The sequence below is a fragment of the Theropithecus gelada genome, chromosome 1, assembly GCF_003255815.1.
Source record: "Theropithecus gelada isolate Dixy chromosome 1, Tgel_1.0, whole genome shotgun sequence".
Taxonomy (NCBI): domain Eukaryota; kingdom Metazoa; phylum Chordata; class Mammalia; order Primates; family Cercopithecidae; genus Theropithecus; species Theropithecus gelada.
This window is the reverse complement of record NC_037668.1, coordinates 142,944,798-143,016,886: the sequence shown is the minus strand read 5'-3', so window position 1 is coordinate 143,016,886 and position 72,089 is coordinate 142,944,798. Positions and strand designations below refer to the sequence as shown.

At 39.5% G+C, this 72,089-nt stretch overlaps 2 protein-coding genes and 1 pseudogene across 5 annotated transcripts in view; 1 reads left to right on the top strand and 2 right to left on the bottom strand.

The window, feature by feature from the left end:
- The window catches only part of HHIPL2 (HHIP like 2), a 26,426-nt gene extending 5,863 nt beyond the window's left edge, over positions 1-20,563 (bottom strand). The window contains exons 1-6 of the mRNA XM_025389977.1: positions 20,191-20,563; positions 16,008-16,660; positions 14,483-14,626; positions 12,487-12,818; positions 11,171-11,297; positions 3,820-3,965 (exon numbers count right to left, since the gene is read on the bottom strand). Of these exons, the coding sequence (XP_025245762.1) occupies positions 3,820-3,965; positions 11,171-11,297; positions 12,487-12,818; positions 14,483-14,626; positions 16,008-16,660; positions 20,191-20,511 (1,723 nt within the window). The 5' untranslated portion in view covers positions 20,512-20,563. The remainder of the gene's footprint in view (positions 1-3,819; positions 3,966-11,170; positions 11,298-12,486; positions 12,819-14,482; positions 14,627-16,007; positions 16,661-20,190) is intronic.
- Positions 5,263-7,421, top strand: LOC112633982 (annotated as a pseudogene). Its single transcript, XR_003121705.1, has 2 exons — positions 5,263-5,267; positions 6,532-7,421. The product of XR_003121705.1 is annotated as an SAP domain-containing ribonucleoprotein pseudogene (transcript).
- A 16,166-nt stretch (positions 20,564-36,729) lies between the features above and the next one.
- Positions 36,730-67,873, bottom strand: TAF1A (TATA-box binding protein associated factor, RNA polymerase I subunit A). 3 transcript variants are annotated; one of them, XM_025395487.1, is made up of 12 exons: positions 67,192-67,873; positions 65,896-66,015; positions 61,586-61,755; positions 57,216-57,329; positions 54,881-55,079; positions 49,444-49,574; positions 48,425-48,583; positions 42,984-43,050; positions 42,123-42,246; positions 40,315-40,469; positions 37,452-37,601; positions 36,730-37,091 (listed from the first exon to the last, which is right to left on the bottom strand). In XM_025395487.1, exons 2-11 carry the CDS (start codon positions 66,011-66,013, stop codon positions 37,483-37,485), a joined length of 1,356 nt encoding a protein of 451 aa, XP_025251272.1. In that variant the 5' UTR covers positions 66,014-66,015; positions 67,192-67,873; the 3' UTR covers positions 36,730-37,091; positions 37,452-37,482. The 3 variants fall into 3 exon arrangements, with proteins under 3 accessions (XP_025251272.1, XP_025251277.1, XP_025251265.1); XM_025395492.1 differs by lacking the exon at positions 61,586-61,755 and having other exon boundaries at positions 67,192-67,395; XM_025395480.1 differs by lacking the exon at positions 36,730-37,091 and having other exon boundaries at positions 37,130-37,601.
- Positions 67,874-72,089: the final 4,216 nt, after the last annotated feature.

The following is a 72,089-nucleotide window of genomic DNA, read 5'->3' as shown; positions in this document are numbered from 1 at the left end:
ATAAGCCCCAGTGGGGAGTCCCAGAAGTCTGGTTTGATTTCTGATAACACCAGTTCCTCTCCATGCTATCTTGGGAGAAGTCTTCACCTGCACAGCCCTCAAGATATTTATTCATTTGTAAAATGGGGATCACAATGCCTCAAGTGATTGTTAGGTATTCAATTTGAAAGTGTTAGATAACCAGGCTGGCGCGGTAGCTCACGCCTGTAATCCCAGCACTTTGGGAGGCTGAGGCAGGTGAATCACCTGAGGTCAGGAGTTTGAGACAAGCCTGGCCAACATGCAAAACCCCCCTCTACTAAAAATACAAAAATTATCCGAGCGTGGTGGCGCACGTCTGTAATCCCAGCTATGCAGGAGGCTGAGACATGAGAATCACTTGAATCTGGGAGGCACAGGTTGCAGTGAGCCAAGACCGCATCACTACACTCCCAGCGCAACAGACAACAGAGCGAGACTCTGTCTCAAAAAAAAAAAAGTGTTCGATAATCGTAGTTATTATTACTTTCTCATCTCTCTGACCCAATGTTTGTGCCATTACACTGAATTAAATTCACTTGCTGTTATGTGCCTTACACAACTCTTTCTCAATTTTATGAAAGAAAATGTCTATTAAGTTGCAATTCTGAAAAACCTAAAGCTTTATACAGCTCTGGGTTATTTAAACAACTGATTTTTTTTTTTTTTTTTTAAAGACAAGGTCTTGCTCTGTTGCTGACTGGAGTGCAGTGGCACAATCACGGCTCACTGTAGCCTCCACCTCCTGGGCTCAAGCAAACCTTCTACCTCAGTCACTTGAGTAGCTGGGACTACAGGTGCATGCCACCACATCAGGCTCATTTTTTAAACTTTTTGTAGAGATGGGGTCTCCCTGTGTTGCTCAGGCTGGTCTCAACCTCCTGCACTCAAGGAATCCTCCCAGCTCAGCCTCCCAAAGCAGTAGGATTACAGGCATGAGCCACCACACAACAGCTCTAAACAACTGCTTTTTGTGGAGAACAGAGACCAGTGTTTGTCTTGTGCTAAGTGTGAGCCTCTTAGTCTTTGCATAGCCACTACACAGGGTAGCAGCTGCCTAACAGACTATGATTTGTGTACTGACAAACTAAATTTATAGTCTTCCCCATGTAAGAGATCTGATGAATTAGGACACACCCTCCTTCAGAGTCAGTTTGCTCCGTCCGAATTGGAACCCCAGGCACCATCCGGAGTGATTCTACCATTCGATAAATGTGGTGTCTAAGAAAGGTCCACGAGTACATAGGCAGGGGCCCCTCGAGACCATGCAAAGGCCTTCCTAGTCTAAAAAGAAAATTGAAAACCCTGCCTATGCAGGACTGCAGTTTGTGTAAATTATATGTCTTCCACATTCCATAGACTTCCCATTTTATTTTTAGGTTAAAACAATGCTAGAGGTGAATTTCATCTGTAGTTTCCAACTGATATTTTTAATATATGTCTTAGGGGAGAAAAAAAAAAAAACTATAATATGCCATGTAAAACAAAAATGCATGCTATACAAATTTACTGCAAACATAATTCATTTGACCAGCCCTCTTGGGAATGTGCTTCAGTGACTGACTTTCAGAAATCCCATGAATGAATCCTCAGCAATGGGCAGCTCCACACCAGCCATTCGCTCAGCAGTAATTCATACCAGCTATCAACTCTCAGGACGTGAACTGTAGGACGTGACCCAGGACGTGAACTGTAGCCATAGGTGAGGCAGAGCTCAAGTTCCAAGTAAAAGGTGACTTACCTAAAGCCAGTGGACTGGTAATAAAATAATGAAATAATGCTCAGATCTAAAAATGCCTCTCAGAGGAAAAGAATATGCCAAGAGCAGAAAATATGAATCAGTTTATGCAAAAACACAAGAGCAAGCAACTCTGGGGGAAAAAAATAATAATAACCTGCCTCAGGAACAGCCTCGTTAGCCTTAGGGCCGCCCTTGGGCAAAGGCTTGGGAACACTCTGGCAAGTCTACCCCATAAAATTCAGCCAAGGACTCTGTTTTGTTTGCCAGATGTACCATGACTGGTTTTTTTTGGCTCTTTTTCTTTTAACTGTTTTCTACTGTGAGACATCTACAAGCACAACAAACCAAGTCACCAAAGCCAAGAGCAGCCACAGAAGATGGCAGCCCAGGATCCCTGGGCAGACTCTGGGGGTCCAACCTCTGGGGGGGTTTCACCCACGGCGGTGTCCAGCAGAGGAGAGACCCCACCACCGCCTGTAGCTTTCACGTCACTCTCTTTCCACTGGCCATCATCCTGCCAGCTTGTGGTTTCTCTCCTTTTTCATATGTTTGGACTTCCAATTTGAAACTCACATAGACTTTTTTCTGTTAAAATACTTGAAGTTTCCAAAATTCTTGAAGTTTCCTCTGCTCCTATAAAACATTCATCTCAAACTATCCGTTCATCAGCTAACTGAGAGGAAAGGGTCCGGGAGATGACTGGGTCTCCTTATATCCTACTCAAGTGAAGGTCCCAGGCAGCCACCTCACAGCCCAGAGGGGAAAGAAACCAAATATTTCAGAATCCTTTGAGACTCTGGTTTATACCTACAGAGAATCTTTTTTTTTTTTCTTTTTTTCTTTTTGATTGGTTTTGTTTTCTGTTGTTTAATTATTATTTTTTTTCCACCTATACAGAATCTAGATGTGGAAGGGACCTTGAGAGATCACCTTATTATCTCTGCCTCCAAACGTAATGATATCTAGTGCCAAATACTGGAAAGTTCACTGTCCTCAAATAAAACAAAACAAAAACATTTAAAATTTGAAAACTTTATCTTTCCGAGTGAAACATAACTTATGTAAAGCTGAAGTTAAAAATCGGTTTTCTGATGATAAAATGTTTGGAAACGTATTAGAACTGAGTCTCTCTGGGTCTCTCTCTCATGTACATGTGCATATCATGCTTCACTGAAGCCCTTAACACGTGCCTAGTCTGTCTATTGAGGGACCTCCTACCTAGATGTCTACCTTTTTCTCAGATTTCTAAATAAATAAATAAATAAAATCCTCCTTTGCTCACAAACTCTTGGCAAGGTCAGGAAAGAGCCTGGCCCAACCAGTGAGATGATCACTAGAGGCCCGTTTCCCAGACAGCACCGGCAGCATAAACACCCCCTGCCCATTTAGTCTGGTCCACTGTTGGCCCTTTCCACATTCCTAGAACTGCAGTTCAGCATAGATCTCCCCCTCACAGTGAGTTGTGTGGTTCAACCTGGAAGGAGTAGGCTGGCATATTCAGTCTGTTTCTTCATTGGTGAAATGAGCATTATAATTACATCATGGGGCCAGGCACCGTGGCTTACGCCTGTAATCTCAGCACTTTGGGAGGCTGAGGTGGGCAGATCACCCAACGTCAGGAATTTGAGACCAGCCTGGCCAACACAGCAAAACCCCGTCTCTACTAAAAATACAAACATTAGCTGGGCGTGGTGGCAGGTGCCTGTAGTCCCAGCTGCTTGGGAGGCTGAGGCGGGAGAATTGCTTGAACTCCGGAAGCGGAGGTTGCAGTAAGCAGAGATGGCACCACTGCTCTCCCTCCTGGGTGACAGAGCAAGACTCTGTCTCAAAAAAAAAGGAGAAAAAATCAAAAGTAATTTTATCATGGGGGTGTTATGATTACGAAATAAGGTGAAAAACATGACGTGCTTAGAATAGTATCCAGTACATTATAAAAGATGACTAAGTGATAGTGATCATAGTAGAAGTGATAATTACTATTTAAAATAAACATTTAGTTGATGCCTGTGATTATCCAAGTTCCAGGAAGTAGAAATCAAACAACTCTGTACATATGTTACCTGCTTCATCTTCAGCAAAGGAAATGATGAACTTGCTATGGGTGCTGATCAGCCCTGGGAAGGCACAGGACGTAGTGCTGCCCAGGCAAAGATCCTGCTTCTTCCATTTCTTGGTTTTTCTATCTTCCTGCAAAGCCATAAGTCGACTAGATGAAAAATAAAACCTTATGTTTTAGGAATCCATATATCCACTCTGCAGAATACTTTTTCTCCTAGAATCAGGGACCCTTGAGTACTAGGACTGAGTCTCCCATTGAGAGATCAATAACTAGCCTCCCTCCAAGCAACCAAAAAGCTTCTTCAGAGATATTTCAATCACCCACTTGCCCTAGATGTGGAAGTTCATGTTCTATTATAAAAGGAGTTTGGGCCAGGCCCAATGGCCCACACCTGTAATCCCAGCACTTTGGGAGGCCAAGGCAGGCAGACCACATGAGGTCAGGAGTTCAAGACCAGCCTGGCCAACATGGTGAAACCCCCATCTCTACTAAAAATACAAAAATTAGCCAGACAGGGTGGTGCACGCCTATAGTCCCAGCTACTCGGGAGGTTGAGGCACAAGAATGGCTTGAACCCAGGACGTGGAGGTTGCAGTGAGCCAAGATCATGCCACTGCACATTCCAGCCTGGGTGACAGAGCGAGATTTTGTCTCAAAAAAAAAAAAAAAAAAAAAAAGAGTTTGATGCACTGCACTGTGTAGGCTGCACCACTACAAAAGACTGCTCTTATTTTTATTAGTTGTGTGACCTTTGGATAGTTGCCCAATATCTCTAAGCTTCAGATTCCTCATCTGTAAAATGGGGCGTGATAACATAATTTACCATAGGGGAGAATTTTGAAGGTTAAATAAAATAATATACATAAAGATCTCACCAATGTGTGTGGCACATTGTAAGGGTTAAAAAAAAAACTACTGTTATTATTATTGCTGTATGCTTATATAGTAGCAGAAAGATGTTTCTTATCCCTCTATCATCTATCTGAACTAAAAGCAGGTTTTTAGAAGAAAAGGGAAAGGAAGTTGGTTAAACCCAGGGTGCTTGTCAGAATCACCTGGAAAGTTTTATGGAAACAGAGATCCCAAACCCAAGGGATTTTTATAAGTACACCTCAATTAAGAATCACTGCCTATGACTGGGTGCAGTGGCTTATGCTTGTAATCCCAACACTTTGGGAGGCTGAGGCAGGCAGATCACCTGAGACCAGGAGTTCGAGACCAGCCTGACCAACATGGCAAAGCCCTGTCTCTACTGAAAATACAAAAATTGGCCAGGCATGGTGGCATGCACCTGTAGTCCCAGCTGCTTGGGAGGCTGAGGCATGAGAATCGCTTAACCCCAGGAGGCAGAGGTTGCAGTGAGCTGAGACTGCACCACTGCACTCCAACCTGACTCCGTCTCAAAAATAAATAAATAAATAAAGAATCACTGCATGTTAACCAAATGATGTGCGTATGGGGGCAGTAGTGAATGGAGGTTGTAGGGAGAAAAACATAAAGAACAATGAAATCCCAAAGATCTAGTAAGTGATGATAAAGGACCTGACCAATTATTCATTTTACCCCATCTCTGTAACTAAGAATTGCAGCATAAAAATAGAACACCTTTTCTAACAGGGACTAGATTTACTCTCCCATCTTAAACATTCCAAAACCTGCACAAGATAGAATAATAATGACTTCAAAGATACTGAAGATCAAGCAATATAGGAGTATGTTCTCCGAGATATAGGAAACAAACAAGGTAAACCCTATGATTGTTCCAGTATACTACCTTGAGAGTGTCCAGCACAGAAAGGGAAAATACAGGCAAAGCCTAGCAGGCTCCTTGAGCTGAAAAGACATTGCTGAGAGTCCAGGAAGACCAATGCAGTAAGAGATTGCAGGATAGATACTGGAGAGAAGAAAACTGCACAGAGAACGAATGTCAGAGAGCTGCAAAAGGTTCCCCTGAAGTAATCGTCAGCATACTCAACAGCAGGTACATGTGAGAAAATATTTAAAAACAAAGGAAAGATTTAGAAGAAAAAGTACTTAGCATTTACTTGGGATCAGGAATAGCATAAGTAGTGAGGAATAGAACTCAGTAGTGAGGAACAGAAAGCTCTAGAAAAAGCACTACTTTGGTTCTGTTTAGTAAATAATTAGTAGCAAGACCTGAAAGAATCACACTACTTCCAAATAACTATGTCTCCAAGCAAAATTCAAAATCATTTATTGGAATACAAGAATATCCAGCACTACTAAGTTAAATTAATAATTTCTGGCATCCAATCAAAAATTATGAGGCAAGTAAAGAAGGAGATGAACAGAACCCATAATAAAAAGTAAAATCTGTCCATCGAGACTGACACAGAACTGACGAAGATGTTAAAATTAGCAGACAAGAACATTCAAACAATGATTCTTACTATATTCCATATGTTTAAAAAGTTATATAGAGATATGAGAGATACAAAGCAGACCCAAATCAAGTTTCTAGAGGTGAAAAATATGTTGAGATTACACACACACACATACACACACACACTCAATGGGATGAATGGCTGGCTAGACATTACAAAAGAAAAGATTCATGAACTAAAGACATAGCAATAGAAACTAACCTATATGAAACACAGAGAAAAATTTTTGACACAAATATATCATTGGTGAACTGTGGAACAACTTTAAGCAGCCCAATATACATGTAATTAGAGCCTCTGAATAAAAGGAGAGAAGGGAGGGGTAACAAGATAGCAACCAAGACGGTGGAGATCCATAAGCTGAAGTTTGCTGAACTAAGGCAAGAATATCTTGCTCATGGTTTGGAGACCAAGGGAACAAAGCAAGATCTTATCCAGACTCCAGGCATATCTTGAAGAACACGCTGAAGAGGAGGCAAATGAAGATGTTCTGGGAGATGAAACAGAGGAATACGAAACAAAGCCCATTGAGCTCCCTGTCAAAGAGGAAGAACCCCCTTAAAAAACTGTTGATGTGGCAGCAGAGAAGAAAGTGGTGAAGATTACATCTGAAATACCACAGACTGAGAGAATGCAGAAGAGAGCTGAATTATTCAATGTACCTGTGTGCTTGGAGAGTAAGAAAGCTGGTCGGGCAGCTAGGTTTGGGATTTCTTCAGTTCCAACAAAAGGTCTGTCATCTGATAACAAACCTATGGTTAACTTGGATAAGCCGAAGGAAAGTGCTCAAAGATTTGGTTTGAATGTCTCTTCAATCTCCAGAAAGTCTGAAGATGATGAGAAACTGGAAAAGAGGAAGGAGCGATTTGGGATTGTCACAAGTTCAGCTGGAACTGGAACCACAGAGGATACAGAGGCAAAGAACAGGAAGATAGCAGAGCACTTTGGGATTGCCTGATGAAAAGTCCTTGATACTTTCTGTTCTCCAGTGTTTTCCATTTCTCTCATTCTTCTTGATCACATATATGCCTGAATGTACAGTCATGTGCCTACATCCTGCCTCGCAATGAGGGAGCACGTACCCCAGGTACATCCGTGAACTGCAGCAGCAGTTTGACTTAATGCTGTTTCAGCTTTAAGGTTGCTGTGTTTTTGTTCTTGGTTATGTAGCTTGTTAATAAAAAAAAAATTGAAAAGAGAAAAAAAAAGGAGAGAAGGAGTGGGAGACAGAGGGAAACATATTTGAAGATATAATGGCCAAAAATGTTCCACATTTCGTGAAAACTATAAATTCACAGATCCAATAACTGCTACAAACTCTAAGCACAAGAAATATGAAGAAAACCAAACTAAGGCATATCTTAATGAAATTGCACAAAACTGATGATAAAGGGAAAATCTTAAAAAGCAGTCATAGGGAAAAAAATGAAATATTACATATGAAGGAACAAAGAGAAGTCTGGCAGCAGATTTCTCATTGGAAATGATGCAAGCCAGAAAATAGTGGGGCAACCTCTAAAGAATCAAAGAAAAAAACATGCTAACACAGACTTCTATACCCAGTGAAAACATCTTTCAAAAATGAAGGCAAAATAAAGACTCAAAAGTGAAAAGAATTCATCACTATAGACCCCATCAACAAGAAATGTTAAAGGAAGTTCTTCAGACAGAAGAAAAATGGTATCAGATAGAAACATGCATCTACCCAAAGGAATTGAGAGCATTAGGAATGATAACATTCTTATTGCCACTGTAACAAATTACCACGACTACAAATTACCACAACTTTGTGACTTAAAACAACATACACTTATTCTTTTATAGAATTGGATGCCAGAACTCTGAAACGGTCTTCACTGAGCCAAGATCAAGGTGTTGGCAGGACTGTGCTCCCTCCAGACGCTCTGCAGGAGAATCGGTTTCCTCACTCTTTCCAGCTTTTGAAAGCTGTCCCTATGCCTTGACTCATGGCCCCACATCACGTCACCTTTTCTCCCTCTGCCTTCGTTGTCACATCACTTTCTATCTCTCACATCTTCAAATTTCCCCCTACCTTCCTCTTCTAAACACGTTTGTAATTTCATTTAGGACCCACCCAGAAAATCCAAGATAGTTCCCCAAGTCATATACAATATGTTCTGGGACCACAGTAAATCTAAAATAGAAATCAATAGCAGAAAGACCTCTGGAAAATCTTCAGGTAGTTGAAAACTAAATATCTCACTTTGAAATAACTCATGGGACAAAGAAATCAAAAGGTAAATTAGAAAATATTTTTAGCTGAATAACAATGAAAACACAATATATCAACATTTACAGGATACTGCTAAAGTAGTACTTGGGGGAAAATTTATAGCACTAAACACATATATTAGTAAAGATGAAAGGTCTCAGATCAATAACCTCAGCTTCCATCTTGAGAAACTAGAAATAGAAGAGCAAATTAAACCCAAATCAAGCAGAAGGAAGAAAAAAGAGAAGAAATCAATGAAATAGAAAAAAACACAAAAGTAATAGGAAAAAAAATCAATGAACACAAAAGCTGGTTCTTATAGAAGATCAATAAAATGGATAAACCTCTAACCAGACTGATTTAAAAAAAAAAAAGAGAAGACACAACTACCAGCTGTATCTAGAACAAGACAAGTGACGTCACCATAGTTTGTATAGATATTTAAAGAATAATAAAGGAATATTATGAACAACTGAATGCCAATACATTTGACAACGTAGACAAACTGGACAAATTCCTTGAAAGGCACAGACTACCAAAGCTCACTCAGAAAGAAATAGATAAACTGAATAATTAAATCTAATAAAGAAATTAAATTTGTTATTAAAAGTCTTTTCACATAGAAAACTTCAGGCCCAGATAGTTTTTCTTGGAATGAAGAACACATAAGGAAAAATAATACCTATTTTACACAAACTCTTCCAGATAATTGAACAGGAATACTTATTCTATAAAGCCTGTTTACCCTGATTCCAAAGTCTGACAAATATATTACAAGAAAGAAAAACTACAGTTCACTATTCCTTCATGCACATAGATTTTAAAATTTCAAACAACATGCCAGCAAATCAAATCTATATATATAAAAAGGATGGGGCCAGGGGCAGCAGGTCATGCCTGTAATCCTAGCACTTTGGGAGGCCAAGGTGGGAGAATAGCTTGAAGCCAGGAGTTCAAGACCAGCCTAGGCAACATAGTAAGACTCTATCTCTACAAAAAAAAAATTTTTTTAATTAGCTGGGTGCCACCAGCTACTTGGAAGGCTGAGGTGGGAGGATCACTTGAGCCCAGGAGTTCGAGGCTGTAGTGAGCTATGATCGTCCCATTGCAGTCCAGCCTACATAACAGAGCAAAACCTTATTTCAAAAAAAAAAAAAAAAGATAATGCATTATGACCAAGTGGTATTTTTCTCAGAATGCAAGACTGCTCTAACAATTTTTAAATCAATTGATGAAATTCACCATATTAAGAAACTAAAAATTTTAAAAGCCCACATGATTCATCAAAAGATGAAAAGAAGCCTTTGACAAAACCCAACATCTATATCTAATACAAATTCTCAAAGGACTAGAAATAAAAGAAAATGTCCCCAGCTTGATAAAGGGTGTGTAGAAATCACCTACAACTGACATCATATTGGTGTGATGTCACACAGTAACATCACAGCAATATGATGGTGAAAATGAATGCTTTCCCCCACTTCTACTCAACACCGCACTGAGATTAAGCTAGAGCAGTAAGCCAGTTAAAAAATAAGAGCAGGCTTCCAATTCAAAAAAAAAAGAAAGTAAATACAAAAAATTTGCCAGGCGTGGTGGCGGGCGCCTGTAGTCCCAGCTACTCGGGAGGCTGAGGCAGGAGAATGGTGTGAACCCAGGAGATGGAACTTGCAGTGAGCTGAGATTGCGCCACTGCACTCCAGTCTGGACTCCATCTCAAAAAACAAAAAAGAAAAGGAAAGAAAAGAAAGAAAGTAAAAGTGTCTATATTCACAGACCTTCTAATAAAATTACCTTCCACATAGAAAATCCAGTAGAATCTATAAAAAAGCAATCAGAATGAACAAGGAGTTCAGCAAGGTTGACAGATGCAAGCTCAATATAAAAAAAATTCTATATACTAACAATTAACAATCAGAAACTGGAATTTAACAAAATAACATTTACTATAACATCAAACACTAAGAGATAAGTAAATATGCAAGATCTCTACACTGAAAACTATAAAATATAGTAGCCATGTTATTCACAATATTTCATAACTGGGAATAGCCAAAATGTCCATCAGCAACACAGAGAATAGATGAATAAATTGTGGTGTATTCATACAATTGAATTTTACAAAGCAATGAAAAAGACAAATTACTGATACATGGAAACAACATTGATGAATCCCACAGACATTGCCAAGTTAAAGAAGCCAAGCACAGAAAGAAGAGTCCATACTTTAATGATTCCATTTATATACGAAGTTCCAGAAACAAAACTAAGCTGTGGTGGGAGTGCTTATCTCTGGCTGCGGGGTGTGTGTGTGTGTGTGTGACAGAGAGAGAGACAATTTATTTTAGGCCTGGATGGCTACATGTACATATTCACTGGGGACGGGGGACAGGCTGGAGATCCCTTTGGCATGTTTGGAAATGCTCAGAGCAAGTAAGCTGGATGGAAGCTGGGCCCCTGTCCCTTTAAAGTGAGCCCCGGGTATGAGAGAGAAACAGAGAGAGAGAGAGAGAGAGGCAATAGAAAAGAAGGAGCCTCCTAGGGTGATGGAAGTGTTCTGCCTCTTGATATGGTTGCTGGAAATACGAGTGCATACATTTGTAAAACATCATACAACTGTGCTCCTACATGATTATATTTCACCACATGTAAGTTATACCTCAGTAAAAGTGTTCAAATAAAAAGAGAGAGAAGGGACATCAGTCCTTCCTTACCCACTCATGAAGTCTCCAAAGATATACAGGCCATTGAGATTTGGGGATTCACAACCACGATAGACATAACCTCCCGTGACTGACTTCCCCACTGCGTGGCCATAAGCATAGATTGGCAGAACATCATCTGTCCAGGGGAGAGGAAAGAGAGTGAGAGTCGTGGCCTAAAATTGAAAGCTTCAAGGAGGAAGAAGGGGACTTTTTAATGCAGTTGCCTAATTCAGTGAAGAACACTTTACCTCTTGGTCTTCAGTAGGACAGGCAAGCAAGTAAATCATGTTTATTGTTCTCAATAGGCCATCCACAATACTTGCAAGCTTCCTACTTAACTGCTATCCTCAGGCAGAGAGGAAGCCAAAAATTCTTTCCATCTATGAGGCAGTGACCTGGAAATCCAAATGGCTAAGTTTTCCCTGTAGGTTGATATGGCAGATACCCTGGTTTAAGGATATGGAAAATATTGTCACAGTCTGTAAGACTGCTTTATAACTTAGAGGACAAGAAAAGACTAAGAAGTAGTAATAGAGTCAGAACACTAGAATTTTGAGCCAGGTGGAGTTTCTAAATCACACCTTGATTGTTGGTGTTTAGAAAGTGTCCTGGGCTGGGCATGGTGGCTCACGCCTGTAATCCCAGCACTTTGGGAGGCTGAGGCAGGCGGATCACAAGGTCAGAAGATTGAGACCATCCTGGCCAACATGGTGAAACCCCATCTCTACTAAAAATACAAAAATTAGCTGGGATTGGTGGCACATGCCTGTAATCCCAGGAGATTGAGGCAGGAGAATCGCTTGAACCAGGGAGTCGGAGGTTGCAGTGAGCCGAGATCGTGCCACTGCACTCCAACCTGGTGACAGAGCAAGTCTCTGTCTAAAAAAAACAAAAGAAAGTGTCCTCTTACTTGACTATATGCAGAATATCATTTCAGTGGCCTGTACCAGTTGGGAAATACATAAAAACATACACCAATTTTGCTCTGCCAGTGGTTCTCAAAATAATATGCCTAAAATTAATGTGGGTAACTTACTAAAATACAGATTCCTACGTCAATCTCATGCCTCCAATCTACCCAAAATTCAAATTCATTAGGTCTGAGGCAGAGTCTAGGAATTCACTTTTTTAAAATAGCCACTGCCAAGATGTCTCTGGTGCCAGTGAGTGGCTGGAGGACGGATTGGAGAAGCACTACGCCACAGGACACGAACAAGGCGTGATTTAAATGACCTGCAGGGCAGGACATTCAGGTTTTATTCCCCACCTCCACCTCCAGCCCACTCAACTCATCCAAGAAATCACCGAGAGAGCTTCTTACTTACCCAAAGAGGCATTGTGACAAAGTTTTTTGTCATAACATGCAAACCCTTCCTTTGCTCTCCAGCCGTAATTGCCGCCTTTCACAATGAGGTCAACCTCTTCAAACCTGTTCTGGCCCACGTCCCCACAGAATATCCGGCCTCGACCCTGGTGCGTGATGGGGTCCCCTCGGTCCACAGCACAGCGCCACATGTTCCTAATCCCATAGGCATAGATGGCGGGGTGGGCCCCTGGCTCAGAAACAAACGGATTGTCCGAGGGAACTCGGTACCGCTTGCCATCTGAGCCTGCCCTGTTCACATCGATCCTTAAAACTTTTCCCAGCAGGGAACTTCTGAAAGAAAGAAGGCCAGGAAACAGAATCAGGTAACCAAGGAAAGCACAGGACTGGAAGAGACAACCCACAAGGGCCGACTCATAGTTGATGCCAAGAGACTGCTAAGGATCACATGGGAAGATGTGACTTCTTATTTTCCTTATTTTTTTGTACCAGCAAGAATGAGCTTGAAGATTTTCTTTTAAATCTATACAAGATATTTAAGACTGCCCCATGTTTGGCTCGAAAAGAACTACGAGGCAAAAGTTTGATGTGATCTTGGCCCATTTGACCCTGAGCAAGTTGCAGCTTCAATTCTTATTTTAATGATGAGGACAGCTTCTCTCTGATTTGGTCTAATATGACAAATTTTTAAAAGAAGCTAGTTACACTGTTTATTCTTTATTTAACAACGTGGTCAGTTAAAAGAACAGAACAGAAGTGTTTGAGAGGCTCTGCCAATGACTATGGTCTCTGGGACTGACTTTCCTCATTTGAAAGTCAGAGGAGAGTAACTGATGGCCTTGTGCCACTGCTTCCTATGATGATGAGAAATTTCACACTCAAGTAAAGGGTCTGGAATCTAATGGACACATGATAATCAGAGGCTGCTATTATTTTTAATATATTGGCCAGGTGCAGTGGCTCATGCCTGTAATCTCACATTTTGGGAGGCTGAGGTAGGCGGATAGCTTGAGGCCATGAGTTCAAGAACAGCCTAGGCAAAACAGTGAGACCCCATCTCTATTTAAAATATATTGCTAGATAAATATTATTTACCTTGCAGTGTGGTTTTGATATAAGGGTTAAATGAGTTATTGTGTATATAGCGTTTAATGCAATTCTTGAATCACAGTAGGTATTTGACAAATGTTAGCTTTGTATTATTATTAACCTCAATATTTCTATTACTAGGAACAATAGAAGCCAAGTGCTTACTGGGTGCAAAGGGCAGAAGGACCACATGACCTTTGTCTAGGCAACACAGCATCACTGGGCTCTGGCGCCATATTGTGTGGGTTGGGATTCTGTTTTTTCCACTTACTCATTGTATTACCTCTGTGCCTCCATTTGCTTGTCTGTAAAATGGATACTATTATATGTATACTTCATATGATTCATTCATTCCATGTGTAATTATGGAAAGGCTCCCTTGTGCCAGGCACTGTCCTAAGTGTTGGCGATATATCAATTAACAAAATAGATATTAGATATAAATTCTTGCCCTTGAAGGTTGTTAAAATTACCTTCTCAAATGTACTTAGACCAGTGCCTGACAAGCTGCAAGCACCCAATACACATTGGCTCTCAGTAGTTAACTTCTCGTGTGTCTCCAGGGCCTAGCACAGCACCTGGAACATGGTGTTCAATAATATTATTGAGTGGAATTGAATTAGATGATTAGTGTGGTGAATAATGACCTGGTGATATATATATTTTTAAAATCCCAAATTCTCCTTTACATAACACTCTGACAGTTATATTGGGCATTAATAATATTAACTACCAAAATATACTGTGTCTGAAATTTATGGAACTGAAAACCAAACATTCCTCCCATTGCCTCAATGGAGTGGACTACATCTTGCAGCATGTGATTTGAGTTTGATGCCATCCCTGCAAAAACACCGTACCAGGGGCTCACTCTGATGGGACAGGGTCCCAGCCTCCACCCAGCTTACTTGTTCTGAGCATTTCCAAACAGGCCAAAGGGATCTCCAGCCTGTCCCCCATCCCCAGTGAATATGTACATATAGCCATCTAGGCCAAAAAGAAGTTGTCCGCCATTATGGTTTGAGGCTGGTTCTTCAATCTCCAAGATGACCCTGGAAGAGAAAAAGGAAACCATGCATCAGGATTTGACACAAGCTAAAGTTACATCCTCTTGAGATACCCAGAAATGACTGGTCCAAGCCACCAAGATTTGCCAAGTCAGCTAAGACCTGCTTCTGAGTTTTTGAGGATCACAAAGCAGGTAGCTTTGGGGCTCTGAGATGACCCTTTTTTCCTGGTATAACTCTTTCATGGCTCATTTTTCTTTTCTCTCTCTCTCTTTTTTTTTTTTTTTTTTAGACAGAGTCTCACTCTGCATCCAAGCTGGAGTGCAATGGTGCAATCTCAGCTCACTGCAACCTCCACCTCCAGATTCAAGCAATTCTGCCTCAGCTGAGAGCCTCCCGCAGCTGGGATTACCACCACATCTGGCTTTTTTTTTTTTAGCTGGAGTCTTGCTCTGTCACCCAGGTTGGCATGCAATGGTGTGATCTTGGCTCACTGCAACCTCTGCCTCCCAGGTTCATGCAATTCTCCTGCCTCGGCCTCCTGAGTAGCTGGGACTACAGGCATGTGCCACCATGCCTGGCTGATTTTTGGTAGAGACAAGGTTTTTCCATGTTGGCCAGGCTGGTCTTGAACTCCTGACCTCAAATGATCCGCCTGCCTCAACTTCCCAAAGTGTTGGGATTACAGGCATGAGCCACCATGCCCGGCCTCATTTTTCTTTCACACCATGATTTAATGAGCTGTGGAACCAGCCAGGGTAACAACTGTCCTTTTCTAGGGCTTGCCCTTACTCTCTGCCCTACCAGAATGCTCCATCCCTTCTTTCGAGCAACTTAAGAGGGGTTAATCTACCAGTTCTTTATGCTCTTTGCAATCCTCCAACCTGTCTACCATGGGAAAAGAGGCAAGGGAGAAAGGAGAAGAAGGGGGAAAAAAAGGCAGAGTGGTAGGGTGGAAAGAGCATGAGCTTGGGGTCAGTTAAAACTGAGTCTTCACTTGGCCATGCAGCCATAGCTTGATGGCCTTGTGCCACAGCTTCCAGTTAGAATGAGAAATCCCACATTCAAAGTAAAGAGCCTGGGATGTAATGGCCACATAATAATCAGAGGCTACTATTATGTTTCACATGTTGATATTATCTATAATTCTTTCTCAGACCCTTATGACTGTTGGTCCTTGCTTACCCTTTGTAAAGACAGGCAAGTATGTCTTTATTCAGGGTAACTGTAAGGTGATGGCTACATCCCATTAAACAGCCTTAACTCAAGAGTCTAACTTGGGCCGTCCTCAATCCACAGTGACTCCTTTCTCAACAGTTGGAGTAGTTCTGTAAAATCAGTAAAATTCCCCTCTATTATCCCACAGACCTGGTGGGCATTATTTTGGAACACAGTACAGCAGCAGGCTCTCATGAGTACCTCTCACCTCTCTGATTTCAGGTCAGCTTTGTTAGGATCAGCCCGAGAAACCTTCATCTGACTAATCCGGATCTTTTCTACCTTCTTCTTGTCCAGGCACGAATAATAAATATAGAACTTGCGATTGTGGCGGAATTTGGGGTGAAAAGCCAACCCCAAGAAGCCTCTCTCATCCCCGATCCATGGGGTGGTCAACACGATGTTCTTGAGGTCCAGGAAGGGTTGCTCCAGGCGACTCCCATCAGGGAGATAGACCCACACCACTCCTACCTGCTCGGCAACAAAGAAGCGATGGGTGCCGTCCCCGGCATGGACCATGGAGACGGGGTTCCTCAGCCCGTTGGCCACCTCGCTCAGGCAGAGCTGCAGGCAGCCCCGAGGATCCTGGGCCACCACGCCCAGGTTGCGGTTGAGATAGTTGTTCCTCAGGACGTTGGGGAAGCAATAGTCCTTGTCAGGAAGATCCAGGAGGTGGCAGAAGCGGACACCGTCCATTCCGTGAGACTCCTGGAGGCCTCGGTCATCGGTCAGCAGGGAGATGGCGGAGTGGCAGTTAGAATGGAAGGCAGAGCAGTAATCAGAGCAGAGGCCGGGGAGATTCCGGAGGGGCGTCCGGGGGTTCTCGGCGTCGTAGAGGTGGGCTGCGTAGGGCGAGCACTCCTAGAAAAGAACGCGGAGCTCAGGCTCAGCATCAGACCTGCCATACCAGCGCTTTGAGCAAGCTCACATTTTGAGCAAGCAGAAAAGAAAAAATGGTCCTCGGGGAAAAAAGTCAGGATTCTGGAGTTTTTGTTACCAACTGCTGCTAAAACTCTTCTCTGTGATTTTCTACCCAGTTAATGCTCCTGGAAGGCAGAAAGCAGGGAAAATCTCTCATATTCACTATGCTATCTCTAACATTTCAGCCTAGTTTTTGACATTTAAAGTTTTACTAAATTATGCATGAATATATTTTCAAAAAATTACTAAATTTCTAGATCTCTTTCTTTTTATTTTTTTAATTTTCATTTTATTTTATTTTTCATAGAGACGGCCTCACCATGTTGCCTAGGCTGATCTCAAACTCCTGGGCTCGAGTGATTCTCCTGCCTCCTCAATCTCACAAAGTGCTGGCATTTACAGGCATGAGCCACCGTGTTGGCCTAGCCTCATTTTCTTACGGATGCTGTATCTACTAAGATTTTATTTCTTTATACAAATATGAAACAATCTGGCAAAAATTTCATATTTGTTCAAATGTGGTTGTTGGAGATACAGTGTTAATTATTTAATTTTTCTGTGCTTTTCCATATTTTTGGAATATTTTACAATGAAAAATAAAATTATCAGAATGGACATTGGATGTATCACTCTCAGAGATTAAGTGTCTAGCAATTTCTTCAATTATTTATTTAAAATATTTCAGTGTTTAATATATGCAAAGTACCATGCTGGAACCTATACATATTTGAATTGTGGCTATAGGGCAATGTGCCTGCTCCTTACACAAACATATGAGGACTTATTTGCCCAAAGGAGTAGCTGCTACTCAGACCTCCCTAGACTATAACATTTTTTAGAAGGAAAATAGAATATTGTGAGCAGATGAGCGACTCCCAGTAGTGATGAAAGGCAGAGGCAACTGAGATTAGAAAGGTAAGAAAGTCCAATTCAAAGGGTGTCGTTTGGAGCCGTGCGTTCCAGCAGAGTTCACCTACTGGCCCAGAAGCCCCCTTCTGATCACTAATGACTCTCCTGAGCCAGCCAGCTTGCACAGAACCATCTCATTCACCTCTGTGCTCCCATCGCTTCACAAAAGGACCAGCAGCGTTTTTCATGTATATGTGAGTTCCCTGTTCTGTCTTATTTCCTCTAATCGTAGATTGCAGAGCCAGCTTTCGGTCATTGGGCGGAGGGGAAGAAGGAGCCCAGAGATTTACAGGCTCCCCTCTGGGTGTCTGTTTCCATTTAAGACACTTATTACAGCAGCTGTCAAGAAGCAACATGACCGACCCACTCTTAAGTGTCCCCTTGCTCATTCTGTCCACTCTCGGAGAGTGGGAAAAAGAGAGAGGGGAGACTGAATTAAGGATCCAAAACTAGAGAATAGAAGGGGGCTGTGGAAAGAGAACCACTACTATGGCACACTCTCATGCAGCCATTTAGAGTTGGCAAAGTGGCTTCTACTCAGTTAGCACAGTAACTAAACAGATACTTCCCTACTTTAAAGGAAGACAATTAAAGGCCATAAGGTCTCTGGCCAGGCGCAGTGGCTCACGCCTGTAATCCCAGCACTTTGAGAGGGTGAGGTGGGCAGATCACCTGAGGTCAGGAGTTCAAGACCAGCCTGGCCAACATGGTGAAACCCTGTCACTACTAAAAATACGAAAAAAAAAAAAAAAAAAAGCCAGGCATGGTGTCACACACCAGGAGTCCCAGGTACTCAGGAGACTGAGGCAGAATTGCTTGGACCCGAGAGGCAGAGGCTGTAGTCAGCCAAGACCATGCCACTGCACTCCATCCTAGGTGACAGAGTAAGACTCTGTCTCAAAAAAAAAAAAAAAAAAAAAAGAGTCCTATGTGACCCTCCTGTTGAGTCTCTCTTACGTGCCAGGCACTGTTCTCTACATTGACTGGGATGCAGCAGTGAGCGAAACGCACAAAGTCTCCTTCCAATGGAGCATATAGTTTGGGGACCTCAGAAAACCATTAAGTAAAAAAGCCAGTGCTGCTGTTACTATACTTTAGCATGGTGTGACTGAAAAGGCACAAAACTTGGAGCCTGAGCATCTAGCTCTGTGCCCCAGGATTGTTTTGCCTTGCGTAAGTAATCTAAACTCTTGAGCCCTCATCAGTAAAACGAGGATCATAACAACTGCCTGCAGAATCATTGCTGGGTACACACTACATGTGTTGGGGAAGAAAGAGGACCTTATAAATGGGAACGAATAAACATGTGTAGGATTGTTTGGCTGAAATTGTTCTTAGTCCTCAAATCCCTGAAACAACAGAACTGCTGACTTTGACTTTCTGAAACGTTATGCAAGAGGGAAGGGTCAGGGGTATACATTTTTACTAGGGGAGATCTCAGAAATAAACATTCTCAGTGCTGCTTGTAAAAGCTCAGCTTCTACCCTAATGGGTATCCTAGAGTTAATTCTCCAGGAAACAGCTGAGGAGTGGTGTCCAAGAGTGTAGCCCCAGGCGGTGCCACCCAGGTGGCTGACTTTCTGGGCCAGGCCCAGCTGTAATTCTCTCCTGGACTCTGGGAAGCTCACTTAACCACTCCACATCTTGTGTGGCAGTTACGGTGGTCAGCAAGTTCAGGAACAGTGGTCATGAAGAGACGCCTGTGGATAGCCAAGTCATTGTGCTGACAAGCCCAAGGGGTCTCAGTTCAAAAGGCTGCCTGGACTTCTTGTCTGTCCTCCCCAACATCATTAGAGGGGTCCTCCCCAGGCAACCTCTGTCATCAGCTTTCCAAATGCTGACCTCTCTCCATTAACCCCCAAACATCCTCTTCCTACAAAGTCTGTGCATGCAGGCTACACCCGTCTTGTTTTCAGGCTGAGCTCAACCAAAACGATGCCTCCCAGGGATGTGGATTTTGGCTGTTGGGCAACCAGGAGAAGCAGAAACTGTGAGTCACTGTTACGCAGCATCTTGCATCTCTCTCTTCCAGCTCTGGAGTGCTGGGCAGACAGAACTCTGGGGAGAGTCCCCAACCCCTGCTGCCACCATCGTGACACCAGAGATGCCCTGGCACAAATCAGCCAGATGAGAAAGGACTGGACCCCAACAGATGCCACCACTCCCTCCCTTAACGCACTCGGTAAATGCCATGGGTATAAGTGCCTAACTCTCTGAGCACCACAGAGGATGCAAATAGTTATTTGCCATGCACTGCAGAGGGAGCGTGGCAAATAATGGCTGCTCTGAGAGCTCCAGGAAGAGTATTGCTCTCATTCTCCTGGAGCCTGGAGAAGAATCAGGGCCAGCAGAATCCCAGAGGGAGAGGTTTGGGGAACCCATGGAGACCAAATTCAGAACACGCTCATGTCAGTGTGCGCGTCCAAAGATGGCAGCTCAAAGATGAGGCACCCGGCACTTGAACTTCTAAAGGGCTGGGCTCCCAAAGCACCCTCCACTCAGGACCCACACCATGCAACCCAGCACCCAAACCCCTGGGGCTAGAAAGCACTTTTCACTACCTGGCAAAGGATGTCTTTAATGTAATCTCCACACAGTTCATGCCTCTTCAGATCAAAATATTCCATGATGTCCCAGTACCGGGCAGCGATGCGGCGGTCTTTGTGCTGGTCACAGCAGCCAAAGGACTCATAGTCAGAGCAAAACTCAAGGTGCAGAAGGGGCTGGAAAGGGGGCCCATAATCCAGGCACTGGGGGTGTCCCTGCAGCAAGCCCACCTGGCCCAATAAGAATATGAGGCAGAGGCAGAGAATGCCAGAAGAGAGCCAGGGGGCCCAGCAATGCAGACCACCACACAGATTAGGAGTGGACATTCTCAGCATTGTGGCCTTGGGAACACTCGGGCTGCTGTGTTTGCTCAGGTTGGCTTCCCTGCCCTGCCCAAGGTCCTCCCTCTCTTCCTCTCCCCACTCCACCCCGTTTTCTCCTCCTTCCTCCTCTTCCCCGCCTCTCCCTGCTAAGGTGGTTTCTGAGCAGTGTCCCTCCTGCGGGCTCCCTTTGAAAGCAGAGGGAGGTGTCCCTTCCCCCTTCCCCCAGCCCATCTAAACATGAAGCCCCACTCTAGTGCTGCTAGTGTTATGGGGGCACACCTTTGCTTAGCCAAAAGTGCAATGGTGTCAGTGGCAGAGGTGCTCGATTCCTTAAAACTGGGAAGAATTCCTGCTGTCTGTGGGGATGCCCGGAAATTCACACTCTTTTACTGTTTCTTCACAGGCTGAGTGGCCCAGAGTCAGCATGAGAACACCATATATTACATCATCCCAGACTTCACACTCTGTAGAAGGAAAGCTTCAATGGCTCCTACAGTGCTGAAGGGCCCCAAGGGGGTGGGGCATATGGAGGGGCCATGGCAGGAGGTGGGGTGTGCTGCATAACTCCTGGGATCTGGCAAGGTGTATATTTGGAATGGTAGGAAGAGAGGGCATTTCATGAATCTTGCATCCACAGTAAGGACCAAGGAGAGGAAAGAGGACACAGTGAAGGAAAAGAAGGGGAATCTTAGTCCATGCCACTGTAACAAAACACCACAGACTGTGATTTATAAATAATAGAAATGTATTGTCACATTTCTGGAGGCAGGGATGTCCAAGATCAACAAGGCAGTAGGGACTGGCCACGGTGGTTCATGTCTATAATCCCAGCACTTTGGGAGCCTGAGGCAGGAGGATTACTCCAGCCCAGGAGGTTGAGACCAGACTGGGCAACATTGTGAGACCCCATCTCTACAAATGCAAAAAGAAAATTAACCAGGCATGGTGGTGCACACCTGTAGTTCCAGCTACTTGGGAAGTTGAGTCAGGAGGATTGCTTGAGCCCAGGAGTTTGAGGCTGCAGTCAGCTATGATCATGCCACTGCACTCCAGCCTGGGCAACAGAGCAAGACCATCTCTAAAAATAAAAAAAATAAGACATTCCAAGAGGTTCAGTGTCTGATGAGGGCCCTGTTCCTCATTGATGGTTACTTGTTGCTCCCACAGTGGAAGGGATAGAATGGTTCAAATCCACTCCTTCAAGGCCTTTTATAAGGACCCTAATCCTTTCCATGAGGCCTCTGCCCTCCTGACCTAATCACGGACCAAAGGCCCCACTTCTTAATACTATCACATTGGCAATTACATTCCAATATATGAATCTGAGGTAGGGAGGGACACATTCAGACCGTAAAAGAGGGAGGGTAGTACAGTGAAAACAAGGAGTCAACAAGGACTATTTGGGACAATTTCCTCAGGAAGCACAGGACAACTGGGTGCCTTCCTTTGCCAAATCTATACCTGCTGTAGGGACACTCCTCCTCACTTAGTATATGTTCCCACATTAGTATTTTAAAAATATGTTTCATGGCCGGGCACGGTGGCTCACACCTGAAATCCCAGCACTTCGGGAGACCGAGGCAGGTGAATCACCTGAGGTCTGGAGTTGAAGACCAGTCTGGCCAACATGGTGAAATTCCATCTTTCCTAAAAGTACAAGAATTAGCAGCCGGGCGCGGTAGCTCACATCTGTAATCCCAGCATTTTGGGAGGCCAAGGCAGGTGGATCACGAGGTCATGAGTTCAAGACCAGCCTGGCCAGCATAGTGAAACCCCATTTCCACTAAAAATAGAAAAAATTAGTCGGGCATGGTGGCGTATGCCCGTAGTCCCAGCTACTCAGGAGGCTGAGGCAGGAGAATTGCTTGAACCCAGCAGGTGAAGGTTGCAGTGAGCCAAGATTGTGCCACTGCACTCCAGCCTGGGTGACAAAGCAAGACTCTGTCTCAAAAAAAAAAAAGAAAAAAGAAGAAGAAATTAGCCGGGTGTGGTGGCGGGTGCCTGTAATCCCAGCAACTTGGGAGGCTGAGGCAGGAGAATCGCTTGAACCCAGAAGGTAGAGGTTGCAGTGAGCAGAGACCATGCTATTGCACTCTAGCCTGGGCAACAAGCGTGAAACTCCACCGCAAAAAATAATAATAAAATAAATATAAAATAAAATAAAAATGTGTTTTCCTTTGTTCACATCCCTTGCACATAACAGGTTTTGATAAATATTTGTTGAATGAATAAATGCAGAACATGAGTCCCAAACTCACACAGCCCCAAACCCAAACAGGCATGAACCAAAGCGTAAGTCCATGGGGACATTTGGCACTTAAGCTAACTCTCCTTTCAGCGTTTTCCATGGTTCTGGTCCACCTTGAATTTCCTTACTGGCAAAAGCTTCCATTTGAAATGCAGATGAAGTCCAAGTTTCTCCTTGTTCCAGATGTGCTGCTACAGAGGGCGCCCTACCTGGCTGCCCAACTGATCGCCAGAAATAGCATTGGCCAGGGTATCATCAAGACGGGACAGTGAATCTTAGTCTAGCCAAGTCTATACTCACAATGTTCTGGATTATGAAAGCCCCAAATTGCATTTAAAATACAAACAAAATTGGCCAGGTGTGGTTAATGCCTATAATCCCAGGACTTTGGGAGGCCTCCTGGGAGGCCAGGAGAATCACTTGAGCCCAAAAGTTTGAGACCAGATTGGGCAACATAGTGAGACCCTGTTGCTATAAAAAATTTTTTTTAATTAGCAGGGCGTGGTGGCATGTACCTGTAGTCCTAGTTACTTGGGAGTCTAAGGTGGGAGAATTGCTTGAGCACAGGAGTTCAAGGCTGTGGTGAGCTGTGATCACACCACTGTACTCCAGCCTGAGTGACAGAGGGAGATCCTGTAGATAGGTAGGTAGGCAGATGGATGGATGGATAGATAGATAGATAGATAGATAGATAGATAGATAGATAGATAGATAGATACATACATAGATACATACATAGATAGATACATAGATAGATAGACAGATATAGGAGGGAGTAGTCAGAATGATCATCAGCATAGTCCTGCTTTCCTATTTGTACTGTTCAATATTATACCTAGTTGGTCGGGTGCAGTGGCTCACGCCTGTAATCCCAACACTTTGGGAGGCTGAGGTGGGTGGATCACTTGAGGCCAGGAGTTCAAGACCAGCCTGGCCAACATAGCAAAACCCTGTCTCTACTAAAAATACAAAAAAAAAAAATCAGTTGGGTATGGTGGCACACGCCTGTAATCCCAGCTACTCAGGAGGCCAAGGCAGGAGAATCACTTGAACTCGGGAGGCAGAGGCTGCAGTAAGCCAAGATCACACCACTGCACTCCAGCCTGAGTGACAGAGTGGAACTCTGCCTAAAAAAAAAAGAAAGTATACCTAGTTGAGTGGTGCTTTTTAAAACATAGATCACACCTATAATCCCAACACTTTGGGAAGCTGAAGTGGGTGGGTGGACGGCTTGAGCCCAGAAGTTTGAAACCAGCCTGGGCAACATAGTGAGACTCTGTCTCTACAAAAAAACAAAAACAAAAACAAAAATTAAAAATTAGCCAGATGGGATGGTGCATGGCTGTGGTCCCAGCTACTCAGGAGGCTGAGGTAGGAGGACTGCTTGAGCCCAGCAGTTCAAGGCTGCAATGAGACATGATTGCACCACTGCACTTCAGCCTGGGTGACAGACTGAGACCCTGTCTCAAAATAAATAAAAATTAAAATAAAATAAATGTCATCCATGATTCACTGTTGACTGTGCTATTTCTTCTGGGTTATTTGCTCAAATGTCACAGAATGTCATGGTTCTGGAGGCTTAAGCAGGAGGAGTAACACTGGACTAATTTCAGCCAGTGAATTAACCTCCATTACCTCTCAGAACCATCTAACCCTGGGATATGTAAGAATGAGTGTATTATCTCATACATGTAGGACCTGAGAGTATTTTCTGATTTTCCCATGACATTTATGTCTCCGTTTTCCCTTTGCCATGAAAAATATGGAGATCTTATTGTTTTGAGCAGAGTCATTGCAAGATTAGCAGAGAAAGATTGGTGGGCATAATCTGATCAGACAGTGACAGCATGAGTTTCTGATTATTAAAATACGTAACATTTCAGGTGATACTACGTTTTATATATAATCGTATATGTAATTATAGCCAGGCGTGGTGGCTCACGCCTGTAATCCCAGCACTTTGGGAGGCCAAAGTGGGCAGATCACAGGCTCAGGAGTTTGAGATCAGCCTGTCCAACATGGTGAAACCCCATCCCTACTTAAAAAAAAAAAAAAAAAAAAAATTAGCTGGGCATGGTGGCATGCGCCTGTAATCCCAGACATTCAGGAGGCCGAGGCAGAAGAATCGCTTGAACCCAGGAGGCGGAGGTTGCAGTGAGCAGAGACTGCACCATTGCACTCCAGCCTGGGTGACAGAGAAGACTCCGTCTCTCTCTCTCTCTCTCTCTATATATATATATATATGTGTGTGTGTGTGTGTGTGTGTGTGTATGTAATTATATAATAATCATACAATAATTTTACAAAGATGTCTTGGTGTCAATTCAGTAAATACATACTATTTTGTGCGAAATATTATGCTGGAAGAGAAATGTTTAACAGAAAACTGACATATAAAACAAACTTTTTCAAGGAGTTTATGCTCTGAGAAAAAGGGATTAAAGTATCCAAATAATACAGGCAGATATAAGATTAAGGTAATAAGGGAAGAACAAACTGCCATTAGGGATCCCAAGGATGGAGAGATGATATTTGGCTGCAGGGGATTAAGAATATCATAATGAAAGTTGAGTAGAGCTTTTAGATAAGTTACGGATGGAAAAGAACAGAAAACACATTTTCACTGAACGTCAGGTGAGCTTATGAAATAACTCTGAAACTATAAGCTAGGACCAGAGTATCTGAAATCACTTCAGTTTCCACTTTTGAAGCAAACATAATCCTTTAAAAAATTAGCTAGGGCTGCTGTAACACAGCCACAAACTTGGTGGCTTAACAGAAATTTATTGTCTCACAGCTCTGGAGCCCAGAAGTCTGAGATTAAGATGTTGTCAGGGTTGGTTCCTTCTGAAGGCCGCAAGGGACACTGCTCCATGCCTGATCCCTAACTTGGTGGGGTCTGCCAGTGATCTTGCATTCCCGGATTGTGGACACATCACCCCGAGCTCTGTCTTCACATTCACATGGTGCTCCTTCTCCCTGTGCGCATTTATGTCCAAATTTCCCCTTTTGATAAGGACACCAGTCATATTGGATTAGTGCCCACCATAATGACTTCATTTTAACATGATTCTCTCTGTAAAAACTATCTCCAAATGAGGTCACATTCTGAGGTACTGGGGGGTAGGACTTCAACCATTCTTTTTTAGGGGACACAATTCAGCCCATAGCAGTAATACACACATTCACACACATGCACACAGTTTCATATAGCATGTGCCTTTTAACTTTCCCACCCCCCCAAGACAGGGTCTCAGTGTCACCCAGGCTGGAGTGCAGTGGTGCCAGTAGCTGGAACTGTAGGTGTGTGCCACCACACTCAGCTAATTTTTACTTTTTTTTTTTTGTAGTGATGGTGGTTTCACCATGTTGCCCAGGCTGGTCTTGAATTCCTGGGCTCAAGAGATCCACTCCCCTCAGCCTCCCAAAGTGCTGGGATTACAGGCGTGAGCCACCACGCCCAATGCAAGTGTCTTTTAAAAAGTGATATTGAGAGTCAGGTGTTTATCCTAAATCAGGTCATGGAACATAACAGAAAAAAATATAAAAAGAAATGTTCTAGCTCAGTAGCTTCTCACATAGTTTTTTTATCTGCCTTCAGACTCCCTCTCTCACAGTCTAAAGATGAACAGGTTGTACCTGAGATTAGAGAAAGTATAACAACTCATTTGTACGAAGCATTACAGTTTAGAAAGTATTTTCTCACACTGCATTTCATTTGATCTTCAATTCTCTCAAGACAATTAAGTCAGCAAGGTAGATATCACATTAACAGCAAGCATATGAATGAATGAAGTCCAAGAGGGGTTCAGTGAAATATTTTAGGGCCCCACTTTAGATGAATACAGATGGCAACACAATTCAGGTGTTCTGAATTACAGCCCAGATATTTTTCATTCCATCATGATGTACCCAAAAAGAATGAAAGTACAGTTATCACTTTTATTTGTCCTTCATTTGGAAAAATGTGTCTCGGATGCAGCCTACTGAAGAGTGTATTGACTGATGATTCAGTTCCATTGATAAGATTATCTGGGAGTTCTTGGTATAGGCATGAGGGGAGTTGTAATTAAATAACTGGCAGTGGTATCACTATGGGACTGATGGGCAGAAACAAAGAGCTGCCTCTACTCGCTGAGCTAAAGGCTACCTTCATAACTATGAAAACAACATAGAAGTCGGCTCCGCATTTTTTGTGGGACTGAGTCGACTCTTGGTGGCAGATTGGTTTAGAAGCATGAATCTTGGATTGACTTATTCAGATGTTAGTCATATTATTTGTAGACCATCCATCAAAGGTCTTGCTTGTTTCCTTTTGGAATATTTAAAATACAAAGATTCTAATTCAATCCACCAGAAAAAGCCCTTGTGCTGTAAATACAGGTAAATAACTGGGTCCAAAAGGCCACACCTGTTTTTTTCTTAATTTTTGTTGCTTTTCCTTTTTCAAAAATGTTAACATAAAACAATGTTTCTATTTATTGAGAAAAAAACATTTGCCAAGAACCATGTTCAGCACTTTATATCAACCTTTCCAGACCATCCCATTTTACAGAATAACGGTAAGGCCCAGCTAGCTGGGGGGCTTCAGCCACGCTGGAATTTGAACCCAGACCTTTCTGACTCCATAGAACATTTTTCTTTCTTTCTATGAGGGGAGGTAGGAAGGGAATGGGGTGTTGACAGCTTTACAGAGATGTAATTCACATTCCATATAATTAATCAGCTAGGGGCGAATAATCCAAAATACAGAAAGAACTCATATAACTCAATAACAAAAATATAATTCAATTTTAAAAATGGGCAAAGGACCTACATAGACACTTCTCAAAAGAAATTCGAATAGCTAACAGGTATATGAGTAAGTGCTCAACATCTCCAGTCACGATGGAAATGCTAATCAAACCAGGAGATACAGTCTCACATCTGGTAGAATGAATAGTATCAAAGGTCAAAGATAAGCGCTAGTGAGGATGAAAAGAGGAAGCGCTTGCATGCTGCTGGCAGGGATGTAAATTATGGAAAACAATATGGAGGTTCCCCCAAAAAATTGAAAATAGAAAATTCTGGGTATATACCCAAAGGAATTAAAATTAAGATTGCAGAGATATCTGCACTCCTATGTTCATTGCAGCATTACGCAATGTCCTTTGGCAGATGAATAAAGATAGGGTTTATAAAAATACAATTAAATATTGCTCAGCCTTATCAAAGGAAGAAATCCTGCCATTCGGAACATGAAGGACATTATGCTGAGCAAAATTAAAATAGGCAAGACCACAGAAAGAGAAATACTGCATGATCATCTCACTTGTATGTGAAATCTGAGTCAAATCCATAGAAGCAGAGGGTAAGATGGTTGCCAGGGGCTGAGGGAAGGGGGAAATGGAGTGATATTGGTCAAATGGTACAAAGTTTCAGTGATACAAGATGATTTCTGGAGATCCAATGTACAGCACGGTGATGACAGCTCAGTACTGTATTACATACTTGTAATTTGTTAAGAAGATCTTAAATCTTCTCATCACACATACATACACAATACATACACAATGGTAATTATGTAGAGATAATGAAGATATTAATTAGCTTGACTGTAGTGATCATTTCAGAATGCATATCAAAACATCAGGTTGTACATCCTAAATCTATTTCAGAGGTTCAGAGGTTTCAAGGAGAAAACAAGACTTTAAATTATCTGTATTTAGTTACTGCTAAAGTGTCTTAAAGTAGTAGTGATGAATAGTTATAAGTAGCAACCATATAAGCAAGCAGTCCTGTCAGACTGTTCCAGCACAGTATTTCAGCTCACTGCTTATATACAGGTGGTAGGGTTCATGTAGATCAAAATCACATCAAACTTGCTCAAAAGTTACATTCAAGCAGAATCTCATCGAGGTTTAGGTGTAAGAGTACATCTGGTTATGGATTACAGAAGCATAATCACTAATCCTATCAGACTTTATCTCATGTGTAGGAAAAGGCAAGGACTGGGGTCACTTAAGGAATGTAGTGACTCAGGCAAGAGACGTAGGGGTGCCCTGTGCTTTATGCTGTTTTGTCTTCAAGGCATCTTTCCAGAGAGTTGCATGTCGTCACAGGGTCAGGGGCTTTGTGAAATGACGCTGGCAGGCAGAAATGAGCAGACCTGGGTTCTTACCTTTGCTGCTTTGTCTCACTCCACCTGGCTCAGCGCTCGGCATGTAGTCAACACCGACTGCACTGGGAGGCCATACAGATACTATGTGAGAGTGTGATCTTTGGAACCACATTGAATGGGTTAGCATCCTGGTGCCAACACCTATGAGCTGTGACCTTGGCAAGTTACTTCATCTCCAATGACCTCATTTTCTTTATTGGTAAAATAGGGATAATTCATAGGACTGTGGTGGTTTTACAATGAAAGGTAAAGCCCAAAGTACTTGATGAATTTTAGCTATTACTGTTATTCATGGAAGCAGCTTAAACATCAGTGGACCTAAAAAAAGTTTCACAGGTGAATTGCACTAACAATTAGATAAGAACATTTGATGTAAAAATGTTGAGACAGCTTTGTATGGAAACCAAGAACATATCTACTCATTTCTTTATTCTCACCTCCATTTTCTTAGAGATCAAAAGAAATCATAATCCTATTTTATTGCTTTTGACGAAAAGTTTCAGGAAGCAGATCTTGGCCTATGCTTTCAGATGTTTTCCACATACTTTGGGAATTTCACTGCTAGAGTATTAGTCTTATACAGAACTCCTACACAACCGAATCATGGACTCGCAGCAGTAAAGCTACCCTATTTATGTTAAAAGTTAAACTTGGGAGAGGGGCGGAGCAAGATGGCCGAATAGGAACAGCTCCAGTCTCCAACTCCCAGCGCGAGCGACACAGAAGACCGGTGATTTCTGCATTTTCAACTGAGGTACTGGGTTCATCTCACTGGGGAGTGCCGGACGATCGGTGCTGGTCAGCTGCTGCAGCCCGACCAGCGAGAGCTGAAGCAGGGCGAGGCATCGCCTCACCTGGGAAGCGCAAAGGGGAAGGGAATCCCTTTTCCTAGCCAGGGGAACTGAGACACACAACACCTGGAAAATCAGGTAACTCCCACCCCAATATTGCGCTTTAAGCAAACAGGCACACCAGGAGATCATATCCCACACCTGGCCGGGAGGGTCCCACGCCCACGGAGCCTCCCTCATTGCTAGCACAGCAGTCTGTGATCTACGGGCAAGGCAGCAGCGAGGCTGGGGGAGGGGCGCCCGCCATTGCTGAGGCTTAAGTAGGTAAACAAAGCTGCTGGGAAGCTCCAACTGGGTGGAGCTCACAGCAGCTCAAGGAAACCTGCCTGTCTCTGTAGACTCCACCTCTGGGGACAGGGCACAGCTACACAACAACAACAACAACAACAACAAAAAAGCAGCAGAAAGCTCTGCAGACGCAAACGACTCTGTCTGACAGCTTTGAAGAGAGCAGTGGATCTCCCAACACGGAGGTTGAGATCTGAGAAGGGACAGACTGCCTGCTCAAGTGGGTCCCTGACCCCTGAGTAGCCTAACTGGGAGACATCCCCCACTAGGGGCAGTCTGACACCCCACACCTCACAGGGTGGAGTACACCCCTGAGAGGAAGCTTCCAAAGCAAGAATCAGACAGGTACACTCGCTGTTCAGAAATATTCTATCTTCTGCAGCCTCTGCTGCTGATACCCAGGCAAACAGGGTCTGGAGTGAACCTCAAGCAATCTCCAACAGACCTACAGCTGAGGGTCCTGACTGTTAGAAGGAAAACTATCAAACAGGAAGGACACCTACACCAAAACCCCATCAGTACATCACCATCATCAAAGACCAGAGGCAGATAAAACCACAAAGATGGGGAAAAAGCAGGGCAGAAAAGCTGGAAATTCAAAAAATAAGAGCACATCTCCCCCGGCAAAGGAGTGCAGCTCATCGCCAGCAACGGATCAAAGCTGGACGGAGAATGACTTTGACGAGATGAGAGAAGAAGGCTTCAGTCCATCAAATTTCTCAAAGCTAAAGGAGGAATTACGTACCCAGCGCAAAGAAACTAAAAATCTTGAAAAAAAAGTGGAAGAATTGACGGCTAGAGTAATTAATGCAGAGAAGGTCATAAATGAAATGAAAGAGATGAAAACCATAACACGAGAAATACGTGACAAATGCACAAGCTTCAGTAACGGACTCGATCAACTGGAAGAAAGAGTATCAGCGATTGAGGATCAAATGAATAAAATGAAGCGAGAAGAGAAACCAAAAGAAAAAAGAAGAAAAAGAAATGAACAAAGCCTGCAAGAAGTATGGGATTATGTAAAAAGACCAAATCTACGTCTGATTGGGGTGCCTGAAAGTGAGGGGGAAAATGGAACCAAGTTGGAAAACACTCTTCAGGATATCATCCAGGAGAACTTCCCCAACCTAGTAGGGCAGGCCAACATTCAAATCCAGGAAATACAGAGAACGCCACAAAGATACTCCTCGAGAAGAGCAACTCCAAGACACATAATTGCCAGATTCACCAAAGTTGAAATGAAGGAAAAAATCTTAAGGGCAGCCAGAGAGAAAGGTCGGGTTACCCACAAAGGGAAGCCCATCAGACTCACAGCAGATCTCTTGGCAGAAACTCTACAAGCCAGAAGAGAGTGGGGGCCAATATTCAACATTCTTAAAGAAAAGAATTTTAAACCCAGAATTTCATATCCAGCCAAACTAAGTTTCATAAGTGAAGGAGAAATAAAATCCTTTACAGATAAGCAAATGCTTAGAGATTTTGTCACCACTAGGCCTGCCTTACAAGAGACCCTGAAGGAAGCACTCAACATGGAAAGGAACAACCGGTACCAGCCATTGCAAAAACATGCCAAAATGTAAAGACCATCGAGGCTAGGAAGAAACTGCATCAACTAACGAGCAAAATAACCAGTTAATATCATAATGGCAGGATCAAGTTCACACATAACAATCTTAACCTTAAATGTAAATGGACTAAATGCTCCAATGAAAAGACACAGACTGGCAAACTGGATAAAGAGTCAAGACCCATCAGTCTGCTGTATTCAGGAGACCCATCTCACACGCAGAGACATACATAGGCTCAAAATAAAGGGATGGAGGAAGATTTACCAAGCAAATGGAGAACAAAAAAAAGCGGGGGTTGCAATCCTAGTCTCTGATAAAACAGACTTTAAACCATCAAAGATCAAAAGAGACAAAGAAGGCCATTACATAATGGTAAAGGGATCAATTCAACAGGAAGAGCTAACTATCCTAAATATAGATGCACCCAATACAGGAGCACCCAGATTCATAAAGCAAGTCCTTAGAGACTTACAAAGAGACTTAGACTCCCATACAATAATAATGGGAGACTTCAACACTCCACTGTCAACATTAGACAGATCAACAAGACAGAAAGTTAACACGGATATCCAGGAATTGAACTCATCTCTGCAGCAAGCAGACCTAATAGACATCTATAGAACTCTCCACCCCAAATCAACTGAATATACATTCTTCTCAGCACCACATCGTACTTACTCCAAAATTGACCACATAATTGGAAGTAAAGCACTCCTCAGCAAATGTACAAGAACAGAAATTATAACAAACTGTCTCTCAGACCACAGTGCAATCAAACTAGAACTTAGGACTAAGAAACTCAATCAAAACCGCTCAACTACATGGAAACTGAACAATCTGCTCCTGAATGACTACTGGGTACATAACGAAATGAAGGCAGAAATAAAGATGTTCTTTGAAACCAATGAGAACAAAGATACAACATACCAGAATCTCTGGGACACATTTAAAGCAGTGTGTAGAGGGAAATTTATAGCACTAAATGCCCACAAGAGAAAGCAGGAAAGATCAAAAATTGACACTCTAACATCGCAATTAAAAGAACTAGAGAAGCAAGAGCAAACACATTCCAAAGCTAGCAGAAGGCAAGAAATAACTAAGATCAGAGCAGAACTGAAGGAGATAGAGACACAAAAAACCCTCCAAAAAATCAATGAATCCAGGAGTTGGTTTTTTGAAAAGATCAACAAAATTGACAGACCACTAGCAAGACTAATAAAGAAGAAAAGGGAGAAGAATCAAATCGACGCAATTAAAAATGATAAAGGGGATATCACCACTGACCCCACAGAAATACAAACTACCATCAGAGAATACTATAAACACCTCTATGCAAATAAACTGGAAAACCTAGAAGAAATGGATAATTTCCTGGACACTTACACTCTTCCAAGACTAAACCAGGAAGAAGTTGAATCCCTGAATAGACCAATAGCAGGCTCTGAAATTGAGGCAATAATTAATAGCCTACCAACCATAAAAAGTCCAGGACCAGATGGATTCACAGCTGAATTCTACCAGAGGTATAAGGAGGAGTTGGTACCATTCCTTCTGAAACTATTCCAATCAATAGAAAAAGAGGGAATCCTCCCTAACTCATTTTATGAGGCCAACATCATCCTGATACCAAAGCCTGGCAGAGACACAACAAAAAAAGAGAATTTTAGACCAATATCCCTGATGAACATCGATGCAAAAATCCTCAATAAAACACTGGCAAACCGGATTCAACAACACATCAAAAAGCTTATCCACCATGATCAAGTGGGCTTCATCCCTGGGATGCAAGGCTGGTTCAACATTCGCAAATCAATAAACATAATCCAGCATATAAACAGAACCAAAGACAAGAACCACATGATTATCTCAATAGATGCAGAAAAGGCTTTTGACAAAATTCAACAGCCCTTCATGCTAAAAACGCTCAATAAATTCGGTATTGATGGAACGTACCTCAAAATAATAAGAGCTATTTATGACAAACCCACAGCCAATATCATACTGAATGGGCAAAAACTGGAAAAATTCCCTTTGAAAACTGGCACAAGACAGGGATGCCCTCTCTCACCACTCCTATTCAACATAGTGTTGGAAGTTCTGGCTAGGGCAATTAGGCAAGAGAAAGAAATCAGGGGTATTCAGTTAGGAAAAGAAGAAGTCAAATTGTCCCTGTTTGCAGATGACATGATTGTATATTTAGAAAACCCCATTGTCTCAGCCCAAAATCTCCTTAAGCTGATAAGCAACTTCAGCAAAGTCTCAGGGTACAAAATTAATGTGCAAAAATCACAAGCATTCTTATACACCAATAACAGACAAACAGAGAGCCAAATCATGAATGAACTTCCATTCACAATTGCTTCAAAGAGAATAAAATACCTAGGAATCCAACTTACAAGGGATGTAAAGGACCTCTTCAAGGAGAACTACAAACCACTGCTCAGTGAAATAAAAGAGGACACAAACAAATGGAAGAACATACCATGCTCATGGATAGGAAGAATCAATATCATGAAAATGGCCATACTGCCCAAGGTAATTTATAGATTCAATGCCATCCCCATCAAGCTACCAATGAGTTTCTTCACAGAATTGGAAAAAACTGCTTTAAAGTTCATATGGAACCAAAAAAGAGCCCGCATCTCCAAGACAATCCTAAGTCAAAAGAACAAAGCTGGAGGCATCACGCTACTTGACTTCAAACTATACTACAAGGCTACAGTAACCAAAACAGCATGGTACTGGTACCAAAACAGAGATATAGACCAATGGAACAGAACAGAGTCCTCAGAAATAATACCACACATCTACAGCCATCTGATCTTTGACAAATCTGAGAGAAACAAGAAATGGGGAAAGGATTCCCTATTTAATAAATGGTGCTGGGAAAATTGGCTAGCCATAAGTAGAAAGCTGAAACTGGATCCTTTCCTTACTCCTTATACGAAAATTAATTCAAGATGGATTAGAGACTTAAATGTTAGAGCTAATACCATAAAAACCCTAGAGGAAAACCTAGGTAGTACCATTCAGGATATAGGCATGGGCAAAGACTTCATGTCTAAAACACCAAAAGCAACGGCAGCAAAAGCTAAAATTGACAAATGGGATCTAATTAAACTAAAGAGCTTCTGCACAGCAAAAGAAACTACCATCAGAGTGAACAGGCAACCTACAGAATGGGAGAAAATTTTTGCAATCTACTCATCTGACAAAGGGCTAATATCCAGAACCTACAAAGAACTCAAACAAATTTACAAGAAAAAAACAAACAACCCCATCAAAAAGTGGGCAAAGGATATGAACAGACATTTCTCAAAAGAAGACATTCATACAGCCAACAGACATATGAAAAAATGCTCATCATCACTGGCCATCAGAGAAATGCAAATCAAAACCACAATGAGATACCATCTCACACCAGTTAGAATGGTGATCATTAAAAAGTCAGGAAACAACAGGTGCTGGAGAGGATGTGGAGAAATAGGAACACTTTTACACTGTTGGTGGGATTGTAAACTAGTTCAACCATTATGGAAAACAGTATGGCGATTCCTCAAGGATCTAGAACTAGATGTACCATATGACCCAGCCATCCCATTACTGGGTATATACCCAAAGGATTATAAATTATGCTGCTATAAAGACACATGCACACGTATGTTTATTGCAGCACTATTCACAATAGCAAAGACTTGGAATCAACCCAAATGTCCATCAGTGACAGATTGGATTAAGAAAATGTGGCACATATACACCATGGAATACTATGCAGCCATAAAAAAGGATGAGTTTGCGTCCTTTGTAGGGACATGGTTGCAGCTGGAAACCATCATTCTTAGCAAACTATCACAGGAACAGAAAACCAAACACCGCATGTTCTCACTCATAGGTGGGAACTGAACAATGAGATCACTTGGACTCAGGAAGGGGAACATCACACACCGGGGCCTATCATGGGGAGGGGGGAGGGGGGAGGGATTGCATTGGGAGTTATACCTGATGTAAATGACGAGTTGATGGGTGCAGTAGACCAACATGGCACAAGTATACATATGTAACAAACCTGCACGTTATGCACATGTACCCTACAACTTAAAGTATAATAATAATAAATAAATTTAAAAAAAATAAAAAAAAATAAAAGTACAATATTTTCAAATAAAAAAAAAAAAAAGTTAAACTTGGTTTATTTTGGCTCTGTGGAATGCCTACTCATTTTACATGTACTTTCTAAGTACTTCTTTATTGATAGACCTTTCTTACTAAGTAATATTGAAATATAAACTACTCACAAAGCACAATTTGTCCCCTAATCTTCTTGCAGATGGTTTAGAATTAGTAGGAATATAAGCCAATGGGAAACGTGTGTCTCACCATCTATTAGACTTGCTCTGAAGTTAGTGAGTTTTCATGGAACTCAATTACTAGTTATCCCAGCAGTAAATGTAAAAGCTGACATTTCTGAAGAAGCACTTATTCTACCAATTATCCCAACATATTATAAAGCTCAGCCCATAAACCAGGAAACTTGCTGTTGGCTTCTGGCTAGGTTTTCCCAGTGGGTTTACTGTGTGACTCAGGGATACTATTCCACTGGCGAGTTTCCTCCACTGTCCAGCTACATACCGCTGCATCCTAGTTTCCAAGAGAAAAAGGAGAGGGGACGCATGAGTTCTTTTTCTCCGAGACGGAGTCTCGCTCTGTTGCCAGGCTGGAGTGCAGTGACACTATCTCAGCTCGCTGCAGCCTCCACCTCCCAGGTTCAAGCAATTCTCCTGCCTCAGCCTCCTGAATAGCTAGGACTACAGGTGCACACCACCAAGACTAATTTTTTTTTTTGGTATTTTTAGTAGAGAAAGGGTTTCACCATGTTGGCCAGGATGGTCTCAATCTCTTGACCTCGCGATCTTAGACTGCTGTGCCAGGCACCAAAAAGCCAAGAGCCTTTTGAAGTGAGGCCAATGCCAACTGAAAAGAGCGAGCCCTCCCTACTGCTACAACCCAAATTAGTCCTCTAGAGCAAAAGGTCTCTCTCTAGCAGGAGGTTATTTTGCCCCAAACTGTCATGTCTTTATACTGAAAAAGAAGAGTTTCTTTTCTTTTTTTTTTTTCTTTTTGAGACAGAGTTTAGTTCTGTTGCCCAGGCAGGAGTGCAGTGGCGCGATCTTGGCTCACTGCAACCTCCGCCCAATCGATTCTCCTGCCTCAGCCTCCTGAGTAGCTGGGATTACAAGTGCCTGCCACCACGCCCAGCTAATTTTTGTATTTTTAGTAGACACAGGGTTTCACTGTGTTAGCCAGGCTGTTCTCAAACTCCTGACCTCATGATCCACCCAACTAGGCCTCCCAAAGTGCTGGGATTATAGGCGTGAGCCACTGCACCTGGCCGAGAAAGAGTGTTTTCTAAATCCTTCTCTCTTTTCAAAATTCCTCAACAGAACTCATCACCAATATATTTCTTCATGGTGGTATACCTAAAATTGATTAATTAGAATATAAAAGAATATAAATTCATTTCACAGCACCACAAGTTATAGTTTATTACACAATAGCCAGAGGCAAAGTATTTGCAAACAATAACTGTTGTAGAACTATATTCTCTAATATTTTGTCATTTGAAGAATTATTCTTTAACAAATGTAACATTTAACATTACAAAAAAGAAAACAGACACAGTTACAAAGAGCAAAGGCAGTAATACTGTTTCTCTAGCTATAAATAATACAAAAATATAAAAATATATAAAAATAAGTTTTTTGTAGTAATATAAGCTTCTTAATACATAACACATAACTACATAAACACATTCAATAACTATCTACTGAGCTACTTACTGTGTAGCTACTACTGTGAAATAACTAAAATTCAGTATGAGAGTCTTGGATTTACAATACTGTATTTTTTCACAGATCTCTTCATCCGCTTAATTTTCTTCCCTAAGATTTGGTGATCTTGCTTTAAAATATACCGAAAATATCTACAACCTAAAAAGTAAAGCAAAATAAAAAGTTTTAATACTCATCACATTTTCACATTTTTCAAGTATATTTCTACATTTTTAAATTTTTGCTTTAAGTTTAGCACACTAATGACTATGAAAATAGATTTATTTGTATTATCAATATGTCCTAAGCATATTCTCAGCTGTGCCCAATGAAATATATTTCTTCCTATATACAAAATGTATTTGCATTACCAATATGGCGAAAGTATATTCTCAACTGTGCCCAATGAAATATATTTCTTCCCATACACAAAGATGTTTGTAATCCATCATAATTAAAGCATAGACTTTAGCTTGTTTTCTACCCTTCCTCCTACACCCTAGTGATGGTGATAGGTATATTATATACAGTCACATATTAAATGAGCCTTCTGCAAAAGCACATTTGTACAGCTTCCTTCTCAATGTTAGCTTGTAAATCAGTCAAAGTTACATTCATAACAGTAAGAAAGTTCTCTGTAGAAAATCTTTGTGTGAAGGATTAGAATAAACAAATCATAGGTTAGAAATGGTCAAACATTATCTATTCATTCTAGCCATGTAGCGAGCAGCAAGGTGGAGACGACGTAGCTCTGACAGAGGGGCCTCGTGCTCATTAGAAGTTCCACCTGCTCTTCATAGTCTTACAACACACAGGACTGTCAAGCATTTGTCAAATATTTCAGACAAATGAATCATATTTCCGTAAGAAAAACGTAAACTGGATATTGAGGATTTTTAGAGTTGGTAAATGAATAAGACCATAAATCACATAAGAAAAATTAATTTCATTACAGTTTCAGCTTGTATGCATCCATCTTACCTGAGAAAATGCAAGGACATATACTGTATCTATAGTAACCATTTTTTATTATTCCTGAAACTAGTATCCCAGAATTGCTAACATTTTGTTGTTTTTCCTGAGATGGGGTCTCACTATGTGACACAAACTGGTCTCAAACTCCTGGGTTCAACCAATCCTCCCACCTCAGCCTCCCAAGTAGTCAGGATTACAGGCGCACTGCATGCCACTACACCCAGCTAGTAACATTTTACTAGCTGGGAAGCAGTGGTGTCTGTAGTATCACCAAAATAATTTGTGTTTCTAAACATATCATACTACCTTAGTAAAAAACAAAATATTCTGCACACAAATTTTTGCCTGTACCTATATAGAAAGCTGGAAAGAACTTCGTTCCCACCCTAACATAGAGAAAAAGCTTTAAAAACTACAAATATTAACTCTCAAGTCCATGAGAGCTGAAGTCACAGGGCAACCAAGTAGCTTCAATCCCAACAAAGAAAGGCCCCTCCAAGGAGAAATGGGCCTGGCTTGCTTTTAGCGAGACATGGAAAGAAAGAGAGCCATCATACCCCACTCTAAGCACAAAGCAAAGGCAGACCATGCCTAGGATTTGAATCCTATAAAGTAAGGTTGGTAACCAGAGCAAGAAGCAAGCCCAGCTTAACTAATGAATAGACTCATTTAACCCCACACTAACAGCCTGAGAGGAGATGTGGCTCTTGCGGGAGTAACTGATGCCTCATATTTGTAGAGCACTTTAGAAATTACGAAGCACTTTGATGCGATGTTCACATGATACTTACAACAATAAGACGGGTGTTACAATGCCCACTTCACAGAAAAGGCTCCTAAAAGTTAATTGCTTGATCTAAGTTACAGAGCAAGTGAGTGAGAGAATTGGAAAATTAACCCAGATCTTTCCCTTTTTTTTTTTTTTTCGACGGAGTCTCGCTCTGTCGCCCAGGCTGGAGTGCAGTGGCATGTTCTTGGCTCACTGCAACCTCCACCTCCCGTAACCCAGATCCTTCTACTCTGCTCAAAGAGACCTGTTGATAATTGTGCTAGATGCCTCTCTACTCATAAAGTAGTAGAAAAATGACAATCCAAATCACCTTTCTGTTCCTTGTCATCAGTGTATTAGAGAATTTTTATTTTCTTCTTAATCAACATTTTATTACATTCACTGAGACTACTAATTCCAAAATAACAGAAACTATATTCAAAAATGAATTGGAGAATCTCTTCAGGACACCTTAAGCTCCCTAGCAATGGACTGCTTACTAGTGGTCACTGTAAGATTTATTTTCTTCGTTTCTGGACATACTCTGTGATAGTTTCATTTCGGTACTGGCCACCTTTTCAATATTTCAGTGGTAGAAAGCAGGTAAGAGTTTTACCACCCAAAATATTTCTTTTCTTTGAAGAAAAAATCAATATTCCTTTTCTTTGAAGATAATTTTTTTCATATGCTAGTAGAAGGTATTCTTTTTCTTAAGTGGAGGAAATGTTTCGTGCTTACAGAAATAGACAAGTAAATATTGGTATAATATGAAGCTATTAAAGAACAGTGAGGTCAATAAAGAATATTTTGATACTCGAAAATATCAGTAAACTTTCTATAAAACAAGGCTAAATGGTCAATTCTTGTGAAAAGTTTGTATCATGTATCTTAATACCCCCTAACAACACTCAAGTCAGGAGACGAAAACCAATCATAATCAATGATATGAAATCACTGCTTCTAATCTAAGCACGTGACCTGGTCCCAACTCAGGATTCACTCTTCCATTAAGCAGTTACGTCTTAAGCACCTAGTATTTTTAGGTACCACATTAGGTAAGCTCTAAATGAATTATTCCAAAATCAGCCAAAAGCTATGTCTAGATAAAACGAAAACAAAAACATGTACCTTTTCCTAACAGTAATCCAGCCACAAAAGCTTTCTCACAGGCCAAAGCTGTATCTTCCTTCCAATCACTTTTTGCCCAAAAGTAGCTGAAATGAAAGCTTGGCCACCAGTTTTTCCTGGAGTTCCACTCGTCTTGAACCCACGCAAGGTGGTTTCTGGAAAAGACAAATGTCAAAAGAGAGGGTCAATGATGTGAACAAATCTATATTAACAGAATTTAGACTTAGAGTCTACAGAAAGATGACAAGGAAGATGTTTCCAAGCTAAATTCTGAATATGGCCAAGGCATAACACATGATTGGCAACAATAGGAAAGCAAATCCTTTTTTGTTCTCTTCTATCTCCATATCCCACTTTCCATTTCACTAAACAGACAGTTTAGCACAGTGTCTTCGAGTCTGTGCTAAGACTCAAAGCCAGACTCCTGGATTCAAATATCAGCTCTTCCATTTACTATGTATGTGATCCTGGGCAAGTTGCTGAACCTCTCTGAGCTTCAGTGCCATTGAGGACATTAGCAGTACTGATCTCATAGGACTGTTATTAAGATTAAACTATTCCAGTAGTAGGGCACAGCAGGTCTTATATAAAGCTCTTTGCATAGTGTCTGGTACATAGTAAATATTCAGTCAACATTATCTATTACTATTACTTAAGTAAAAGCTTACTTAAAATTATATGCTGCCATGAATGACTATCCAAATTAAGATGCCCTTATTATACAAATACATGAACAAATAGGTTAAACTGTTAAGTGCAGGCAATTCTATGTGTCAGTGAATAATTTATTCATTGCATATATTTAAGATATACAACATGTTTTATATACATAAACTTTTTTGTGTGGTGGGAACACCTGAACTCTACTCATAGTAAATTTTCTATATGCAATACAATATTAACTACAGTCTGTGTTGCACATTAGATCTGTATAATTTAATTGAGCAAATGCTTATTGGCACCCATGTGCCCCCTATGGTAGAACAAACAGCAGTTCGAAAAAATGAGCCTCTTTGCTTTCAAGGACCTTATAATCTAGTAGTTTATTCAGTGCTTGAGATTTAGAAAATGGTTTACAGTGAGTGCGTCAACATACGACACCAAAACCATTTTATAAACAGCACTGTCCCATCAAGACAAGTCAGATCTGAAGCCTGAAACAAGTTCCAACTGATACTGAATTGCCTAATAACTAAACTGGATATAATAAATATATGAAACAATTTTGTGATATCCCTTCTTCTCACACACTAAGTAAAAATAATAGGAAATTCATTTTCCTTTACTCAAAATATGACACTAATAATATTATAATCAGAGGTACACTTTTAGATACCCAGGTCACAATGGATTTAATGAGTACTTGTTGAATGAATAGTGTATGATGATCTTGTGAGGTCCTAAAAATACTCACTGAAAAAATGATCAAACACAGGTAGGAGGAAAGCTGCTTCCCATGTGATCTTACAAGTTAATGACGCACAAATCACGAGTCATTAGCAAAGAGTGATCCCTGCTAGTCTTTATTTCCAACTGGAAAACACATACGTAGTCCTTAGCAAGCAGCAGTGCTAAGCACAGGATTTATTTTGATGGCATAAAAAAAATTGATAGAATTTTTGTATGTTCCCCTTATGACTCTGTATTTCTTTGCTTCAGAAGAAAATGTACTCAGAAAACAGCTAAAGACACAGTTCAAAAAAATCCAAAAACATAAGTAAAGATCTCTAAAAATTGACAGATATTAGCTAAAATATTGGGAAATATTATTTATGATGACCTAGTAATAAATACTGTATGTTTCTTACCCCATTAAGGTCTTTTTCAGATATTTTGCCAAGTATTTCCAAGCAGTTATATTCTTAGTGCATCCGGCAAAATCTAAGACTCCAAATAATACCTCCAACCCCAGTTTATGGTGTTCTTCTTTTTCTGCAATGGTTGTAACAATTCAAGTTTACATAAGGTATTGAAATGTACAAAGCTAAAATATACATGTATATATTTTATCAACTGTATATATACTTTACATATATGTTGTTGATAAAATATTGAATCATAAGCCTTCTGGTTAACAGTTTTTAAAAATTCATTATGCTTTTACTCCTGCAATGAATCTGAAAAACTCAATAAAAATTCCTGCTAATGAGGTAATGGTGGTGAGTCTGATCTCAATGTGGGTTACACTCCTCTACTGAGAACATTACTTAAAGTACCTGCCCTGTTTGGGCATTTTATACATGTTCTTTTATATTCAGAGAGGAACCCAGGCAGTCCCAGGACAACTTTGGGCTTAGCCAACTTATTTCCTTCTATGGTGTGCTGAAATCTAGTAGGGATTAAAATGGAGTGAATTATATAAAATCGAGCCATTTCTCTTTTGCAAACTACTGCCTTTACCTTGTATGACAGGAGTAGGCAAACTTTTTCTATAACGGCCCAGATAGTAAATATTTTAAGCTTTGCAAGGCATACAGTCTCTGTCACAACTACACAGTTCTGTCACTATAGTGCAAAAGTAGCCGCAGGCAATACATAAACAGATGGACATCAACAGAACTTGATTTATAAAATCAGGCAAGGGGTGGATTTAGCTGATGGGCCATAGTTTCCTGGTCCCTAGTCTATAGCTTGTCTACACAAGGTAAAAAACAAAATTTATTTATTACCTGATTTTCTAAGTAATGTATGGAATTCCAACATCAATTTATGAGATGGTACAATCTGATACAAAATCTGAAAGAAAGAACAGTCTTGTAATTTTTACATACTTGTAAAAGCATTTCTCAGATTTCAGCTTACTTTCAAAATAAAGTTTTTACTATCTAATATGCTCTCCATAAGTTTATTAAGTATTTTTAAACTACCTTGCTTTTTATCTAGTTTCAATCTAAGTATAGAAAAGTATTCTCTGTAAAGCTGGTTTTTTTTTTTTTTTTTTTTTTTTTTTTAAAGTCCCTGCTAACAAGACAGTCAGGAGAATCGAGGGAAATAGGCAGGGACTTTTTATTTGCTCCTTATATACATCTATATTGTTTACCATGCTCAACAACTTAAAACAATTTATTTCAGAAGCCAGGACTGAAGGAAAAAAAGAAAAAAATCAATTACCACAGAGAAAATATACTTATTTACTAAACAGAAGAGATCACAGAATATTTATATAAAGCAAAAAAACTAAAAAGGCTGGGAGTTAATTTCACAGATTGTGCTCAGGAACAGTTTACTAAGGGTATATGAGTAAATATTTTAACAAACTTTCACACAATGAAAAAATTTCTCTTTTAAAAAACAGGAAGAACTATTTTTATGAATATTCAAAAAATGGAATTTAAAATAATACTGTATTTTTCATTTTAATACATTTAATTCTAGAAATGAATTCATTCTGCTTACTAAAGTACTTTGACCTTACATTGAAATAATTTCCAACAAAATTAAAAGTAAATTTTGTTAATTTCTATTAATCATTTTTAAAAAGATCAATCAAGATCAATACACCAATATCAGAGAATATTATTGAAATTCGGTTCCTATGAAAGCCACATTTGTCTCATGATTTTATAGAATTCTGTTTATGGCTCAATTCACTTTTTTTTTTTATTGAAATATAACATGTAGCAGAAGTGTATACAAATCATGGCATCCAGTCAGTTTTCACAAAGTTAAACACTCAGGTAACCAGCACCCAGATCAAATAATAGCACATCACCAGAACGCTAGAAATCCTCCATTAGTTTTGAAAATTTCTTAGTCATGAGCCCTTCAAATGTTAGGGTTTTTAAAAAATTAGTTTGCTTGCTTTTGCCCTGTTCTATTCAGAGGTACTCCACCTCGGACTCCAATGACAAATATGTCAGATCTTTTCACCAATTCACTTGTATGCTCGTTTCTGCACCTTTCATCCTTTTTGTTCTCCATGGTTTAGCCTGGTATTTTCCGTGCAGTTCATTAATCCTCTCTTTTGCTATGTTCAATCTGCTATTAAACCCATGTATTGAGATCTTAATTCCAAATACTGTATTTTTCAAAAGGAAAAACAGAATTTCTCTAAATCTATCTTGTCTTGAATATAAATGAGATAAGTATTCAACAGTTATTTTCTGTAGCATTTTTTAAAATCTTTTCAAAAACACCATTAGTGATTGATAACCTGAATGAAAGCACAGTCTTGCTTTTGTTTTAAACACAATCCTTAATATTTTTTAATATAAATGAGCCAAAAGCTATCTTAACAGAGTAAAATAAAAATAGCAACTTCAAAGGTATTGTTTAGTCCAGCCTGGGCAACATAGCAAAAGCCCGTCTCTCCAAATATACAAAAAATTAGCCAGGCATGGTGGCATGTGCCTGTAGTCCCAGCTACTCGAGAGGCTGAGGTGGCAGAATCACCTGAGCCGGGGAGGTGGAGGCTACAGTGAGCCTCACGTGTTCATGCCACTGCACTCCAGCTTGGGCAACAGAGTGAGACCCTGTTTCAAACAACAACAGCAGCAAAGGATTATTTAGTAAAACAAAGCCTGTTGAAAAATTTATAAAACATAGTTTTCACATCTGAAGGTTTGATAATGCCAATTTTGATCATGAAAAGTATAAAGATAATCAGCCTTTTAAAAGAAAACAGAGAGAAGAACTTTTCTCTGTCATTTCTTTAGGTTGAAAAGGACCTTTGTCTTTCATCCCTAAAATGCCATTATTAAAAACTGAACACAAAATATACAAATAATTCTATACTTTAACAACAAAAACCAAACAACCCAATTGATAAAAGGGCAGAGGACTTGAACAGACATTTGCCAAAGATGATAAACAAATGGCCAATAAGCACATGAAAAGATACACATCACTAGACATTAGGGAAATGCAAACCAAAACCACAATCAGGCACAGAGACCACTTCACACCCACTAGGATAGCGGTCCCCAACCTTTTTGGCACCAGGTACTGGTTTCGTGGAAGACAATTTTCCCACGGACCAGGGTGAGGGTCGAGGATGGTTTCAGGATTGCATTATTTATGCACTTTACATTTACTGTGCACTTCATGTTATTACATTATAATATATAATGAAATAATTATACAACTCACCATAATGTAGAATCAGTGGGAGCCCTCGCTTTCCTGCAACTGGATGATCCCATCTGGGGGTGATGGGAGACAGTGACAGATCATCAGGCATTAAATTCTCATAAGGAGCATACAACCTAGATCCCTCGCATGTGCAGTTCACAATACGGTTCGGGCTCCTATGAGAATCTAATGCCACCGCTGATCTGACAGAAGGCAGACCTCAGGTAATGCTCACTTGCCTGCCACTCACCTTCTACTGTGTGGCCTGGTTCCTAACAGGCCACAGATACTGGTCATAATGGTCCATGACCCAGGGGTTGGGGATCCCTGTCCTAGGATATCAATGATCAAAAAAGGGGATGGAGAATAGAAGCTGTTAGCCAGGATGTGGAATTGCTGGTGGGAATGTAAATTGTGTAGCTGCTGTGGAAAACAGTTTGACAATTCCTCAAAAAGTTAAAGAATTACCATATAATCCAGCAATTTCACTCCTAAGTACACACCCAAAAGAAGTGAAAGCAGGGACTCAAACAAATACCTGTACACTAATCTTTAGAGCAGTATTATTTATAATAGCCAAACAACAAACACAACCCAAATGTCTACCAAAAAATGAATAGATAAGCAAAATGTTGTGGGTATATAAAATGGAATATTATTCAACCTTAAATAAAAATGGCCATTCTGATATATGCTACAACATGAACCTTGAAAACATCATGCTAAGTGAAATTAGCAAGACACAAAAGGACAAATGTTATATGATTCCACTTATATGAGGTACTAAAATAATCAAATTCACAAAGATGGAAATTAACACAGAGGTTTTCAGGGGCTGGGAAGACTGGGCAATGAGTTACTGTTTAACGAATAGTTTCTACTTGGGATAATGAAAACATTCTGGAAATAGACAGTGATGGTGGTTGCACAAAACTGAATGAATGTACTTAATGCCACTAAATTATGTGCTTTAAAAATGATCAAAATGGTAACATTTATTTTTGTATATATTTTCCCACAATTTAAAATGTTAAGCAATATTATGTACAACCACCCCATGAAACACTTAGCGACAAATTTAACAAAAGACATACACTAAAAACTACAAAACAGTTCAGAGATATTAAAAACCTAAATAAATGGAGAGACATGCCATGTTTACACTTTGGAAACCTCAATACTGTTGAGATGTCAATTCTCTCAAACTGATCTATAGATTCAAAATCTCAGCAAGACCTTTTTGTAGCAACAGATAAATTGATTATACAATATACACGGAAAGTTAAAGAACCTAGAAAAGCCAAAAGCAATTTTGAAAAAGAACAAATTTGTATGACTTTCATGATATGATTCCAAGACTTGCTACAGAGCTACAGTAATCAAGTTAAGGCCATATGAGATATTTCTACACACTCACTAGAATGGCAATAATTCAAATTTAAAAGACCTACAATACCAACTACTGGCAAGGATGTGAAGAAACTGAATTTTCATATATCGATGTGGAAATATACATCACTAGAACACAACAGACTTCATATACAGCCTACTGGTTTTCAACAAAGTTCCAAAGGTACTAAATGGAGAAAGGAGAGTCTTCAATATAATGCTGGAACAACCATATGGGAAAAAATAAACCTTGATCTTTGCCGCACACTATCCACAAAAAAAGAGCTAAAAATCTACCATGACCTAAACATAAAACTATATAACACATCTAGAAAAAAAAAAAAAAAAGAAGAGAGTCTTCATTATCTTGAGATAGGCAAAGATTTCTTAGACAAAAAGCACTAACCATAAAAGAAAAAAAATGTATAAACTGAACATCAAAATTAGAAGTTTCTACTCTTTGAAAGATACTATTAAGGAAACCAAAAGGCAAGGCACAGAGAGAAAATATTCATAATTAATATTCTTCACAAAGGACTTATATCCAGATTATATAAAAATTTCCAAATCAGTAAGAAGACAATTGATCCCCCCAAAAATAGACTAAGTAGTTGAACACTTGACAAAAGAAGATATAGGAATGGCCAATAGACATATTAAAAGATGCTCAACATCATCAGTCATTAGGGAAATACAATTTAATGCCACGTGAGACACCACTATATACACCCACAAGAGGCTATTATTCAAAAGACCTCAATACCAAGTGTTGGCACAGATGTGGAGAAACTGAATTTTCATATTGATGTGTGAATGTCAATGGTACAGTCACTTCAGAAAACAGTTGGGCAGTTTCTTAAGAAGTTAGGCACATACTTTCCTTAATACTCTTAGGCAGCAACTCCTCTCTCAGGTAGCTACCCAAGAAACATGAAAATATATGTATATACACAATCTTGTACATGAATTTTCTCAGCAGCATCATTCACAATAGCCAAAAAGTAAAAAATTACTCAAACGTCCATCAAGTGAATGTATAAAAATGAAATACTATTCAGCAATAACAAATTACTAATATACACAATAACATGGATGCATCTCAAATATGTTATGCTGAGCAAGAGAAGCCATATTAAAATGACTACATAAGAGTCCATTTATATGAAATTCTAGAAGAGATAAAAATTAATCTATAGTGATAATAAGCAGATGAGTGATTGTCTGGGGCCATGGGTATGGGGCAAAGGGAAATGAAAGGCATTCCGGGGTGACAGAAATGTTCTCTTATCTTGATTAGAATGGTGGTTCATGAATGTAATGCATCTAAGCATATACTTAAAATAAGTGTGTTTACTCTCTGAAAATTAAATTTCAATAAAGTTGATTTTCAAAAAATATCAGTGCAGAGTATTCCAACCAGGTTTGAACAAGACTTCTGATCCTCTCTCCTCAGTCTCACCCAGGCAGCAGGGGATAGTGTGAATGATACATACATGGAGATGGCAACTGGAGCCAACTTTCTGTTTATCTCAGTGTACTGTACATTATTGTCATTTTCTGTGGATGCTATAAAAGTTAGAAAGCAATGGCCTAAGAATGTTTTAATGTAGATTCCCAACCCTGCTCAAACATTGAGATAAAAATTCTATACCTTAAGCACACTTATCATTTTTGATCTTGGTGCCTTCTGTCTCTTTAGAAAGTTGTATAAGTAGATATGGGCATTTGGATTTGATGGAAACTTTTCATCATATGCATAATTAGTGAGTACCTCTTGGGCTCCATCTCGATCCCCATAGAATTCCAGCATCTATATAAAATAAATCATAATACCTTAGCTGAATTCTGTAAGACAGCTGTACGAAAGATAATACACAGCATAAGTTTACTGATGGGTATTTTTTAAAAATCACAAAACTGACAGGGTTCCCATTTTTTCCCTATATTTTGTTACTACTAATAAAAAATGCAGCCACCTCAACATAAATTCTCTTCCTATAAAAAATAAGAGTCCTCAAAGCAGGGAACACTAATGCTTGAAAATGTGATGCAACTAACCTCAGTGCCCTACATCACTGCAGCCACAAAAGGAGTGCACAAGAATTGTAGTTGCTTTCATTCTGTTCCCATCCTTACACAGGAATTTCCAGGTTATGATTTTGGAGATTATCTTCTGACAACACAATTATCAATTCGCCACTCAATAACTTTCACAAAGCAAATTATTTATTATTCCTAGTGCCTAGCACCAAGGCCCTCAGTCCTTTTACGACGACTCTGGGATGACAGGACATTCTTACGAACTTCCAAAAAGTCATCATTCTTTATCTCATATATTATGACCCACTTTTTCAGATTTTTGTCCTCTTTCCTTCTATATCCCACCAAATCATAAAATATCTTACTGTGTTTCTTTTAAACTCAACAAGAATAAGATTGAATTAACATTTACAACTATACTGCTATTTATTTTATAGATACTTGGCCATGATGGGTTATACAGTGGTGAAAATAAACAAATTCAGACCAAAAACGAGACATAATATTTTTGTTTCCTTTTAAATAATTTTTTCCATTAGTTTCTTTCTGATCAATAAAGATTAGGCATGGAGTCTTTGTAAAGGCTTTTGACAAAATAAAACCAATACATTTTATGAAAATTCTACTTACTTCTACATAACTCTTCACAAAAGGGTCCCAAACTCCAGGAATTTTAATCAATGCAGAAATATTTGCAGACGTCTTCCAGCTGTGGTTGAACACATCCTGGGCTACTGCATTGTAAGCATAATCATCCTTATCTGCCCAAAGATAAAAGGTTTTTTAACATTCATTAAATATTGAGGACTTCTATTAAAGTAGTAATTTAAAAAGCTACCCGCGAGAAAAACTCAGCTCCTGATAGCTACAACGGTAAATTTCAACAAATATTTAAAGGAAAATACTAATTCTTCACAAATTCTCCCAAAAAAGGACAGAAGAGAATACTTCCTAACTTATTCTAAGCCAGTATTACCATGATACCAAAACCAAACAAAGACAACAAAATAAAACTACAGATCAGTGTCTCTTATGAATATAGCTGCAAAAATATTTAACAAAACATTAGCAAACTGAGTCCAGCAACATATAAAAAGCATTATACATCATGTCCAAGTGGGATCTATACTAGGAATGCAAGGTTGGCTTAACATCTGAAAATCAATTAATGCAAATAATAAAATAGAGATCTATTGATCTAAACCAAATCAAAATAATACAGGACCAAAACCACAAGATAATCACAATAGATGCAGACAAAGCATCTGAAAAAACACAATAACCCTTCATGATAAAAACACTCAACAATGTAGGAATAGAAGGAACTTCCTCAATCTGATAAAGGGCATCTATGAAAAACTCATAGCTAACACTGAACTGAATGATAAAAGATTGCATGCTTTCCCCCTAAAATCAGGAATAAGACAATAAGTCTTTTCTCACTACTTTTGTTCATTATATTGGTGGTTCCAGCCAGGACAATTAAGTAAGAACATAACAAAAAGATATCCAAGATTGGAAAGGAAGAAGTAAAACTATCTCTATTTGTAGATGACATGATCTTGTACACAGAAAAATCCTAAGAATCCACTAAAAATTTACTGAACTAATAAATGAGTTCACAAAGGTTGCAGAGTACAAGATCGATACACAATAATCAACTGTGTCTATACACTTCCAATGAACAATCAGAAGATAAAATTAGGAAAACAATGCCATTTGCAAAAGCATCAAAAGTAACAAAATGGGTATAAATTTTACAAAAGAGATGCAAAATTTTACTCCGAAAAGTGATACTGTTGAAAAAAATTTTTAATTGTCATAGAATATGTTTTGTGCATCTTTAACTTTAGTACATAATATACTAAACTCTTTCCAAAGAGGTTACCAATTTGTACTTTACTGACAATCAGATTAGAGTTTTCTTTTGTTTGTATTCTCCTCAGCATTTGCTATTGTCAGAGTTTTCATATCAGCCAGTTTGTTGAGTATAGTGATCTCCCATGGTTTTTTTTTCTCTATACCTTTATTGAGAATTAAGATATAATTCACATACCACACAGATTCACCCACTTAAAATATACAACTCAGTGGTTTTTAGTATATTCATAGAGTTGTAACCATCACTACAATTTTAGAATATTTTCATGACCCTAAAAAGAAACCCTGTACTCTCCATTTCTCCCCACCCCTCCAGTCCTAGGCAACCACTAATCTGCTTTCTGCCTCTAGAGATTTGCCTATTCTGGACATTTCATACAAATGGAATCATACAGTATGTGGTCTTTTACTTAGCATAATATGTTTTTGTTTTTTTTTTCCCTAACAGAAAATTTTGACAAAGAAAGCATGTTTTTAATGTTATAGCATGTAATGGTACTTCATTTCTATTATTGAATAGAATTCCATTGTGGATACCACATCTTAGGTTCATTCATCAGCTGATGAGCAATTAGATTGTTTCTACTTTTGGCTATTTCGAATAACATTGCTGTGAACATTTATGTACAAGTTTTTGTATGGACATGTGTTTTTATTTCTTTTGGGTATATACCTAAGAGGGAAATTGCTGGGTCATGTAACTCTTAAGTTTATCCTTTTTAAGAACCACTGGACTGTTTTCCAAAGCAACTGCACTGTTTTACATCCCCAATAGCAGTGTATGAGGGTGCAAATTTCTCCACATCCTCACCAACACTTGCCATTATCTGTCTTTTCCGTTATAGTCATCCTGGTGGGTGTGAAGTGGCATCTTGTAGTTTTTATTTGCATTTTCCTGGGGATTAATGATGTTGAGCATCTTTTCATGTGCTTATGGGCCATTTGTATATCATTTTTGGAGAAATTTTTTTCAGATCTTTTGCTCATATTTTAATTGAGTTACCTGCTTTTAGATTATTGAGTTGTTGTAAGAGTTCTTTAGTTGTTCTAGACAGAATTCTCTTCTCAGATATATCAGATTCATGACTTGGAAATATTTTCACCTTTTCTGTGGGTTTTCACTATCTTTTAATTTTATTTTACTATTACTATTTTTTGAGACAGTCTCACTCTGTCACCCAGGCTGGAGTGCAGTGGTGCAATCTCAGCTCACTGCAACCTCTGGCTCCCAGGTTCAAGTGATTCTCCTGCCTCAAGCTTCCCGAGTAGGTGGGATTACAGGTGCCTGCCACCACGCCTGGCTAATTTTTGTATTTTTAGTAGAGATGGGGTTTCACCATGTTGGCCAGGCTGGTTTCGAACCTCTAACCTCAAGTGATCTGCCTACCTTGGCCTCCCAAAGTGTTGGAATTACAGGCTTGAGCCACTGTGCCTGGCCTTCTTTTCACTATCTTGATGGTGTCCTTTGAAGCATAAAAGTATTTCATTTGATGAGGTTTAATTTAACTGTTTTTTCTTTTGTTGCTTGTAGTTTTGGTATCACATCTAAGAAGCTATTGCCTACTCTAAGGTCACAAAGATTTTTACTTCTTCTGAGAGTTTTAAAGTTTTAGTTCTTATATTTTGGCCTTTGATTTATTTTGAGTTAATTTTTATGAAGTGGGTAGGGGCCCAACTTCATTATTTTGTATGTGGATATCCAGTTGTTGTAGCATTTATTGAAAAGTCTATTATTTTCCCACTGAATTGTCTTGGCACCCTTATTGAAAATTAGTTAGCAGCTGGGAGTAGTGGCCATGCCTGTAATCCTAGCACTTTGGGAGGCCAAGACAGGTAGATCGCATGAGCCCTCAGGAGTTTGAAACCAGCCTGGGCAACATGGTGAAACTGCATTTCTACAAAAAATACAAAAATAGCTGAGTGTGGTGGCATGTGCCTGTAGTCCTGGCTACTTGGGTGACTGAGGTGAGCATGGTGAGCCCTTGAGGTGAGCAAGGGCTGGGCATGGTGGTTCACACCTGTAATCCCAGCAGTTTGGAAGGCCGAGGTAGGAGGATGCTTGAGCCCAGGGGCTCAAGATCAGCCTGGCCAACACAGTAAGACCCCACCCATCTTTACAAAAAAAAATTAGTCAGGCATGATGGTGCACACCTGTAGTTCCAGGTCCTTGGGAGGCTGAAGTGGGAGGATCACTTGAGCCCAGGAGGTCGAGGCTGCAATGAGCTGTGATCACACCACTGCACTCCAGCCTGGGTGACAGAAAGACTCTGTCTCAAAGAGAAAGGGGCAGATCCCTGTGTATAAATCGTGTTTGAATTTATTATAGAAGGAGGTTCCTAGTCACTAAGTGCATCAACCCCAACCAAGACAGAGCCACACATATCAGCAAGAAAGTCCCAAGCTGACTCCAAATACAAGCTCACACGGTAAGTGCCTATGAGTTTCGTTATGAAGAACTAGTCCTAACTTTTTTTCTCATTAAATAGACATTTGAGGTGAATGATCATCTAAGACCTCTACGTATTATCCCATCATCATCTATTGTTGCTACATAACTGTCAGCTATGGAAAGGTACTGAATCATCTATCCACAGAAGTAACATTACAAATGGGATGTTCCAACAGCTTTAATCATCAAATATTTGCTTGGGTTTTACCTAACCATGTGTAAGAAGAAAAGTAAATATTGACTTTAAAACTAACCTAATCAATGAGTAAGCTCTTTTGAAAAAGAAGTATTACACCAGAAAATATGACAAGACTAACAAAAGAAATAGAGGAATATGACATCAAAGACTGACTAGTCTAAATGGGAAGACATCTACACTAATAAAATATACCTGAAAAAACTTAGCACAATTAGAAAGCAAGAGATGAATAGCCAAATGATTCAGGCTGAACATGCAGCTGATATATTAAGTTTAAGGTGTAAGAATGAGGGGTTGAGACAGCAATCCAATGAGTCTTGAAGAGTAGAGAGCATTCTAGATGAGGAGACTCTACAAAGACCTCACAAGATTATTGTGATGAAGACAGCATTTCAGAGTATCTTGAAAGAAGAGGGAAGGGAGTCGAAGTTAGTGAAACTACCTGCCCAGAGACCAAGGAGATACCACTTATCACATAAGGAAATACTGCTTACTTAGTCCTAGTATTTAGGACTAAGCAGTCTTACTTACTTAGGACTAAGATATGGAGGAGAATGAAAACAGAAGGGGTTAATCCTAGAGAGACTATGGAGAAACTACACAAGGAAGCAATTTGCAAAGAATTATACAGCTCCAATGAATGCAAATCTGGGCATAAATGAAGATGATAACAGCACTGAAGGTTAAGAGAAGGGAAATCAGTTTGCGAACTGAATGGTCAACTTCTGGTATAGTCAATAAATCAAGAAATTGTCCATTATGACCTTTATACAAAACTGAAATGACCATTTTGACGTATTCTTTAAACATATTATTCTGAGAAATAACATAATAATATTACAAAATAAATTAAACTCCATTCTAGGCACACAGGAAGAAATGTTTATTATATGTAATAATGACTGCTAAAGAAAACCTATAGCCTTTCTTAGAAATTGGCAAAGACTTTCTTCTTGACCAAACTCCAGCCAGGCTCCTCTAAGCTCTCTTCTGAACTAGGCCTCAAACTTGGCCAATAAAAACTTGAACAGACAGTAACATAGTTTCTAACAGCTCAAGGCCACATCCCCAGGATTACCTCAGCCAGCCCCTCTTGAAATGCATGCCTGGGAAAACTCCAGAAAAATTTACTGGTGGTTCTGCCTTCTGCTTTTTAGCCTCCGCACCCCCACCCCTTACAACCCCAAGTCACCTCCATAGAAACTGGAATGGAGCTTAGCTCTTCCTCCTGTCAGTAGTTACTGAATCAAACCTGTCTTCACTGCTCTAATGTCTGGCTGTGTTTATCCTTGTCTAAACCACATTTAAAACAGCAACGAACCTAAAATAATCATGAACTTAATTATGAACCATCTAATTTGTGACTGAAGCCTTTTATATATCAGAAGTATTATAAAGGATCAAGAATTTTAAATCCATAAAAAGTCTGTTCACCGTAATATCTGGATGAAGTCAATAGGGAAATTACTAGATTACTCCTTAAGATCCCTCTGCCCCTCAGTCTCATCACAAGAAAAAGTTTACCTGTATTTACTCACCAAGCTTTGACAATTCCATCTTCTTTTTAGACCAGGTGTAATACTGTAAAAGCCCTTTATAGGCCTGAATAAGGTTGATTAATATTCCCCGGGAAGACGTGTTTTCACCATGTCTCCATGTCTCTGCCTCACTCAGATTTCTCTTAGCATCTTTAAGCATTCCATGATGCAGAAGGTATAATGCATGTTGTAAGGAGATCTGCAAAAATAATAAGGGCACACTGCCATTTAAGCCATTTGATAACCATTAGTCAAAAAGCTCAGTAAATATATAATACATGCTGGGCTAAGACCTTGGTAGAATACAAATAACCTGACATTGAAAATGTTGATGTTGGGGACAATCTGGCAAAGAAGTAAGACATAGGAAACAATTAACACTATGCAAATATGACCTAAATTATGTAAACTTACAAACAAAAGACAGTGTGATATACTGAGGAAAAAAGAGGCTTTGAAGATGGAGTGTCTTGGTTAATACACCACTTAAAAACTAAATAAACCTGGGTAAATTATTCACCCTTCGTGAGTCTCATTTGTTTTACGGGAACATTATTGCCCCTTCAGAAGGGTGTTTTCAAGATTAAATGAGATAATACTTGCAAACCACCTAATAGTTTGGCTCATAGCAGACATTCAATAAATATTACTATTTTATACATGCTATATAAGCTTAGAGAAAATATGTTAATAAGGGATGTTGAAGAATGACTTCAGTTCAGATGGAAAGGAAAGTGTATCCCTGATACAGGAGAAGCAGGAAGAATAATTATACAAAGAATGAGTATTACAAGAAGGGAAGACATTAAAGAGGAGAATGATTAGAACTACAATTAATCATATGGGTAGAGCCAAAGTACTGCAATAATTTGTCAACTGGCCTCTCCATTCCTGCCTCCCTACAATTCATCTTTCAAGTGGCTACCAAAGAAATCTCATCTTGTTAGTTATTTGCATAAACTCCTTCAATGGCTCCCACTGACTACAGAATTAAAATCCAAGTTCCTAGGGTGCAGCACACAGCGCCCAGCCTACTTCCTCCGACTTCTACCCAAATGACTTTTAGAGTAACTAAACTATTGGATGTAGGGCTTCTGAACTCTTTATAACCCCTGCCACACAGGGCTGCTTTCCCCTAATCTGCCTAGTGAACAACCAACAGCTCTTTCAAACTTATCTCAAGTATCACTTTCATTCTTTTCCTGATTCCCCTACCCATTAAATCCTAACCCTCTCTAGTTCCAGAGAACTGGCCATTTTCTCCTTTACCTTCTCACTATATGTTACATTTCTACTATGGTAGCCATAACACTTAATGCCATTTACATGATCTTCCTCTACTATTAAGAACCATGTCTAGAACAATACCTGGTAAGCGGCAATAAGTGTTTTTAAAATTATTAACAACAAAAAAAGTTTTATTATCTATCCTAATTATCACTCTCAGACTCTCATTGAGAAATGAGGTTCCCTTTCAGTTTCTTTACTTCAACTGAGTAGATTCTAGAAGCCAAAAGGGACCTAACCAACAGTTTAAACTTCACACTCTCCCCACAATCAAATGGCTATCCAGTTTAGACCTGAAAAAACAGATGCACAGCACACATCAGGGTAGGCCATTCCCATTTCCAATTGTTTAGTTAGAAAGCTTTTCTTAAGTAGAACTGTAAACTGCCTCCATTTAATTTCCACTCACAGTATACCTGGTCTACCAGAGAACAAAACCATAAGAGCACCTGGCACATAAAGTAGACACTCAAAACATTTTTTTAAAGCAAAGCATTTACAAACTTGTATTGAAAAAGTGCCCTTTGAGACAAAAACAGAGAGAGGGAGATACAATATTTTGAAAATATCTCAATCTTTTTCAATAAGACTTTTACAAAAGAATATATGAATTTGGAGGTCAAGATTCCACCTAAACATTAGGAGTACTAAAATATTTTCACGTATTTAAATTCCCAACTTGTTTAGCTCTTTCCTTTTTCTAAACACCAACTCTAAGCTCAAATGACTTCAGCAAACATTTCAGAATTTGACCCATCATCATACCACTGCAATCTCTGAATAACTGATTTTGGCAGCCAGAAGAAATACACAAAAAAAGGAATTTTCAGTCAGAGAACACGGGAGGTGACTGAAAATCAAGAAGTAAATGGTTCTCATAATGCTCTTTTCTTTCAGTTTCTCTTATTTATCCAGATGCCTTATCCTTGTCCCACATTTTTTAGGTTAACTACCTTATCACTGACACAAGCAATAAAAAAAAAAAAAAGAAAGAAAGAAAGAAAAAAAGAATACCGCAAGGGTAAATTCACAAAGCCCATATTCTCACCTTTAAATAATTCATGACGCCAATATTTTTCATCCGGTCAGCAAAAGTATTGAAAGTCTCCATGTTGCTTTTGGGATGATAAAATAGAATTTCACTTCCAAGCTTCCAAATAATCTGTCAAAGCAGAAATTACTGCCAAAATGTAAAACTTTTGCCTTATTCAGTTTCTGTCTAAGATATTGTTTTCCTGATTACAACATTAATAACCTGTGATTCCTTTTCCTAGAGACCACTCCCGTCAACATTTTACTCCACTTTGCCATGTAAAATTAATACTACTTCCTTATGTGATAGTTTCAACCTTCTAGATTTCTATTAAAATACCAGATAGTATAATAGTATCATTACTAATTTAGTAGTTTAAAGAAAGGCAGTTAAGGTACATATTTCATATAAAATGTTTAATTGGCATGGAAAGAAGAATATTAAAGTCAGAAAATTTGGGTTCTAATAATATTGGCTTCTTCGTTGTTCTCAGCCTCATCTTCATCATCTGCAAAATGAGGGCAACAAACTACCTATTTCCTGAGAGCCCATCAAATTCTACAACTATGGACTACATTTCTTCTATATTTAGAAGGCCAATTTAAGAATTTTCATTAGCTATGGACAAATCTTAATAAAAAAAATTTTATCCTCAGATCACCAAAACTTTGGGGTCAGAACTTGGAGCTCTTTTTTCATGAGAGCAAATCTCTATTTCTCTAACCTCAATTTAAAGTACAATAATAATACCAACTTCAAAGTAAATTAAACTGAACCATAAATCAATTATTTCTATGAACATACACATTGGTTGTATGTGGATACACATACTATCACTGGTATAATTATATATGACACACATATTATCAATTGGTATAATGATCCTCATCTTCCCAACTCAGAGATATCAAGATTTCATTTGTAGAATATCACACTGTAGTATCTGGGAACTTAAAGAAAACCTGGGTCTTGGATCACCTACCACCAGGGATGGGTAAATGCAGGGGGGGAAAAAAAGCAGGAAACAAAAACAAAAAAAGAAAACTTCGAGATTATTATAGCTATTCTTACACCCAGTGTACACAAAATTACATGGGACACCTGTTAAAAAGAGATATTCTATTACAGGCTCACACCTGTAATCCCAGCATTTTGGGAGGCTGAGGCAGGCGGATCACGAGGTCAGGAGATGGAGACCATCCTGGCTAACACGGTGAAACCCCATCTCTACTAAAAATACAAAAAATTAGCCAGGCATGGTGGCAGGCGCCTGTAGTCCCGGCTACTCAGGAGGCTGAGGCAGGAGAATGGCGTGAACCCAGGAGGTGGAGCTTGCAGTGAGCCAAGATCGTGCCACTGCACTCCAGCCTGGGTGACAGAGTGAGTGAGACTCCATCTAAAAAAAAAAAAAAAAAAAAGATACTCTGACTCAGTAAGACAGGGGTGTGGAGTAGAAGAATTTATACTTTCAATGAAAGCCTTCGGTGATCCAAATAGAGCCAAAGAAGTGCTCAAAAACCACTCATCCAATTCCTTCATTTTACAAAACAAAATCTGGACAAGAAGAGGCTGTAACATGTCCAATGTTTCACAGGTATATGTAACTTAAGTCCATAAATTAAATTTTCAATGAATGGTTAAACTTTTTTTTCAGCTTTCTTTTTTTTGCTTTAGAAGATAACTAATTGATGCAATGGTGACTATGTCAGTAAGACCTATGAGACACTCATGTCAAGTTATTTGTGGGTAAACTGTCTTTTACTGAAGAAATTTAGTAGTACATGCCAGGCACTGTTTTAATCCTGCCCTGTGAAATTTACATTCTATGCAGAGAGACAAACAATAACCAAGAAATATAATTAAATTGTCAAGTGTTAGGGGAAAAGAATGGAGCAGGATAAGGAGATCAGGAGTGCCATTCAGAAAGTGCAGGTTGCAGATGGAGTAAGGCAATTGCAATTTTAAATAATCAAGGTAGGCCTCATTGAAAAGGGGCCTTGAAGGAAGGTACCTATAGAGATAGCTGAAGAAAGAGCTTTCCAAGAACTGGTTAAGGCAAAGGCAATCAGTCAGGAATATGCCTGGCCCATTCAAGTAAGAACAAGGAGACCAATAAGGATGGAAAAGAAAAAACAAGCAAGAGAATACAGGTTGAATATCCCTTATCTGAAATCGTTGGGACCAGAAATGTTTCAGATTTGAAATTTTTTCCGCTTTTTAAATATTTGTATATACATAATGAGACTGGGGATAGGACCAAAGGCTAAACATGAAATTCACTTATGTTTCATATACACCTATACATACAGCCTGAAGGTAATTTTATACAATATTCTTGAAATTTTGCGCGCAAAACAAAATTTATACATGGAACCATCAGAAAGCAACGGTGTCACTATCTCATGTCAGTACTCAAAAAGCTTTGAATTTTGTAGCATTCTGGTTTTCACATTTTTGAATTCGGAATGCTCCACCTGTTTCAGGAGATGAAGTCAGAGAGGTCAAACAAGGAAAGGGAGTAAGCACATCATATAGGAATTTACAGGCAATTATGACTTTGGCTTCTACTGAATGAAATGGAAAGCCATTACAGTGTTTTCAGCAGAGGAGTGACATGATATGACATGTTTTAAAAAGCTCACTCTGAATCATTAGTCATTAGAGAAATGCAAATCATAGTCAGGATGATGCCACTTCACAACCACAAGGATGACTATTATCAGTAAGACAGGACAATAACAAAATATTGGCAAGGACTGGAAAAATTAGAAGCCTCAGATATTACTGGTGAGAATATAAATGGTATGGCCACTTTGGAAAACAGTCTGGCAGCTCCTCAAGAGGCTAAACATAGTGTTACCATATGACCAGCAATTCCACTCCCAGGTGTAGACCCAGGAGAAATTAAAACAAATGTCCACACAAAAACCTGCACACAAATGTTCGCAGAAGCATTATTTCCAATAATCAAAAAGCAAAAACAACCTAAGTGTCTAACAGCTGATAAATGGACAAATAAAACATGGTATTTCCATATGACAAATTATTTGGCAATAAAAGTAATGAAGTACTTATACATGCTACAACATGGATAAACCATGAAAACATTATGCCAAGTCCAAGAAACCATTTACAAAAGGCCACATATTGTACGGAACCACTTATATGAAATGTCCAGAATAGAAAATAGATTAGGCTGGGCACAGTGGCTCACGCTTGTAATACCAGCACCTTAGGGACGCCGAGGCGGACAGATCACTTGAGGCCAGGAGTTGAAACCGTGTCTTCACTAAAAATACAAAAAATTAGCTAGGTGTGGTGGTGCATGCCTGTAATCCCAGCCAACCAAGAGGCTGAGGTACAAGAATGACTTGAACCCAGGAGCTGGAGCAAAGATCATGCCACTGTACTCCAGCCTGGGCAACAGAGCAAGAATCTGTCTCAAAAGAAAACAAAAAAAGAAAAAGAAAGTAAAGATTAGTGGCTGCCAGTGTCTGGCAGCTGTGAGGAGGGATGGGGAAGACTGCAAGTGGGTACAGGGTTTTGGTTTCATGGGAGAAAAAAAGGTTCTAAATTTAGAGTGTGGTAATGGTTGGCTGCACAACTCTGTAAACATATGAAAATACATTGAACTGTACAATTTAAATGGATGATGGTGTATTAACAACATCTTGATAAAACTAAAAAAAAAAAGATCACTCTGGTTGGAAAAAGAGAACAACTCTTTCAAGAAGTTTTGCTGAAAGAGAGTAAAACTAGGAAGCATAGTCAATGGGGGAAGTTTGGGTCAAGAGACGATTTTAAGACAGAATAGGCTAGGCATGGTGGCTCACACCTGTAATCCCAGCACTTTGGGAGGCCAAGGCGGGTGGATCATGAGGTCAAGAGATTGAGACCATCCTGGCCAACATGGTGAAACCCCGTCTCTACTAAAATACAAAAAATTAGCTGGGCGTGGTGGTGCACGCCCGTAGTCCCAGCTACCCAGGAGGCTGAGGCAGGGGAATCACTTGAACCCAGGAGGTGGAGATTGCAGTGAGCCGAGATTGTGCTACTTCACTCCTGCCTGGTGACAGAGCAAGACCCTGTCTCAAAAAAAAAAAAAAAAAGAGTAACAAAATTTTTACATGATGATGGGAAACATCCATAAAGAGGGGGGAAAAGGAAGAATTATTGGAATGAATATTTTATTCTCCTTTAAAATAACAGGTAAAAAGAAGTGTGTAAATAAGGTCCCAATACAAACTCTCCACCCAAAAGTAGTTTTAGTAGCTTTTAGCAAAATCACTGAGATTCTGTAAAAGGTACTATAGGTGAAGGTGAAGCTGGAGGCAGAAACTCCTGGGAATCTATCATTTCTTCCAGCAAACTCAAACTTTGTTTACCTCAGGTGCAGCCTGCCTTTTGTAGCTATCTGAATCTTCCAAGGTCTGAAAATAACTGTACATGTATTCTGCAGCTTGCTGCCATTGGTGCTTCAGCAGAGCTTCTTGGACAAAACTTAAACAAGCACTTGTTGTCTGAGCAAAATCCTTCTTCCTTTTCCCTCCAATGGCTATAAAAATGAAAAAGAAAAGAGTTTTTATCCACAATGGCTCCAGTTCAACTATTCAAAAAACTTACTTCTGATGAGAAGTTTTAACAAGTAAACAGTAGGCATTACTTGACCCAGCCCATTTCCAGTATCAAAGCCAGCTTCACTTGAAACAAACCCTTCTACATTATATTAATTATTTTTAGCAGATTAAAAAAATATCTAATTTGATGTTTTGGGGCTACTAGAGTCACCAGAGCCTTTAAATCTGATGCAATCATCCTTTAATCCTTGTGCTAAATAATTTGGGGAGAATCTCTCAAACAGGCCCCCAAAAGCACAGTCCCAGGTATTTAGAATGGGTAAAATGCCAGGTCATTCTAGGCAAACATGGTCTTTATTACCTACCCATGTTCTGCAAACTCCAAGTGGGCTTTCATTTTTTAAGGACCAAATTCCTAGTAACTCAATGATATTAAATACAAATGAGATTAGAACAGTTGCAAAAATAAACATTTATATCTCTAAAGTATTGGCAATCCCAATGTTAAGAACATTTGGGCTTAGATACAGGGCTATTATATAAATGACTAGTTACATTGCTACCTCTTCTTCTCTTCCCACAGAACTACGAGACCCCTCTAGTCCAGCTGGGTAATTGTACTCCAGTAAGTACACAAAGGTACTTTGCAAAGATACTTTTAAAACAATTAACTTGCAGATCTTTGATTTCCTTACATACCCTTTCCACAAGTTAATCTCCTAGACAGCTGTGCCTACATAGTCAAAGCTTCACAATCAAAATCATTACATATTATCTGAAGGTGAAAACACAGGTGTTGAAAAAGTAAATAACTCTAACATCTCCTTTGGCAAGTCAGGCAATTCCCAATTCTTTGCTTATCAAAACATAATTTTTTACAATAAATCATGTAATTTTTCATGAATAATTTAGAAGAAATTCAAGGACCTGATGCATGGCTATAATTAAACTCCATTCACTGCCATCTTCTTACTTATGTGACTAAGGTTTCTCAGAATTTATGTCAGTTAAAAAAAAAATAGCATAATCAATGCTAAATCTTTTCTCATCCTAGAAATACATAAAAGTCACCCACAAATATATTTAAAAAATTGGGAAAAAGTTTTAGATAACTTTATTTAAAAAAAAAAAAAAGAAAGAAAGAAAAAAGAGGGTCTTGCTCTGTCACCCAGGCTGGACCGCACTAGCACAATCATAGCTCACCGTAGCCTTGACCTCCTGGGTTCAAGTGATCCTTTCTTTTGGCCTCCCAAAGTGCTGGGATTATGAGCATGAGCCACCACACCTGGCCAGCAACACTTTTAATACATGTTATATTGATCAGCTATGTACAACTATTAATGATAGCAATGTCTCAACCTAGAAAAGTTTTAATTCTTAAAACTTATAGGATATAAACACAAAAAAGTATAAATGTTGATACATAACTTTTATTGCAAGAAGTACAACAAAAAGGAACATAAAATTCCATCTATTAAAAACTTTTTCTTAATTTTTAAATGGATAATGCAAGGTATTAAAACTGTATGTCACTCCTATGCTATCTGGACTCCATCACATATAAAGTAATATATATTCATTTAAAAATACCAACGTGCTGGAAATTACATCTCTTGAAAATATTAAACATACAATAAAATATTTTCAGATGATTCCTTAAAACTGTGCAAGGTAGTACTCAATTTTTCAGAAAAAAGTAGGGGATACAAAAGTGAAAAGTTTGAAGACTACTGCGCTAGTGTTCTCAGACTTTTGAATGTACATACAAATCACCTGGGGACCTGCCCGTGCTACTCAATGTGGTCCTGGAACATGCAGAAGTATCACCTGGAATCTCATTACAACTACAGAGTACTATGCCCAGCTCTCTGAATCAGAAGCTGCATTTTATAAGATCCCCACACCAAAGCTGCTCAGCGTCGGTGGCAATACCAGCCAGCCAGCCTAGGAAACTGACAAAACACCTCATCCTTAAAACATCTTTTATTTACCTAAAGGAGAGAACTGTTCTCAGGCTAAGCTCCCTTCTATCGCTCAAGCTTTCACAACTGAGACTACAAATCGACTTTAGATAACTATACCTAAATGCTTGGAAAATACTTTTGTCTTCCAACCTAGCCTAGTTACCTCAGGAAAAGTTCTCTTCTCCTTTCATTCTTTAATGAGCAAAAGATAGTCTTACTTGATCCTGATAACTTTAAGAAAAAAAAAATTGTCAAGGAAAACACATTTTTACATGGAATAGAGATGTACAATAAAGAACTAGTGTCATCAACCTAACTTCTAATATGCTACTCAAAGAATCTGGAAACTTATCAGTCTGTCAACAAATATTTTTTGGGCACCACTGTGTGCCAAGCACTACTGCAGGTACTCATCATACAGCTTCAATCCAGACTGGCCCTGTCTTCAAAGTTTTTGTTCTAAGGGGCTTGCTGGGCATGCCCTTCAAAATGCCAAAAGATATCTACCAGCATAAAAAAGAAATACAGCAACTGTTAGGCAATTTTGTTTTCCTATTATGGTTAATTACCAGCACAATGTCAATATTACTTCCAAGTATTTTCTCATTGCAGACCAAAAGTATTTTGGGTTTAACAGGCTATCCACGACATATAAAATATTTCTAAGCATGTAAATTTTGGTCTTAAACCTATCTGCTTGCAGACTGACTCAGACTTTCTATAGAACACTGGTAACAGAAACATACCCAAGTATGATATAACTATAGGAAATTTAAATTATTAGTTCCCTACCAGGGATGAAGTAGCACTATCTCTGAAGTATCATTCATTCAAATCTGCCTTAAGCCACGTGCATTAATCTAGCAAAACTAAAATGAGGAGAGGAAAGGCACTATTATTTTTCAACACTCACTATGCATGAGATACTATGCTAGGTACTTTACATATATTGTCTCATTTTAAAAAATATATCTCAGTGGTTAAAAGTGTAGGCTTTGAGATCAGACAAACCTGGATTTGACTTCTGATACCACCACTTACGAATTTAATGTCTTTGAGATTCAGTTTCCTCCTACCTAAACTGCCTAGCACAAAAATTTATTGAGAATTTACTGAGATCATTAAATGAGATGATACTTAGATCGAAAGAAAAAATGGAAGCGAAATTTTAGGAGCCAAGGAATCTCTGTCAAGGGGAAAAAAGTCTGGGCAAAAAAATACATATTTAAGGGCAGTAAGTAAAATGCTGGTTCAAATGTAATCCCAAATGTAAACCACTCAATACGCCAGCATACAAATAATAGCTTCTTTTATTTATACTTATATTAAATAAATTCTTATAGGGAATTTATCCCATAGAAAAACATACTTGCATTTATATTAGATAAAAATGGGGGAAATTTTATCCCATAGAAAAACATGCTTGCATTTACATTAGATAAAAATGAGGGAAAATGCTCTTTTATCTAGGCCGGGTGCAGTGACTCACACCTGTAATCCCACCACTTTGGGAGGCTGAGGAGGGCAGGTCACTTGAGGTCCAAGAGTTCAAGACCAGCCTGGCCAACATGGTGAAATCCTGTCTCTACTAAAAATACAAAAACTAGCCAGGCGTGGTGGCAGGTACCTGTAATCTCAGCTACTTGGGAGGTTGAGTAGAATCACTTGAACCCGGGAGGCAGAGGTTGCAGTGAACCGAGATCTAGCCACTGCACTCCAGTGTGGGCAACAGAGCAAGACTCTGTCTCCAAAAAAAAAAAAAAAAATCTATTACGTGATCAATTCTATTTGAAATAATTTCAATGCAATTCAACAGCAACTTCTTGAACACTTCCTGGGCATGTTTTCCTCAATGGCAGAGACCATATCTTCTTCATCTATGACTCCCCAATATTTAATCAATGCCAGAAATAAAAGTGCTCAGTAAGTATTACTGGAAAAAAATGTGTATCTAGCATAATACAGACTACTATTAACCCAAAGTCAAAGAGTTCTAAAAGAAAAAACACTTTTTTTTGGCTTACAGCCTAAAAACACTCCACATATTCCTCTTGAAAATTAAACCAGCCTGGTTATTGATTTTGTATCCATATCGAATCTTACCATCTCCTTACATTTTAAGTTAAAATGGCTCAATGTTACTGTTTTACTTACCCACAGTTTCTACGTATGTTTGAAGCCAAGGAAAATGCATTCCTGCCCCAGTGAGCACAGATGTTTCCACTTCATCATCTGTCACAGGCCCTTTTAATTCTTCACTGAAATCACTCATACCTATTACAAACTGAGATATCAGTTACTTTCTGTACATCTTAATCCACAGTCTTCTGAGTTGTACAGAAAAACAGCAATCTTTTTATCTAATAAATACAATTTGATCAGCAAAATGCATGATACCTGTCAGCTCTTTTAAAGTAAAAAATGAATTTAACTATGTCAGCAACAGCCAAAATGAATGAGACATTAAAAAGACCGAACTACTAATGTTTCAAGTCTATATAAAGATAAGTAAGATACTGCCCCTCTAATTTAAAAAAATCTCAGGTCTAGACGAAGAAACAGCAAAACGTATAATAACAAAACAATACGAGAAGTATAATAATAGTACTAGCAGCTAATATTTATTAGGCCCTTACTACGCACCAGAAGTATAAATTATCTAATTTAATCCCCACAGCAATCCTGAGGTGGGTATTATTACTTTCTTCCATGTTAAGATTGAACAAACTGAGGGGCTTAGTGAAATGATAGAACCTGCCTAACATCACAATAAAGGTGAGGACGTTATTCTAGGAAATAGAACACTAAACTACTTAGCATGACTAGAAGTCGGGGTGTGTGTGGAGGCGGGTGCGGAAGGTGAGAAACGAACCTAAAAAAATAATCATAAGCCAAGCTGAGTTTGGACTTACTCCTAAAGATGCTCAGGGCCCCTTCCTCATTCCCCATATGAAATCGAGTATTAGTGCCCCTGATACTGCCTCCCAAATTTCCCCAATTTCCCCTCTTCTCTGCAATCCTATAGCACTACCCTAGTTCAAGACCCCTTCAAACAGTGCCTAGATTACTGCATTAGCTTTCTAAATAATTATCCTGGCTCAGATTTTGCTTCTCTGCATTACACCCAGAGAAAACCTTCTAAAATCAAATTCTGTGGCTACGAGTACGAATTTTAAGTAACAAATGAATTTGAATCTGACTCATCATGTATTTTGAGGAGTAGTTACACAAATCCTCCCTTTCCAAATCCTCAAAAATCCAAATTGGTGTCCCGCAGTTGCCACGGCAACCAAAGCTTCTCTAGCCCCTTCTCTCGTTCTCAGACTCCAAGGGTTTCAGGTATTAGGAGGAAATATTAGGAGAATATTAGGAGAACATGGATGAATCCTGACACACCCCTTCCCGTCCCATTTAAACGCAGGAACCACGGACGATATCTGCGGCACTTACCGGCTTAAAATTAGAGCTCCTCAGTAAAGCTAAACTCAGTCTCCGACTCCGAACCACGTGAAGAAATTCCCACCGGAAGACGGGTTAGGAGAGCTTTATATGAGCATGCGCAAAACCTGGTTTAGGCATTCGGGCTGCGCGCGGCCCAGCTCGTAAATCCTGCGGTAGCAGGCGTATTGTTGGCCTCGCCTCGACCCCGGAAGTGACTTCTGGAAGTGACCCAGGAAGTGACAGTGAACTGCCTCTCTCCGATTAGTTTTGCCCGAGCTTTATTTTTGTCTGTCTCAGCTAGAAAGTGGGAGACTTTCATTTAAAATGGAAATTGGGGCGAGGGGTCGGCGGCTGGGCGAAGGGAGCATTCAAAAGCGCAGAATGTCACTTTACCCGAGAAATTCACTACGATGGGCCATTGGTTTCTGCTCGGCTCGCAGGCGCACTGCACGAGTGGAGGCGTGGCTAGTGGCTGTGACGAGACAAATCCATGCATATCCTGTTCATTGCGAGCTTGAAAGTTCTTTTCTATTACAGTTTTAGCTTTGGGTTTAATTGGTTCGACTCCCTTCTCCACAATTTGGGCGAGAATTTCTTTTGCCTTCTCAGCAAAAATTGTTCTGCGGACCCGTCTGGTTCAACTTGCATGAGGGACGTTGAGACAAACAAATGAAATATGGGTCAAAAGTAAGACGGTTAAGGAAACGCAGTGTGCTTCTCCAATATTTGGAGGGCTGATCCGTGAAAGAAGAATCAGACCTTTTTTCTTAGCAGCAGAGAACAGAACTAGGACTAATAAGTGAAAGCTAAAGGGAGGCTGCTTTCAAGTCACAGCAAGAAAGAATTTTGTCCACAAATGAGGATGCACAAATAATAAGCTCCCCCACGAATCACTGAGTTTCCTCTGTGAAGGTGAACAATTTGGGTAGAATCAGAGTATCAGAGGGGAAATTAAAGGGTCTAGTAAGAGTTTGAGGCTGGGCACGGTGGTTCATGCCTGTAATCCCAGCACTTTGGGAGGGCAAGGCAGGCGGATCGTTTGAGTTCAGGAGTTCAAAACCAGCCTAGGCAACATGATGAAACCCCGTCCCTACAAAAAAAATTTTAAAAAATAAGCTGGGGTGGTGGTGCATGCCTCTAGTCCCAGCTACTCGAGAGGATGAGGTGGGAGGATCACCTGAGCCCGGGGAGGAGGAGGCTGCAGTGAACTGTGATCACGCTACAGCACTTCAGCCTGGGCGACAGAATGAGACCCTGTCTTTAAAAAAAAAAAAATTGTACATGGATTCCTTAAAATGCTACAAATAGTTGATTCTATGTTGTCTTCATAAACAATATGCAGTAGTTAAGGACTTACAAGAAAAGTTCTTTCTGCTGCTCTTTCTGTCATTAGTTCTTGAGTCCTCACTCAAGCTTGTGCTCTAACTCTACAGGCAGGGCTAACATAAATTATGCATAGTTCAGGAGAGCACACACAAAATAACATACATAATCATTATTTTCTTGACTAGAGGCTTAGTCTGGCTACTTTTCTCCCATTGGCTTGAGGTATAAATTCACCAAAACCAGCCCAGAAATTATTTTACATGGCTAAAAGTTTATGTTCTCCCGAAAGTGAGGAAGAACTTTCTGATTTTCCTTGAAGTTCTCAAACACCTCTAAGGAGCAGTAGGAAACAATGGGAATAACTTAATGTGCCCTACCTACCTTTTTTCTTTCCCAGGCGACAATTCTGACGGAAAATGTGTTGGAGAGAAGAGATTTTAAAAAATCAACTAGATCACATCCAATAGCATAAACAAGAAGGAAGGAGGGAAGTTGCGGTGGCAAGCACCTGTAGTCCTAGCTACTCCGGAGGCTGAGGCAGGAAGCTCGCTGAGCTCAAAAGTTCAAAAGCTCGATGCCATCCTGGACAACATAGCAAGACCACGTCTAAAAAAAAAAAAAAAAAAAAAGACGTGACAAATATGAAAACATAAAGCATGCAAAAGACTTTTCTAGATTTCAATCTATAAGAAAGCATGTCCTAAGAAAAAGATGTTCTTAACAATTGCTTTGTACTAAAGAGCAACTTAATATGGTGATGAATTATGTTGTTTTTAAAGTTGCAAACTGTCATTTAAGGAATATTATTTCCATGAACGCTTCCTGTACAATCTGTTAAAGGACAAACTTCACACAGCCAAACAGTTGAAGAGACTTCATCATAAATAGACTATCCTATATCACAGCTAACAAGAATAAAAAAGGAATGTGGTATGAAAGCATAAAAACAAAAATATCTCAGAAAATAATATAGAGAAAACTAAAATACATGGGCTAGAATTCCACACCAGGGACTGTATCCTCAAAGACACAGTTTTTTCTTCTTTTTTTTTTTTCATGTTTCCGTGCTCTGAGTAGCTACAAAAAGAAGACCAGCCTATCCTGCTGGAGAGAGTGGCCAGGTGAAGAAAGAGCCCTTGGAGTGTGAAAGACCACAGGGAAAGAGAGGCCACATGGAACCAACAGTCAGCACCTTGGTTTTGGACATGTGAAGAAATTCATCTCAGACTGTGTATCCTAAATCAGGCACTTGCCAAATGCAACTACATGAGCGAGACCAGTTGACAACACACGGAGCAGAGGTGAGCTGTTCTCAGCCCTATACTCACAAAATTATGAGCAATAAAACAGTTGTTATTTTAAGTCACTGAAGTTTGCACTGATTTCTTACATAGGAATAGATAAATGAAACACAGATGTTGATCATTTGCATCTTCTCTCTTTTTTATGACTACTCTTGTTGGAGATTACCAGTTTATTTCTGCCATGGTTAGAAAACAAACTCTGAAATTTTGACACTTTAAAGTTTTTTGAGACTTACTGTGCCCATAATATAGTCTATCTTGGTAAATGTTCTATGAGCAGTAGACAAGAATAAGTATTCTGTAGTTACTGAGCATTGTGTCCATCAACGTCAATGTGATTAAGGTGGTTAATAGTTTTCTTCGGATCTTCTATATTGCATTGATTGTTTTGTGTGTAGTGTTACTATTAATTATTGAGATAGGAGTGTAAAACTCAAACTGTGGTTGTGAATTTGCCACTTTCTTTAGTTTTGTCAGCTTTTCTTTTGCATTTTTGAATCTCTGTTATTGGGCATATAAACATTTGTGGTTCTTGTGTCTTCTTGATGAATTGACCATTTTATCATTATGAAATGTCTTCATCGCTGATAATACTCCTTATCTTGAAGTCTAATTCATTCGATATTAGTATAGCCACTACAGCCTTCCTGGCTTACTGTTTACTGTTATATCTTTATCCATCCTTTTACTTTCAACCTGTGTTTTTTAATTTAATGTGCTTCTATTACAGACAACAGATAGTTGAGTTTAAGTCTATCATTTTGCTATTTGTTTTTGATTTGTCCCATTAGTTTTGTATTCCTTTGTTCTCCACTTTCTGCTTTCTTTTGGGTTAATTAATGTTTTTGTATTTCATCTTAATCCCTCTGTTGGCTTTAATTATATCTTTTTGCATTATTGCTTTACAGTGTTTCTGAGAATTATCAAATACATTCTTAATTTATCACAGCCTTAGAGTTAAAATTATGATACTTCATGTAAAATAAAACAGCCTTGCAGTAGTAAAGTTCTACTTACCACCTACCCAAGTCCTTTGTGCTTTGTTGTCATATATATAACATCTATGCACATTGTTATTTTTGCCTTAGTCATATGTATTTCAAAGAAATTAAGAGAAGAAAAATATATATTACCTTTTATGTATTTCCCTACATTTTACTATTTCCAGTTCTTTTCATTTCTTCCTGTTTGTGGTGAATTATCTTTAAAAATAACTGTCAAAAAGTATTCACATTCTTGTATGTGCATGTTGCTTCTACCTTTAAGAAATAGAATCAGCCGGGCATGGTGGTTCATGTCTGTAATCCCAGCACTTTGGGAGGTCAAGGCAGGTGGATCACAAGGTCAGGAATTTGAGATCAGCCTGGACAACATGGTGAAACCCTGTCTCTACTAAAAATACACACACACACACACACACACACACACACAAATTAGCTGGGCGTGGTGGCACATACCTGTAATCCCAGCTTCTTGGGAGACTGAGGCAGGAGAATCGCTTGAACTTGAGAAGCAGAGGTTGCAGTGAGCCGAGATCACACCATTACACTCCAGCGTGGGTGACAGAGTGAGACTCTGTCTCAAAAAAAAAAAAAAGAAAGAAAAGAAAAAAAGAAACAGAATCTATATTCCCACCCCTTGAATCTGGGCTGGTTTTTTAACTTGCTTTGATGAACAAAACATGGTGAAAGTGATGTCATACCAATTCTAGGCCTAGCCCCTAAGAAGCCATACACCTTTACTTTTATCCTCTAGAAATCTGGCCAACAAATAAATAAGTTTAGAGTAGATTACTAAAGAATGAAAAACATTTCAGCCAACCATCCCAACCATTTCAGCCACACAGCTGAACTACCGGACATGTGAATGAAGCTAGTTTGGAAGTTCCAGCCCTGGCTAAACACCCAGCTGAGTGCAGCCACCTGAGTGACCCCAGCCAATAATATCCAGAGCAGGAGAATCATCCAGGTAAGCAAAGCTATAGAATAGCGAGAAATAATAAATGATTATTATTTTAAATTACTAAATCTATTATATCAAAAGGATAACTAAAACATTACAGATTTCAGTTTCCATCTGGTATGTCGTCTTTCATCCTAAAGAATTTTTTCTAGCGTTGCTTACAGTGGAGGTCTATTGGTGTTGAATTTTCTGTTTTTATTTATCTGAAAATATCAATTCTGTCTTCGGTTTTGAAGGATTTTCTTCTAGATATAGGATTCTGGATTAGCAGTTTTTATACATCATCAGTACTTTAAGCCCTCTGATGATTTTAAC

What these genes read in the sequence shown, in the direction of transcription:
- TAF1A (XM_025395487.1), bottom strand. Translation starts at nt 66,013, where the DNA reads ATGAGTGATTTCAGTGAAGAATTAAAAGGGCCTGTGACAGATGATGAA. An exon ending in AACATACGTAGAAACTGTGG is followed by an intron (nt 61,756 to 65,895) that starts GTAAGTAAAACA and finishes TCATTTTTATAG; the next exon opens with CCATTGGAGGGAAAAGGAAG. An exon ending in TGGATTACTGTTAGGAAAAG is followed by an intron (nt 37,602 to 40,314) that starts GTACATGTTTTT and finishes TTTACTTTTTAG; the next exon opens with GTTGTAGATATTTTCGGTAT.